This window comes from Acanthochromis polyacanthus, chromosome 18 (genome assembly GCF_021347895.1).
Source record: "Acanthochromis polyacanthus isolate Apoly-LR-REF ecotype Palm Island chromosome 18, KAUST_Apoly_ChrSc, whole genome shotgun sequence".
NCBI classification, from domain to species: domain Eukaryota; kingdom Metazoa; phylum Chordata; class Actinopteri; family Pomacentridae; genus Acanthochromis; species Acanthochromis polyacanthus.
The window spans coordinates 7,908,695-7,980,783 of record NC_067130.1 but is presented as its reverse complement, the minus strand read 5'-3'; the positions used below and the strand labels follow the sequence as shown (position 1 = coordinate 7,980,783).

General features: G+C 40.6%; 1 protein-coding gene across 1 annotated transcript; it reads right to left on the bottom strand.

Moving 5' to 3' along the window:
• Positions 1-31,783: 31,783 nt before the first annotated feature.
• On the bottom strand, positions 31,784-51,979 carry fgf10a (fibroblast growth factor 10a). Its single transcript, XM_022206195.2, has 3 exons — positions 51,446-51,979; positions 37,218-37,321; positions 31,784-32,663 (listed from the first exon to the last, which is right to left on the bottom strand). The coding sequence occupies exons 1-3, from the start codon at positions 51,882-51,884 to the stop codon at positions 32,469-32,471; spliced, it is 738 nt and encodes a 245-aa protein (XP_022061887.1). The 5' UTR covers positions 51,885-51,979; the 3' UTR covers positions 31,784-32,468.
• Positions 51,980-72,089: the final 20,110 nt, after the last annotated feature.

The window sequence follows — 72,089 nt, the reverse complement described above, 5'->3', positions numbered from 1 at the left end:
TTGAAAATCAAACTTCAAACGGTCAGCATTTTGAGAAGGACTATTTTGACTGTTTCTTGAACCAACGAATAGTATCTAAGAGAATGACTGAGCTCTGTTATGAATGCAGAAGAGCTGGGTGAGCCGTTGCTTAACATTGGTCAGATGTGCCCCCCCCCACGCGCCCAACCAGGTGCTCAGCACCCCGAGAGCTGAAAGTCTAAAACCGCCCCTGCCTCAGTGTCAATATGCCGTTGTTGTGTCATCTTTGGTTCTTCTACGGTCCAATTTGGTTGAGTGTTACAGTTTCCAAAAACCCAGTGCTTCCAAAATACTTTAAATTATGACCGAACAAAAAGGTGGTTTAAACACTGTAAAGAGTTTGCTTGTTTTACCACTAGCACGATGCACAGGAACCCGAAGAGAAACGGCTCACTGACGTATATTTCTGTTTACACTGTGAGACAACAAAACAGCGACTGAAACGAGGCTTAAGCTGCATGTCACTAGATGCGTTTTTTTCTGCATGTAAACGTGCTGCCGTAGAAGTCAAGAAATAGAAGTCAAGTCAACCGGACTGCATGTTGCATGCTGGTTTAGGATGCGATCCTGTGTGTTTCCCTGGAGCGGGCTGCAGCTCATTTGCGTAAACTAGACTTGACTTCTACTTTATGCAAAGTTGATGCGACGTGCAGAGATATGATGCATCGTGAAACTTTCGTCAAGCGTCTAAACTGGCCGTCGGTAAACTAAAACAAGTACAGATTCAGCTACTGCACAGCTTATTTCTTGCCACAAATGCTTTGTGGGGAAAAATGCATCTAGTGGACATGCACCTTTATTCAGACTTCCAAACTGCTGCTCTGCACTGCTAAAATCCTGATCATCTGACAAATTCGCCATAAATAACAGTTAAAGACAATCTCATGTACTGTGAATATGGCAGTGTTTATGACAGTGCCTACAACCAAAGCCAGAAAAAAAACAAACTACCTAATAGGCAGAAAAGAAGTTTTTTAGCTGCCTTGTGGTTGCAAAATATTAACTATGTAGTTTTCACATAGTTTAATATACAGGACGAACTATTTTACTTTGTCAAAGGGTTTAATAAAAACTTTAAAAAGATTTCTTTTTGAGTTGCACCACTGGCTTACATAACATTACCTCTGTTTACTCTGTTTGTGTGGAGAGACCACAACACTGAGTGCCATTTCAGACCAACCAGCATTAAGTCCAACACTGCATCGATGCAGGCTCGCTGACGACACTCCTCAGATGCAGCGCCTGTTTTGTGTCAGGAATGAAAGAAAGTCACTTAGTATTAGTGCCCTACTTCAGAAGGACTGCCTCAGTGAAAAATTAAATGAAGGGGCTTTAGTGAAAAGGTAGCAGAAAAATACGTCATTATGCAATTAGTTCTCACCAGTGACACAACAAAATTTTGGGAAACTGAGTAACTGCTTGGAACTTGTAGGTCTTTTCATGTGAGTAGCAGAGCAAAGGCGAACAGAAATAAGATTTTCCCTTTTAAAAATATCTCTTTTTTTAATGCAACCTGGATAAAGAAAACTGTTTATTTTTGGCATTTTTTATGTACATGTATAATAAAGTCATTTAAAAATAGGATCACAATGATAACTTTAGGTTTGGTTAATTTTCTGGACAGAGCATCACAACCAGAGACTGTTGAAATTCTGATCATTCTTTCTGTCTATACAGGCTCTGATAAATGGTGTCATTTTTGGTGATTTTTTTTAATAAAGATATTAGATTTTGGGGTTCAGAAGTATGAATATAAAATAAACCTTTAGGCAGTCAAAAACATTTTTCTAGTCCCAGCTGAAAACAGGAAAAAAATCCTCTAATTCTTGAGTTTGAAACGAACACACACTTTTGGCACAACTTCCAAATCACCAGCTCAAGTTCCTGTCAAAGAAAGCTTCACTGCATAATTAATTTCACCATGAAATTAAGTTTTCTATGCCTTCTTGAATTTATCACGCTCCAAATTTGATTAAAATCAAAGCAGCCTTCACATTGTAGTGATTCAGAGGGGGTGGGGCTGAGGTGGGGTGTCACTTTGCCGCTTTAATTGAATGCAGCGTTTGAGCCGTTGCCAGGCTTGTTGTCGGCAAAGCAGCCATGTCTAGTAAAGTGTGTGTGTATCTGTGTGTGTGTGCACTCATGCATGTGCAATGTTAAGAGTTCCAGGAATCAAAGTGAAATGAGAGGGAAAAAAAGCTTGAGCTCTAAAGGACCTTAACTACGCCCTGAAGGGCGAGAACCCCCATGTCCCCTCCACATGTAGGCACACATACTGCAAAATAACCTGTGGCTCATAAGTGAACCACAGAAAGAAAAAAAGAACGAAGCTGCCAGGTGCCTGTTAAGCCTCAATGAAAAACATCAGTGACAGAAAATGATCCTCAAAGAAAAATGAGAGCTATTTGCCTCTCTGAGTCGACCTGAATCATGCTGATAATAATGATCAGCTCGCTTTACGATTCACACAATTGAACTGTTTGACATTTTAAAGCAGAGACTGTTTAGGAGAATCACCGACAAAAACAATGACTCGACCTTACAGATAAAAGCAACCACAATTTGTACGTAAGTTTGTAAATTACCCAAGATGTATTTGTAGACATAAAGATGTATATATTCTTAATTTAATGGCTCAATATGCTGTCTGTAGCATCAAAGCAACCACCCTGGGGTCACACTGAGGTGCTTACGGTGCGATTCAAGGCGTCTCAAGGGAGTTTAATGATGTACAGTCACTGATGCGTCTTTGAACACGCATGTCCGCATACGCTTTTTCATATTCATGCATGCCTGTGTGCAAGTTTGTGTATATCTTTTTGGTCAAGGTAGGAGTGTGTGAGTCATGCTGCCTAACAGCTGTGGGCCAGATGAAGGAGGCCACCTGCTCCCTCCCTTTTCTTCATTTTCCTCTTACCTCCTTCATTTGTGCGTTCTCCCAGACGTACAAACAACCTCCAATTAGGCCAACCTTGACTCGCTCCACGCCTTTACACACACGCACTCGCTGCCACCTTGTATTTGATACGTATGTTCTGTCCGAGCCAAAAAAAACGAAGGGCACAGGGATGGAGAAAAGTAGAAGTAGGGCTTCTTCTGATTCGGGTTTTATTCCATGCTTCATTGTGTCAGTTGACTAAAAGGATACAACACAGACGCAGTTCTCTAAAAATCAGCCACACCAAACTAGCCTGTGGTTTTTGGCAGAAGGAGACTTTAACTGATTAGTTTTTTGAGTGCAGATATACCCTCAGCAAGGCAACGATTTGACTCAACCGTCCAAATATCTTGCATATCCAAAAAACTGGGAAACCAAAGGAAGTCAAGAATAAGGAAAAAAAGAAAACTCATATCCTCACGTCATGTCACTTTAAAATAATTGTGCTTTGTCCCTTTTATTGTTTTTTTTATTATTTTAAGAACAGAGGTTAGCATAATTTGCCATAGAAACAGCCTTTCATACATTTGTAGTTTTTACACAAACATAAGTGCATCTGTATGGTATTAATACGTAGAGATCACTTTATGTCCATACTGCCCAGCGTATTAAATTTGTGCTCACACATGTTACGCATTTTACCAAATCAATCTTTTACATGAATATTTTCTCAGTCGGGAACGACTGGATGCCTGTGGTTTGTGTTTGGGTCTCGTTCAGTCACGGTGGTCGTCGGTCGGACCACACCAGGCGTGTGTGTGTGTGTGTGTGTGTTTCATGTGTGTGCGTGAGTCCGGAGTTGTGTAGCATGTCGGTCTGTGTTGCAGCGGCTTCAGACTTGTGTGTGCTTCCAATTCCACGTTTGTGTGTTGTGTACAAGAGCACCATATCAACCAGCCATATCAAATCTGAGGATAAATATCAGCCATTGCTTTGCCTAATTTCACCCACGCAACCAACCAATCAACCTGAGCTCAGCCTCGGCCCTGATTGGTGGAGGAGATGTGATCTGAATTGCTGTAGGTAATGCTAATTGCCCAGCATGCTGTTGTGCTTGTGTTTCATCATAGAATCGGTGCTCATAGATTGGATCGTATTTGGATTCATGTATTTCTGCTTGTGCACTTTAGTTTTAATTCAACTAAGGAAGCAGGGTGGTGTGAGTAAAATTATTTTAACGCAGGTATGTTTACGTATCCATCCCTTGATTCAGAGAACATCTGTTTTGGCATGTAAATATAAAGAAATACACCGTAAGTGCATGGTGCCATATTTCTGATACTGGTGTAATTTAACTCATCCTCTAACCTTCCATCCAATCATCGTGACTTCTACAGCATCCGTAATGAATAAATTACACAAAGATATGGTCATTGACTAAACTATGATTTGTTGTACCTGTTTTGCATCTACGGTTTCATGCATTTTTAGATGCATTTTATATGTTGTGCTGTTTCTGTGTTTATTATCGTATTTTTGTTCCCATGCAGTCGAACGAGCCGAAATATATTTCACAAAAGCAGCAACAGCTGTTTGAAATTTGTATATTCAGTTAACTTTAACGGCTAGAAAGATTAGTTGGATTGTTGCTGCTGTTACGAGAAAATGTCGGTTGGGTTTTAGGATGTAATGGATTTTCACAGGGTCTTTGGAGGTTGGAGAGAATGAAAAATGCTTAGAAATGAAAGAGATCAATGGGGAAAAGTAGAAAAACCACAGTATAATGACAAAGAGAGGCCGCCCTTTGAGTCTCTCTCCGGTGGACACAGAGTTTTTACAAGAGCATATTAAAACACCTAGTCTATAAATGGTATTTCTGTGTTTATCCCTGTTCTCCATTTCAGCCTCCGTACATTCCAGTCAAATGAGGCCTCCCATTGGACCCAGTCAGTAATCAGCCCACTGGCTGACTGCTGCTGTTCTGTAATAATATTCTAATAAGCAGTGACTGCTGCTTTGATGAAGGCCTGCTACTCCTACTACTGATCTACTGAACTTACTCCTACTTCAGTAATTAAATATAGCTGAAAACAAGGAAATGGACCACCAGCTCCTCTTGTTTCTGTTTCTTTTCCTCCGTCCTCCTCTTTCTTTCTGTCATGCTTTTGCACTTGGTCTTCCTCCCTATTTTCCAAATGCACGCTTTTATCTGCCTTTTCCTCATGTGTCACCGGTTCCAGTCCTTTATTCTCTCGTCCCTTTTTTTCTTCCTCTCTCTCAACTCTTTAATTTCTTATTTGTTATTGTTTCTCAAGTCTGATAGAAGCCTACTGCTGAACTGTTGCTCTGATCTCACTCCTACCCGGGCAATTAAATCAAGAGAGGCAGCAGTGGGAAATGGACCACCAGTGGGAGAATGTAGAGACACATTTCTTTTCTTTTTTCTTTAGGTTTCTTTCAGTTGCTTTGTAATAAACTATTTTGTCATCTCTGCCTTTAACACAGGCTTCCTTTTTAATATCTGTTCCCCTCTTCCTTCTGTTTTGTTCAGTGTTTACCCCCTTCCCCCTCTGTCTGTCTGCCTCTTTCTCCATTCCCCCCTTGCTCTCTTGATTGACTTGAGTGGGTGAAAGAGGCCAATTTGTTCTCCCCCAGTCTAAAATTACCTGCCTGTCTGTTTGGATGTGGAGAAGCACAGATGATTTCTCTCTCCCATCACTGACCAGGCCTCATGTTGGTCAAATACAATCAAATTTGGCATTGTTTGCACAGTTCTTTCGCTGAAGAAACCCTGAGAACGGCTGGGGGTCTTTCCTGAAGTGATATTGAAATTGTTTGCGTTAGTGTCACATCACATTGGACAAAACAGAGCAAGCTCAACAACATAGATTTAAATTATAGCCAAAACTTGAAGTTACTACTTCGTAAAATCAGTAAAGAGCTGTTTATTTAAATGTGTTCCCTCTGTTTCTGGCATGATTGTAAGAACATTTGACATAAATGCCAGTGGAATTAACTTCACTACTCATTCCAAAGTGTATCTTGTAAATGTAAACAACTAAAATCACAGTGTAGAGCTGAGACATTTTGTTCTCAAATGTTCTGGAACTTTTTTAAGGGACACTTGCCCCTTTAAAGGTCTAGTGAATAGAAATGTCATTAAGACAAGCGATTACCTTCATAATTTTTTATTTAATAATCAAAAGGATGTTGTAAATAGTGTATCTGGTTCTGTAAAAGATACTGCTGTAGTTGAAGCAGTTTTACGTAGTGGGATACTACACTGCCAACTAGAAGAAGCCTTTGTTGTGCTGGTTGTATTGAACAATCTTGAAAACCAATCGTACATTTGCATACATGATCGTGTTCTCAATATTATTTTTATTACAAGTGACTTTTTACCTTGAAAACGCTGTGTGCCACAGACAAGTTTCACACGCTCTGGCTTCTCTGTTTTTCAACCAGTCACAGTCGTCTTGGGCGGTTCTAAGCCCAGGTTGCAGTGATGATGCCCCTGCAAAAAAGTTTGCATGTGGCGAGATTAGCGCTGTCATTAAAATCACTTCATCCTTCCTTTCGGTATGATCCAAGTCTCCATCAAAATATTCTACTTTTAATGTGCGAGTGGCTGCTCAGAGTTCATTGTTGTTGTTTCTTGTAGTGAAGGGGATTTTGAAAATGAAAACACACAGCAGAAGCTGACGGGAAATGAAATGCACGGCAAAAATGTTGGGCGTCGACCAACAGACAATATCTGAGTCAGCAGTTGATTAATGGCTTTTCAAATGTTGCTGTTGGTGTAAATGTTATCACTTCTGCAATCCAAAGAACCATCAAGAGACCCTTAACTGACCTCCTTTAGCATAGCCCTGCTTCAGCGTTCTGTTGAGAGATGCTTTCAAGACCCGTGTAAATACGACAGATGATGTACATCTCGTGGAGATTTAGGAAGGTGTGAGTGAGTACTTTTTGGTCTGTTTCCTGGCTGTGTCTGGCCCTCGTTCAGCTCCTGTTTCACTGCTCTGTCAGGCTTCATACTGGGGGTCTGGAATTAAACAAAACAAAACAAACATAGTACAGATTCCATTGTGTGTGTGGTTTTTAAACTTGGCTTTTTGGGGTCACTTCGGCTGTTCGTGGATGTAATTTTACACATGCAAACACTCACACACACAGACACTCAATATCCAGATGAAATAACATTGCCTCCATGTTCTAAAAGGTGTGTTAACATTGGCACTGCTCTCTCGGATTAGGAAAAAGACAGCAGATATTTCTAGACAGACATTCTAATTTTACTACTTTGCATTAAAATGCATTGGGTCGGAAGATATTTTTTCTAGCCTCCAAAGATCAGCAGTTATTGTTTTTTGTGTGGTTTTCTGGGCCAGGATTTTGTGGCTACATCTTCCAGTCTCCAGTGTGCCTGGCCTTTTGTGCTGATTCTTTGTGTGAGGAATACTTTTCCACCTCACTAGCTGCGCCGTTCGCCTGTTTTCCCAGCTCATTCTTTGGATGGAGAGTGTGTTTTTTCTTTGTCAGTGTGAACATTATTTCATCTCTCCCCTTGTCTGTGGAGACTGTGGTGAGGTGTGGTGACCTGAACTTCGGTGGAACAGAGCATGGCTGTGTGGGCCTGTTTCCTTGTGTCTGTTCAAGGTTTGAGTTTAAGTTTGAATGTGGTAGATATTAAATATTCATTTTCATTGAACATAGCCCAAAATCTGTCAAAATGCAGCACATGATGAGCAATATTCATAATGTGTGGATACATATTAGGTGTTTTTACACATTCTGAAGCATCAGCGGTCATATTGGACAAATACAGGAAGTCAATGACTGGATATTTAGTGTTATTGTTGGCATAAAAAAATTGCTTTTGGCCTGTCAGGGGTTCTTGTTGGCCTAGTGGTCTACGACGCCTGTACAACTGTCGGGGAAACAGTTTGTAAATTAGAATTTGTTGGAACTTGACAGCCTCTTCATGCAGGTATGCAGCAGGAGGCTTCAGTAATTTAAGCTCTCATTTGAGATTAACATGTCTACAACAAACTTTGGCCTGAAGCATTCATATCACAACAACCAAAATAATTATTAGCCCTTTATTGGGCAAGTGATCTTATTTGGTAACTTCTGAACACGCTAAATATGTCGTTGCTTCTGGCTCAGTGAGGTCGAGAAGCCAATCAGTGAAGATCACTCTACGTTACATCACACTACATCTTGGCATTTGACCAATCAGCAGGGACCTGGAGTTTATCAAATTTTCTCTTTTCTCCGAAGTTGGAAAAAGATGGACTTGCGGCTGGGTTCTCTTCCATATTTGTGGTCAAAACTAACCATGGTTGATCGACGAAACATCTTACAACTGAGTAGTTGTTCTAAGTGATGATATATATGTTTCTTGGAATGTTTTTTTTAACCACTAGGCAAGGAACCATATATGGTAACGTCATTGACTTTGAATTTCAACGTGAAAATTAAAACTTTAGAAAAACGTCACAACAGTATAAAAGTCTTATGTCTTTTAATAACACTCTAGGGTTGACATTTTGAGTCTCAAAGTATTTCAATGAGTGCCTTTTAAAGGGTTAAGGACTTAATATTCCACCCTCCTTCCATTGAACGTCGGTATTCGACTCGTCAGTCTGTCCCCTTCTTGGACGTTATGATCCGAACCGATTCGAATATTTGGCTCGTTCCTTCGTTCATTATTCGGGGCCGAATATCCGGAGCCCAGAAATTGCTGTTCGGGCCAGCCCTAGTGAGCAAGCTTAAGGATGATCAGCCTGCTTACAGTACATTTAATGTGTGTGTGATACATTATTACAGACATCTCTGCATTTTCCTGTAACTTCTCACTATTTGCTAAACAAAAACATCCATTATGCAAAAAAATTGCTTAACTGTCTCAAAAACAATTAATTGTAATCATTTTGCCGCTGATGTAAATCTTTTTGGGTGGCACCAAAAACTCCTCTTTGCAGAAAAAAACCCTCTGTTGCGTCTGTTTATGCATGTGTGTGTGTGTGTGTTTGTCATTAACCAGGATTCAGCGACACCAGGCTGTCTGATCCCTGTTGTATTTCAAAAGCAAACACCTTTGCACATTTCCCCCGAGGTCCCGATAAAGTCACCTGCTAATACAAAGTTTATTGGTTCACAGAGCCGCTGCAATCTTAGAATCTTTCACAAGTGACTTGTTATTGTTTTTAAAGCTCTGTTTACTCTGCACAGCCCCTCAAACCCAGCCCCATTTTGGGCTGCGACCCAAAAGCTTTATTAGCTAGATGAGTGTTGGGTGGCCAAATCTGGAAACTGTGTGTGTGTGAAACCATGCAGAATCACAATCTATATATTTATGAGCCTCCCTGCTGTGCGTATCATTACATGTACACATGTGTGTGTGTGTGTGTAAGTGTGTGTTTAGGCCAGCTCTGACCAGCTGCTGTAGCTGTTGTGTGGTTGAGTTCACCTCTAAAAATGTTGGTGGAGAGGTGATTATTGCATTGTTTGTTTGTTTTACAGAGTCTGCAGTGAAAACTAGGCAAGTGTTTATCTCGGCCAGCCATGCTTTCACCTGCTGGCAGGTGCAACGCAGCACTACATTAAAGTATTTACTGTTATTATTAGTGCCCTGGGTGGTTTACTCAGCTCAGAATGGTTGAAAAGGAGAACCATATGTCTATCACAAGTGCACGCTTAATAGAGCAGGAGATAAATGGGTCAGACAGTGATGCTGTCTCTTGAACAAGTTAACATATTTGCCATTCCTTTATTTATTGTGTATAAAAGACGCCAGACTTTTTGCTGATCTGCTTGAGTTTTGATGGAAAGTCTATAGCATAACTGCAGGAGTAAGGCTCTGTGGAGGCCAAAATCCCTTTAAAAAAAATCTGTTGTTTCAGCTCTTTTTCACAATGATGTCACCAAGTCTTTTCTAGCAGCTCCTTCAGTCTGGAAATTTTTAAATTTTTTTTGCCATCTCTAAATTATCATTCACACATGTAGCCTGGTTTGCATTTTTCTGCCTGCAGCTGTAGACTATATATTGCCTTATAAAACATTTTTTGATTAGTCTGTGTAGTCAGTTAAGTGTCACTTAAGGTTTGGCTATTTGTTAAAGTTGTCCAACTGGCCGCTGTCAGTCCAACGAGTAGCGATTGCCAAAATATTCATGGAGGTGTCTGATACCTGAAAAAGAGTGACGACAGTGATTTATCCGTAAGCTATATTAGGTCTCTATTTTATTGCTATTTAAGTCATCGTAGAGCTTCACCTGGCTGTTTGTCACATACGTCAGCTGACAATTGACTCGTTGGAGAAAAAAAAAGGGCAGTAGGAATGTTTGTTGTTTTCTGAGGGGACCTTTGTAGACTGTAATCAATCAAAAAAATCCAATCAAAATTTATTTGTAGAGCACTTTACAACAGCAAAAAAGAAGACCAAAGTGCTTTCCATCAGCATGATAAAACAACCAATACACTCTGATTACTATAAAATCATAATCTGTCATTCACAAGAGGTCAGTGTCCATCAAGTTATTAGCAGGCATGTAAGGAACCTTATTACCTTTCAAGATCTTTGGCTTCTAAACAGGTTAGGGAGACCTGATTTTAGGCCAAACGCCTTTACTGTAGCCTGGCTTATAGTTAGTAACTAGCTTTTATCGTCTGGACCAACTCTGCAGTGATTATGAGAGGCAAAGAAACAAATGATGCATGAACCAGGCCTTCATTCCTTTTTTACACCAGTGGACAAGATCTTCTTTGAGCATTGACTTTTCTGATGTGCAGGTTAACAATAGCCTGACTGCAGAAAGTGAAGAATGTGAAGTAAAGCAGATTAACTCAAACACATCATGCACAGGCAATGGGGTATTTAAAATTACAGATAGATAGATAGATACTTTATTAATCCCAAGGGAAATTCAGTGACAATTACACAATGATTTAGCATTTATCAGTCCTTAATATACAGCATTTCTTTTTTTGAGTTTAGTGTTAATTGAATTCATTGTGATTATCATGTTTGTCGTAATCGTGCAGCCCTTCTCAGTGGTATAGAAATATTTTGTCTACAGAAAGGATAATGTTAAACAAAAAACAGATGCTCTGTCTGCACTGATGTTCAATTGCTGAGTGTAAAGCCAATCTGACACTAAAAACTATTTTGGGTGCTTTTGCCGCACCACATGAGAAAGATTCCAAATGGTTTCCAAAAGTTTTTAGATTTTTTTTCTATTCAATCTAGAATGATTAATTATTTTCAAATGCTGTTATTCAAGTCATCTGGAAAAATATTCAGCGTTTTTTTCCCCACCATATTCCACTATATATTACAGAAAAACTAAATATCACAATGTCATTTTTTTTCAGTCGCCAATAGCGATATCTTCATCTAATTGCACAGCCCGAGTGCCATGAACATGACTATACTGTAAGGTAAATAGAAGTCTGATTAGCTGGGAAAACCTACATATTTGATAGGTGTCATTCAATCAAGCAAAAATCATTTTCTGGCAATTTTGAAGTGTAATCAATAAACACAATCTGACACAAAGACGCTGCACAGCATCTTTTACAATGCCTCATTGTAGTGTGAGGTTTCCCTTTATTGAGCTGTTTGCCAGTCAAACATCAACACGTAGTCTTCTCAGTGAGAATAATGGATTTACCCTGACACATATCCTGCAGAGACATGGAAATGAATTTCTTTTGATTCTTCCCAGGCCAGTTTGGAGGGAAGCCCAGAGGACGTTCCTACAGAACTTGTACGGATCACAAGATAGAGAGTTGTGGAAAGAGATGTATAGGGCTTTGGGACACGAGTGGTGACACAGTATTTGGTGTTTTATTAGTCTCGCCGACATTTTGTTTTTTCTTGGCACGGTTTTTGACCAAGCAGGACAAGAGAATTTAGATTTTGTCTTTGTTTACCTTCTCAGTGTTTTTACTTTCTAGATGAAATATGGGTAAATAATTGAATGTAAAATATCAAAAGGGGAAAAAAACAGTTTGAGATTGGTTCCAGTGTTTCCACTTGTGAACATCTTGTGAGCAGCGTACTGTAGCTTTTCTTCACTTGGACCCTACAGACGGAGGTTAAACACACCGAAATCAAATTCCCACAAACCTTCTGTGTGTTAAGTCAAGACTTGCAAACTTTGTAAGTTAAAGTCAACATTTGCTCCTTTGACAGATAATGAAAAACTGACTTCACAGACACTGACAGTACTGAGGGATTTTTTCTTTTACTAGGATATGGGCACATTCTCTGGTTTAGAGATGTCAACACTGGAGTGAAAGAAAGGATGAAAAGTAAAGTTCAAACACGCTTCCTTCAGTTCTTCCTTAATTTCCCTGGCTGCAGGCTTGTGAGAGACGTATTCCTGTTCACAATGACTATCTGAGCTGTGTCGGATCTTCAGAATAACACATGCTAAATCTGTTTAGAGTGGCTTTTCTCTTCAGTATGGAGCTTGTCAGGAGCGATTTAGATGACTTATATGGTTCAGCTGCTGAGGGATGCAACTATATATAGTCATTCTTTATGTTTCCATAAAGCATCATTCCATTTAGGCATCGAGTGTAATGTCATAACAGTTGGTTGTCGTCTAGTTTATGAAGTAATTTTATCTGTCTGTCGTGTTCTTTTTCCTATTCCCTCTCACCTTCCCTCCATGTTTGCGCCTCCCTCTTATACTTTCGTTCCCTCTTTGTTTAGCGGGTCAACATGTCCTGTCTCCTCTCCACATTAATTGTTGTCTTGCTTGTATCACGCAACCATTCCCAGCTGGGACTCATTAGACCTGTGTGTGTCTTTTGCCTGAAAGTGTGCTTGTGTGTGTATGTGTATGTGTGTGTGTGTGTGTTTGCCAGGCAGAGGGTAATTCCCCCTCTGTCTTTCATGAGCAGGTTGGTCCAAGGGCTCCGGGCTGAGCTCTGTAAGATGCTTCACACTCGGATGATACGCTGGTGTTTGTAGTTTTCCACGCTTTGCTTCTGTCTCTCATGTGTCATGTCAAAACTGCTTGAATACTGGGAGCTCGAGGAAACGTGATGTATGCTGAGATGCAGAAAAGACAGACAGCTAAGAAGCACACAATAACAGATCCAGAATGACCTGATCCTCTGTTATGTAAGCTTATGTAAGCATCATGACACTTTGTAAATGACGTGTTTTTTTTTTTTTTTTTTTTAGAGATGCACAAATTATATTAATGCCGAAAGAGTTGCTGTGGATAGTTTATTCATCAATTAACTGAATCTTCTATACTTTGGCCTGCTGGTCAAGGAATACAAGGCCTTTCAAGTTGCTACTTTGGTTGGTTTTTGCTACTTTATCGATATTTTTTTATTATTTAAGAAAATATTCAGCAGCTGTATGATAAAAACAGTAATTTTTGCTGTCTTACATAGAATACAATTAGTATAGAGTTGGTTAAGCTTGGGAAAAACCTTCAAGTTCATCATTACACTGAAGAAAACCTAAATGTAGCATGTAATATTTAGTTAAATTCCCTCCATTCTTTTTAACATAGGAGAATTTAACAGAATGGACGCTCTAAAACAACCACTATATTGGAAATGTGTGTCAGTGACAAGTGTGTCCACAGATTGTATTGTGTATTTCTTTACATCTGCAATGCAAAGAGTTAATAAGGGTGTATATGCTGGTTTTTGGAATATTGGATTATAGTTTTGAAAGTCTCAGGTCTTTCCTACAAACATGTTAGTTTACTACAACACTTTTCCATTTATTTTTTCAATCTGTTTCGATGCTGAATAAAAACTAACCAACTAAATGGAAGCAGCATTTGAATATAGAGCTGTGTACCCTTCACGTTAGATGTCGTGGTTTCGGTGCAGGTCAGTTTACCGTCTGTCAATATTAAACAGAATGTTTATTTTCCTCAAACCCAACAGCTTCGCCAGATTTGCACATCTTCACTCTCTTCCAGTAATAAAGTCTTGTTGTGAAAGCCTCCTTTTCATTTCAGTCCCACATGTATGGAGCGAGCCATCACTTGATATCAGATATAGAGTTTCCTTTAAACAAACGCAGGTGGGAGCACACACAAACGGATGCATGGGGTGAATCATCGCAAGAAGAAGCATTCTTGGCTTCTACTAATTAGCATGACATCGGCCAGATGGTTCTCTATGTTTGCGTATTACCACTGTCGTATTCAGCCAGCAAATATCCCTGTTTACCTATTAACAGTGTGTGTGTGTGTGTGTGTGTCCTCCAGTGCACTACACAGGATTTGGGTTTCAGTGTTTGAAGATGATCCCTAATCAGGCCCCTGGTCCTCATTAATCAAAGGTGGATGGTGGATGGATGCGTTGTGAAGCCTTTTAATCATTTTTAGCTGAACATGCAGCTGTTGAATGTCTGCGGTTTCAAAGAGGTATTTTAACTGTATATATACAGTATGTGAGTGGAAGTGTTGCAAGACGAGACCCACAACTTGTTGAAATAAAGCGTATCCTCCAGCAGAAACTACTATATATTCCTGTGAAGAGTTTGTATGATCCATATGGTGTAAAGAAGACTGATTGTGTAACTTCTGGAAACAAATGAGTATGTCAGTACCTCTTAGAAAGCATCTTTTTTTTTTTTTAAATATTCAGTGATGCATCAAGCTTGAGCGGAAGAAATGAATCAAATGTCCGTGCTGAATCCATACAGCAACAGTTTACATGGCCGTGTGTGGAGCAATCATGCTGCAGTGCATAAACAAAGCTGCAACTGTCACTGTGGGATTCATCTGTTGCTCCCATTTTCAGCTTTGCTTCCATTCTGCCAGCACAACTTTTAGCGTTGTGTTCAAACAGGAATTAGGGGCGAGACCACATCACAACCCTGTGGGGAGGTTCAGTGTGGCGGTGATGCTAGGACTTTTCATTCACCCAGCTTTGCTTAATTATAGGTCAAAGACACCTCAAGGTTTGTGGCCACATATAATTCAAAGGGGGAAACCCCCCTGAGGGTACCTCCCGCACCGTAAATAACACAATCCTGCAGTTTTTCTTTGGCTGTCCTTGCACATCTATTTAGAGATCATTGGAGTTAAATTGAATCAGGAGTGTTTTAAAACTCTTGTACAAACTAATTTACTAGAAAAAATTCAGTGCAGTTTGTGGAGCAATGACATAGAACGGATTACAACATTCAGATGTTGTGTGGAGGCATCATGCTGAGATGGTTTAGTATCTTGACCTGACATCAAAATCAAAAACTTCTGGGACTGTATAAATATGTGAATCAAAAACCCTTTTTTAAAATTAGACCTCCACCCGTGTTGAAGTAGTCTCCTTGTGCAGTGATAAAGCCATTTCCATTGCGACTCAAGAGCTTGTAACGCTCCCTGGGAATCCCCATAAGTAAACATGTCAAGCATCATCTGCGAATGATGCTGACTCTCCTAAACTGTGTCAAAATAGCAGTCCTTCAACTTGAATTTCTTCTTGTGGAAATGAAATAAGTTGCAGGAAGCCACGTCTGGTGAGTAGAACCGGTGGAGAGTGATGATTGTGGCTGTTGCCAAAAATACGATGCGTAATCACCAAGCTGTGTCATTTTGCCATAGTTCAGATCTTTTGCATCAAATTTTCTCCCTCAGACATCTCGGGACATTACAGTAAAACTTGACCTTGGTACCAATTGTTGGTGCACAATCACCGTATGTAGAAGAAAATAAGGAACATGCTACTGATGTACTTTTGACCAGACTTGTTACGTCAACAACAAACAGTGACATTATCAGCGTACAGGCCATCACATGCAGTCTTCATTCCAAACATAAACATGCAGGGGTTTTAAGATCTGAGTCCAGACTTTGGGATTTGGTGCCATGGGGTTCCACCATTACTAGGAGGACTCCATGACTAAGCTACTGTTTGCAACTGCACTACATTCCAAACCAAAGGGAGAATATGTTAAATACACATATTAAATTAGTTTATTTCTAAAATTCTACAATTTCATTTAGCCGATGCTTTTGTCCAAAGCGACGTACAACACAAGCAAGAATTCAGACATAAGGAAAAACCTGTAGTAAGTGCAAAAAGTGCTTCAAGTGCGGTTGGTCAAAGGTGTTGCCATCAAGTTGCAGAAGAATTGCCCCCCCCCCCCGTTTTTTTTTAACTTTGTCAGCGCTAAATAAGTGCTGGGTTTTGGACCACCTGACTTATTCTACCCCTAAGGTAGAGTCGGATTAAGTGCCAAGGTGTTCTCTAAACAATTGAGTCTTCAATTGTCTCTTAAAAGTAGAAAGGGACTCAGCAGAATGCACAGAGTTTGGTAGTTTGTTCCACCATTTGGGAACAACAGTGGAAAAGAGTCTGGCTAGAGATATGGAGCCGTGCTGGGCTGGAAGCACCAGGCGTCTCTCACATGCAGAGCGAAGTGGGCGTGAAGGGGAGTAGACCTGGATCAGGGAATCCAGGTAGGCTGGGGCCGTTCTTCTCTTTATTTCATTGTTCTTTTGTGCCATCATGACACGATTCACTTCTACGTCATAGCTACCAATTAAGTTTTTGTAACCACCATGTCTTACTAGTTTCGCAGGCTCTTCCACTGTGAAACTGATTTTCTTCTCTTAGTGGTAGCTGCAGACCCACCTTTTGTAACCAGTGTTGACTCTCAACATGAAGGTTCCTTAGTGACTCAGAATGTGATGTTTTCTTCTCTGCTCTAGTTAGCTATTGATGGAGAAATTATAAATGGCTACCTACCAGTGGTCACAAAAATGTGCTGTTGATATTGTCACCATGAAGCATTCCAGGTATGGCACCAACAACAGCCTGAAAAACTTTTGATTGCAAGTAACCAGACATCAGCTAATGACGCATCATCAAAGAATGTGTCTCAGCACCAAAAAATACCTGTGTTTTGCAATGACAAATTCAAATCTGCTCTTGGTTTAGTGTTAATGTACTGTATGTCTAAGTGTTCTGCATCAAGTTGTTGGAAATCCGTGATTTAAAAGTGCACAGATCACAGCACTGAGGCTTACGGCCAGACAGCTGTTGAGTGGAGGAGGCCAACTGTGACCCATTGAGACCCCAGACATCAATAAAGACATTAAAAGATTTCAATAATGACATGAGGAGTAGTAATTTCATTAGGGTGATAGATAAGACGGCATGTATTCTAGAAAGGCAATAAAGTTTGTTGCAGCACATGAAGACAGTGAGGGAGGGTTTGCTATTTCTTCTGGACGATGATAGCAAATTGCATCAGCGCAGCAAGTAAATACACACTTCATAATAAACATGCCATCATCATCGTTAAGTACTAAGTCTGCCCCCCCTTCCTTGGTCCTCCTCTCCCTGAGGTGCTTTGTCCCCCACTTTTGAAGTCTGTTCTCAGTCCCTGACTCTTTTTAATCATGTAGAGGACCTGAGTTTTAAAGCCAAGGTAAGATAAACTCTGAATATAGAGTGCATCTGGCTGGGAGAGCTCTGCTAGTAAAACAGCAGGAGACAGAAAGAAAGAGAGAGAGCTAGTAAGATGTCAGGGTGAGGGCAGCTGCAGACAGAGCAGGATGAATTAGACGGGGAAGTGATGAGAAGGGCATGGAGAAGAGGAGTAGACCGAAAGAAATTTTGACAAGGAGAAAATGGGGACTGGAAATGTGAGCCAAGTGAGTTTCTAACCATGCATCTCTGAGTTTTGAGTGAAATCACATGCATTTTAAGATATGATCAGATAGCTTTCTAGCTCTAATCTCTAAAGTCAAACCATTTGTACAGTCTTTGTTTCTCTCTGCCCTGCTGTTGTTAAGGACATGTCTGGACTAACCGCAACCCCTCCACTCGTTCGATGACTCACGTTTTCTGTTGAGCTGTAATAGCCCACGAAAGTCTATGTTTAATAGCAAGTAGTGTTTGTTTATTGAGTAAACAGTGATAGTAGGTTATTTTTCCAAAAACTACTGTATTTGTCTAAACACATGAAATGAAGAATGCAGTTATGTTTTAGTAGCGTAGTCATAAACATCAATGAAGTTTCGCTTCATCTGGCTGTGCTCCTGCCATTTAAGATCATCCACAGGAGAAAATTCAAAGGTTCTCGGTGCTAAATTCAGAGGCACCATTCAGAACCAAAGAACGTCTTCCTTCACTTTAATTTACAACCAGAAACGCTGTGTCTACAATAGGGAACAAGTAACAGTTTAGCCACAACTATTTGCACATGCTAGCACTGTAAAATAGATTGAATGGCCCGAACAAGTTGTTTACTTCAGTTATAAACAAGTTGTTTACTACTACAGAAAGGTCACCCCCACTCCACTCTGTGTGTGTCTGTTTCTATAGTCTATCAGACTGGAGTAAACCTGTGACTGGAAACAAACACACAATACAGGAGCAGAAAAGCAGTAACCGAGGAGAGCCTGAAAACAGCAGTGGAGACTCTCACACTGAGCTAAAATGAATAAACAAAGTGCGTGTAAATTAGGTAAATAACATTTTAAAAAATATTTTCTGTATTTATAGAAAAGACACAAACTGACTGAGAACCACTTCATAATATAAAATACAAAAAGCAGGTGGCAGTTGAGTTAAAACTGTGCGACGCTGCAGAGCTTTGGTCAGATGTTTTAAATAAGAAATGTGAAGCGTTAAGACTGAGGAGCTGATTTATCCCAGAGTTTATTACTTTGAATCGACAGTGTTGGATTGTTTAAATAAAGATACTTAATGAGTGACAAAAACAAGCCGAATGAAAAAACAAAACAGCAGGAAAATGAGAGAGTATGAATGAGAGTATAAAAATGCACAGTAAATAAAGTGTTGTTCAACAGTTTCAAAGGGAGGGACTCACATGCACTAATATTCACATGTGGCCAGAAACACAACACACACAGGGAGTGTGACCTCATTCTCTGCCAAAAACAGCATCACTCCACTCTGTTTTTACATAGCAGGTAGTTGTTTCCTGTATTTAAGGGCTATATTTTTGTTTCAAGACTTGCTTAATTCTGGATAAAATTAAGAATGCCGAAATCAGTGGTAAATATTTCCATTTAGGTCTCTTTAGCAAGACTTCCTTTCAGAAGAGGCATCTCACTGCCCAGAGACATCCTGGTTAACTATAGCTGGAATAAAAACATTAATTTACGGTAATGTATCTAAATAGAAAACACTAGGTTTTTAATGCATGTTCACATTAGTTGTGAGCAAACATTCTTCATAATTTGTTGTAGTTAGAAACCTTCTTTTTCTCTCATTTCAGTGTAGTGTTTTACAACAGAGTCACTGCATTGTAAACATGGATGGCCCAGCAGTTAGACACACTAAGGGGTAGATCCACCTTATCAAAGACACATGGAAGTGGAACCTGCAAGCAGGGGTTAGTGAACGCCTGTGTGTCTGTGTGGGAATGTGCATTTGTTGCGTGTGTGCTCATGAATGTTAATTGTGTGTCTATATCTCCTTGTACTTCACTGTACATTTGCCAGTGTTTGCATTAATATAATGGTATCAATACCTGTGTGTGCCGTCATCGTCTCTATCTGATCCATTTCATGCTAGAAAGAGTCCAACATCGTAACGCCTGCCATATGGAGGTTGTTACTACGGAAAGCAAAGCAAAAGAGTCTGCTTGTGAATGCAGGTTGCACAGACTGGACTCTGCAGGAGAAGACAGAATGCAAAGACATACACACACACACACACACACACACCATGGAATATTGGACAGTTACCAGAGAGAATCAGAGATAAGGAAATTGAAGAGTCTCTTTTCTCTGTCTCATTCGGCTTGTTTTCTTTCTAAACAAACAGTCGGCAGGAGCACAGCGTTTAGGAGCCCTTTATGAAATAGTCTGACATCCTTTATGGGACACACAAGCGCGTGCACGCACACACACACACACACACACACACACACACACACACACACACACACACACACACACACACACACACACACACACGTGCATTTTAGAAAAAAAATATCAACTCTGACACACACGCACAGCGGAGGTTAAGTAATTCCAGCAAAATAATGCTTCCCGCCAAATTCAGCAGCTGCAAATTGGAAACACTGAACTGCTGGAGGTCCCCAGCAGACACCACCAGAGTTACTGAGCTATCTCACATCTGGATCTGCGGGTGACCTGAGGGGACAGACGAGAATGCCAGTCCAAACCACCACTGTCCTCATGCTGCTAGAGTGATCAAACAGCGGGGCGGTTAGACGTCCTGCTGGAGCTCGAAATGACGGATTAGAGGCAAAATAATGCACTCATATTGCAGATGCCCGCAGATGTCCATGCAGAAATGCCTGTTTGCACACATGTACCCACACAGAGTCTGGGCACAGTGCTGTGAGTGACATTGCGGTTGCCCATCCTAGTCTTCTTCTGCCATAACCACTGTTTTCTCCACAGGAAAAAAGACTGAGAGGCTGACTGAATTAGACTCAGGCCCCAAAGTCTCCAGCGATTTGCGGTTCCTATTAGCTGGCCATCATTTTTGACAGTCTAATAAAGTCGGATTTTTTCAGGAAGGGCTTTTCCTTTTGTTTCAAGCTTCAGTTTTGAAGTTAATGTCTGGTGCTGTTGTCTAGAGTGTCTAGAAAAATAAGAGCAAGAATGTCGTGTGGAACGGTTTGTCTTTTAGTTTTATTTGTTAAAGCTGGAGCTGTGATGATTTGTGTGCCTATGTGTGAATCGGGGTGCCAGACGGTGGGGACACCCAGAGGACATGAGCCAGCCCATGTCTGCTGAGGACACAGAGGAGCTCCTGCTATCAGCAATCATACCGACTTCAAATATATTATCAGTACTTTTATGTGCAAGTCTGCCTGGTGTCAAAACAGATGTAATCACTGTTTCTGAGCATGGCCTTACTGAACAACAAAAAATATCCAGTATCAAAAAATTACGTTTTCCACTCTTCTGGGATGGCGGTCAACTTCCCACAATCATATCATCGAAACCTGAGCTCATTACTAAAATTACTCTAAACTTTCACACATGACTTTGATTAGGATTTCAAACTATGTGATTAGCAGTGAGTGATTGTGTCTCATATAACCTTGAGGGCTTGAAAGCACCGTGCTAAATAATTAAATGTGTTTTGGACAGTCATTGTTGCTATTATCTGCGCTCGCCCTGTATGACGGCTGGAATTGGGGACATGGGGCCAGAAGCTGTTTATTACTTTCATATGGAGCCAACATGTGCTTCACATTTGCCACAAGATTTTTTTTTTTTTTTACTGTATTATGTACGCTGAGGGTGCTCTTAGCATTGAGACATCATCACATTGCCTCTGCTGGACTGTTATCACTTGTTACATGCCTTGGTTTTCTTTTGTAATGAAGTGATGGAGATCAGATTTTGATGCATGCAAAGCAGAGTCCAAACTGTATCAAAACTAAAGTGTAGAATTGCAGTGCAGCGTGTGGCTCACCTGTTAAAGGATGGCTGTTGTTTGCTTATAATTCATCAAGTACATTTATCTGGCTGCTTTTGATCAGTAGTTTGTCATTTGATTATCATGTCCACATAAACAAATCTAGTTTGGAATCCCCAAAACATGTTCTCCTCATAAATTGTTGCCTTGGACTCCTATGAATGCCTTGAGTTGCTCTGAGCATCTTGAATCTGTCTTCTAATGGAGATGAGTTGAAGATGCAGTCCAGCGATGGTACCCCGGCGTGGAGCACGTGCAAGCCATGACATCAATGGGACATCTTCTGCTGTGCTGAAAGGCTAAGTGCATCACTGAAAACCTCATCAAGGTTCCTCTGAGCTCTGTGCTGCTGAGACCACATCATGCGTCTGCACACATGTGTGCGTTCCCACACACCACAACCGAATCATCACAGGACTCATCTTCTCCGTGATTAGCCTGTTGTGGGGCCCGGCAGGAGCTCGGTTGAAATGAAGCAGGCATTGTTTTATTCTGGAGCAGGAGGGGAGAGAAACAAGTGAAGTTATTTTCTCAGGGCCTTGTTCTGTCTCATCATGCGAGATTAGTGGGTTTGCGAGTAAACTTAAAGCTTAACACTGACCTGTTGGTCTCACGATGTTGGTTTGTGCTGCAACAGATCATATAATTATGGTCACTGCATTGTTAATGTGGTTCCAAGCAGGTTATGTCAAGACTATATTTGACCCAGATTTTCAGAAAGACCTCAGTTGAGAGCATCGTGATCCTGTGAACTTGTTTTTAAGAGTTTAGATTGCTATTTTGACGACGTTTTGTAGAAAATTACATATGAATAAGAACTAATCAATGTTAAGGAATGTTACTTTTCAGTGTCACTGATCTTGAATTGACACCAAACTGCCTTCCACTTGTATAGATTTACTTTCAGAGATGAAAATGCGTCAACTTTTCAGAAGATTTCACTGTTTTGTGACCAAATCTGTTCTCAAAACACTTGAGATTCATGGGGCAGCGCATGTGTTGGGTTTTGTGACGGACAGCACAAATGTGTTCCTTAATTTTTAAAATCAAGCTTACGGTATGTTTAATCTGACGTTTGGCTGCCACAATGTGGTCCACGGGTGTTTTTGTTGTGACCGTTCTCACTCAGTTGGTCTGCGGGTGTTTCAAATGGTTGTGACTTGGCTGCAAAACAGCATTCGAGAATATGTGCATGAAAAAGATTCATTGTTCGGATATGACGAGGCTGTTTTCCAGCATTTTTTAGTCTTGTTTTTGTCTTCTTGTCCTATTCAGCCCCCACATATATTCCTTTTATGTACGATTGTTTTACCCCATTATGGCTGGTAGGGTTAGTTTTCATGCAGCTGCAAATATATCTGTGGTAACTAGAAATGAATAACTAAAAAACATTAGGGTAGCATTCCCCTGGACTGCCTTAGCTGTGGCAGGGTTTCTCTATCTAATCAGCATTCTCACCTTTTTACCCTCTATCTGTTTGCACTCTATAGCAAACTTTTGGCTGTCTTGCAGTCGAGCTAGAGTAGTTTGAGTTTTGATAAAAGCTTTCATTAATGAAATAGTTTCTTCATTGACATTTTGAAAGGTACTCCTCTTTAAACTCCGCATTTAAGGCTCCACTATCTTCACCCATGCAGACCCTTCATATTGTTTATTACCACGCAGTCGAACACTGTGTCTAGACACTTGGACTATTTTTCTCTCTGATTTTAAACCCACCTAAGACACAGCATCACACTGAATCTGGAACCGAGGTACAGTTGAGCCCAACAGCCTGTGTAAATGCTCATGCATGATAGCTTTCAAGACTGCGTACTTGAGCCTCTTTTTTCAGATGTGTTGATTTTCTTGGCTTGTGTGTCATGAAGTAGTTTGAGAGTCTCCAAGAATGAGCTCAATTGTAGCAACAGCCAGAGAGAGCTTAGCTAAAGGGGGGAGTAAATGAGAGCAAACTGAAAAAAGAAAAAATCACTTAATAACTCTGACTCTCACAAGCATTTATGAGTAATTGAGACTCTCAAGTACATGATGTAATTATTAGCAAAGTATGTGACAGGGGAATTATATTACATTTGATACCATTAGGTATTTGTGCATTTAGAGTTACTTTTGACTCATAATAGTCATGGAAAATCATTCTAAAAAAACAGCAACAAAACGGGAAATTTCAAACTCAGAAAGGACACAAAAAGACTGAATGTCTGAATCTATGCCAGGAGGTTTTGAAATGAAAATAGATGGCCTAAATTCATTTTAAATGTTGCATATTAAAAACAGAGTTGCATAAGTATTTGTATTTCACACACTAACTCTATATAACTTTGGATAAATGAGATCCAAAACACACGCGCACATGCTGAAGCTCCTAAAATAGCTCTCTGCTACAACAACCCTCCTGTAAGCTTGCACCACAGTAATCTCCCTACACCACCACAAAAAACCCACTCACTCCTTTTACCACCTTACCTCATGTTCAGCACATTCGGTCTGTCCTTACTTTACTCGACCCTCACCACATACAACACACCAACGCCAGCCACAAGCCGCTCATATTACCAACAGTCTCACCAGTGGAAGATTATGGGGTCGCTGTAATTCTCACAGATGCATATGTTAGAAAAAGAAATCGAGAAAACAAACAAGCTAGGAAACAGGAACGCCCTCAGAGAAAACATATTTCCACAGTACACTGCACATTCTTAATTTTAGAATATAAAATGTCTTGACAGTATTGATTTGGGTCAACACAAAAGCACAAAGTGAAAAACAGTTTTTGGAGAAGACATCAAATCTTAAGGGCTGCATAGTGTCTTGGTGGTTAGAACTGTCGCTGTAGCTAGAAGATCCCTGGTTCGCGTCATGGTCTGGGATCTTTCTGCATGGAGTTTGCATGTTCTCCCTGTGCATTTGTGGAGTTTCTCCGGGTTCTCTGGCTTCCTCCCACAGTCCAAAAACATGCTGAGGTTAATTGGTGATTCTATATTGTCCGTAGGTGTGAGTGTAATTGTTTGCCTCTATGTGTAGCCCTGTGATAGACTAGTGACAAGTTCAGGCTGTCCTAAATCAGCTGGGATAGACTCCAGCCCCCCATGACCCTAATGAGGTGTTACAGATAATGAATGGATGGATACAATTCGAAACTCACCTTAAGCAGTGACTGAAAATGAACCAGTCTTGCAACCATTAGCCTTTAACTTCTCAGTGTTTTTTTTATAACATGCTTTTATTGTGAGCTATGGTCCTTTTGATGTGACCTATTGTCCGATGTTTCGCTGTTATGTTTTTTTTAACCTGCCTAGGAACGGATGTAAATTAGAATTGTTTCTATAATCTGGCATATTTACGTCTATTGATGTCTAAGTAGACAATCATTAATGTGCACTGTCCTTGTCAAATAAAGAAGTAAATAAATAAAATAAAATCTGGAAATATTAGAGCTTTGGACAATGACTAAACATCCAAATGTAAAACAATCTCAACCACTTTATGGACTTTTAAATACCTCATGTCGCTTTAGAGCTGCAGCATGACATCATAAAATACATTTTCAGATTGGAGGTCTTCACGATGCCACAGTGTGTCTCTGTGTGCATCTGTCTGTGAGGCATCATGATAGGAGTGAGGAGTGATAGGACAGAACATGTTAATTCCACTAGAAAAGAGTCCTGACATTCCCAGCAAATTTGTGGAAGAAATTTGTGCTTTTGTTAGCAACTAGCCAAAACGAGTTGGACAATATCGGCATGTTGGACACTGGCAAAAATCTAATATTGTGCATCCCACCTCCATACCTGATCATTAGGTGGCATTTTCTTTATCTGAAGTTTTTACTTGGCCTATGTTTCACTAATTCTGTAAGTTTTACAGATCTAAAGACATAGCCTTCAAGTTTAGGCCTTGGAAAGACCATTTGCTGCAACCAGAAGATGTATTTTTATCTCATACTGTAGGACTTTGTTCATGTGGTACATGATGAAGACCAGAGACAGCGTTACAAATACCCTGACCTTGTATAGTCTTGCCTGTATCACTTTGTAACTGTTCGGTATTTTGGTGTCTAAATGGATTTAATCCATCTTACAAACACCTCCACATCAGGCTTGGAGGTCTGTGCAGTGAAAAACAATGTGAGAGTGAGAATCTGTTTGATGACACTTTTCTACACGTGGATCCACACAAATCAGTAGCAGATGTTAAAGGTATTCTCTGTCATAACAGCTTCAAATTCTATGCACCAAAATTGTTCCTCTGCAATGTAAACATGACGTTCGCCCAAATCCTCTTTTACATCAGCAAATGCCTTACAGTGGAAAAACTGAACCAAAAAAAACGGATGTTTCAGGTTTGAAATCATTAGTTTTTAAGGCTCATACCTGCAACGAATGGCAACAATGCAAGAACTTCATGACAGGCTGTTATTTTACCTTTTATGTTATTTTGTGTTTTCTCTAAGCACTAATTATAAAGCATCTTTCTTTTTTAGTTTTGCTCTCATAAAAATAAATACTCCTGTTAATTAAATCTTGTCATTTGTTAATTGCGGCAGATTTAATTATTAAAAAACAAAACCGGGAAAGGCAATGGTTAATGTGGTTTAACCGTATGCAAGCAGCCAATAAATTAGTCTTTATTTGATCCCATGTCAAGCCCTAATGCCCTGCATGTTGACTCTGCTGTCAGGCAGCCAGCGATCAAGGACTAATAGAGGCTTTCTGCTGCCATAGCTGCTTCCAGCGACCCTGGGTCTGAGGCTGAATCACGCCAGTGGAGTTTGAGGGGAGAAGGCCAACAAAAACAACAAATATATTTTCATTTAGGCTGCAGGCATATTCCTCTGGAGAGCAGGGGGTGGAGGAGTAAAGGTGAGGAGAGGAGAGGAGAAGCAGAGCAGAGGAGAGAAAGTGGAAATAAAATGAAGTGAGGCAAATTTAGAAGATGAGACAACTGGAGAATAATGTGACCCTGTTCTGGATGTGGCTCTGGAAAATGTTTCATAGGTTTATCACAGCTTTGACTGAAATAGCAATACAAAATGCATGTTTACATTCTTGTTTTTATCTCCGTGCAGCCAGTGCATTAAGATGAAACACTCCTTCAGTGAGTCACAGTTTAGGGACTTCTGTGTCAGGATGAGTTTTCCTGAATGTTTCTTGCTCTCGCTGACATGCTCAGAGTTTATAAGTTTTTTTTTTTCTTCAGTCTTTTTATTTCGGTCTTCCCCTCCTCCTGACTCTCCACACTCTTTCCGAATCGATAAACAGAGGCTTCACCTCAGTGCTGGCCAAGGCAAATGTTTGAGCCACCTGTTGCAGGAAACTTGAAGCCCTCAGGAGATGTTCAGATGGAGCTGAGGCTTCGCTCCAGGTACAGGTCACTTCTGAACCAGAATAGAGACCTAAAACTGTGTGCATGTTTGTGTATATCAAGGGGGCAGGCAGGGGGTGAACTACTGGATGTGACAGTGCGTGTTAAAGCATATTTACAAATGAGATGGAATTATGCTTATTTCTGTATTTAAACTTACAGCTCTTTAAGTGTGTTTAGAGCAGACTGAAAAGATGGAGGGGGGGAACTAATAATTTACACTTCAAACTTTAACTCTTTACTATGCCAATGCATCTACGGTTACTTGAGGTCTTGAAAAGCTTTTAAACAAAACCCTTTTTAAGTGTCAAATACCTATGACATTTCTAACAAATAGCAAGTAATATGTGACCAAATAAGGGAAACTGCAAGAATGAAGGAAAAGTTTTAGGTTCACCACCGGTAAAGTGCTAATTGCCATAGTCATAGAAATTAAAAATGTTAGTAACTTTCGATCCCCAGGTAAAGAATTCAGTATCATCTTTGTTACTCAGACATCTCAACATGAGAAACGTCTGTTCATTGTCTTCATTTGGAGCTCCATCGATCCCAGTAAATTCTTACTTAATCCCAAAATTACTTGTTTATTCTATCTGATATTTACCTTTAACTAAAGCTTTAGTACTTGTTAAACTATTTGGCATTCAATGACTTATTACTGCACTTCTGTAATTTTTCAGACTTATGATGGATAGTTAAAGAATTCTAAAAATCAGTGCAGCGGAACCAAAGCTTGTCTTTTTTTTAGTTCAAAACCTGCTGCTTGTGTACAAACAAGACTTGTACCACTGTAAAAAAAAAAAAAAAAAGTTATATAAAAACAAAACATCAGAATTAAGATTATCTACTTCCATGCCTTCGCTACCCCCGTTTTTTCAAACTTAAGCTTCTTTTACAGTAACACAAAAAGCAATTTATCAGATTTCATCTCACTCTGAAGCCAAAAAAGACTTCAGAAAACGCCTCTTTTAGTTGTGATTTCCACATCACATAAACAGATGCTGATATTCCTACAATCCAATAAAATCTTCCACTTAAACTGTCCATAGTTGATGACTGTTATGATTTTTCACCACTAGGGGAGTGAGGAACTGTCGCAACCATGACATACGATTGCTACAGTAAAGGTGGGGACTGATCATAGAGAAAGATTGTAGACATTTAGCTAGTTAGCACGTTTAGATAGCGCTTCCAGTCTTCCATTCGGCTTTCTTTCCTCCCGTCCTGTGCATGTGGATGAACAGGAATAGTGTTTTGTAGATTCATCTGAGCCACATTGTTTGTTTCCCTTTCACAGAGCTAATGTGAAGAGAGATAATTCACTTTTAGCTTTGTTTTGGTCTCCACCACCTAAGAAAAATATGTGGTTTTAAATGTTTGCCTTTCTTCAACAGTCCTTTGCTTTGCATTAGCATTTGTCTGTCTGCTGTTTGCTGATGTGAAGCTCACTGACAGGGATTTTATCAGAGCTTTTTTTTGTTCCTTTGCTTGTTTCATGCAGACCAGTGATGATATTGCTGAGCAAATGTTGATTCCAGTGAGATAAAATACTATGAAACTGGTGCCATGTTTGGGTACATAGTCATATAATTTGGTTCTACACAAACTTGTGATTCATTGAGCTTTAATGACAAGAGAAAAGATGTCAGATAAGGAAGACAAAGTAGTTGAGCGTCATTGTCTGAATGGTACAGAAAAAAACAAAATTGGGTAAAATGAGCCGAACATGAGAGGGGGAGGACTCCTGGTTCACCTTCTGGGTTCCAGGAACTCCCTTGGTCTGCTTCCAGTGATTGCCCCTAAGCCCCCTTTGCCCCCCCCAACCCTCTTTACTTCTGCAAATACCCCTTCAAGTCACCCCCCTTCAACTCCACCCTCCCCAAATTTTCTGGCAACTTCATTAAACGCCCCAATCACCCCTTTTTCCTCTTCCCCACTCACTCCCGCCTCTCACCCTTTGGCATCACGTCCAAACTGCCTCCCCTCGACAAACATCACCCCCTCCTCCCTTTATTTCTCATCCCCCCTCCACCCTCAACTGCTGTAAATGCCCCCAGGACTGTGGTTCTTTCAGTTTTTCACCTCTCCTCCAAACCACCTCGTCTTTCTCCGATTCAGAGCTTCTTGCAGCCTCTCTCTCTCTCTCTCTCTATCCCCTCTTCTCTCTCTCTGGCTCTCTCGCCCCCTCTCACCAGGATGTAAAATATTCACAGCTGCTGCTGCGGTCAGGTAGCGCGGCCACAAGACTCTCTGAGCAAACAGAGGAGCTGTGAACGTGTGAAGCCGATGGTGTACGTTTCATTTGAGGTCCGACACAGGTCCGATAGATCCTGATGTAGTCAAAACAGAAACCGCATACAGAGCCTCGCCACATGCCTCGACAAACCAAACACTAACCAAACATATCCAAGCACAACACTAAAAAATGACACAGCAAACAGTTTTTAGAAACATGCAAGAGCGCACTGCACAAACGGGAACTTCTGGCTCGGTGCCGCCGAACTCGGGAATCATCGGGATTGATAATCAGTGTGAAACATCTGTCTTGACTAAATGAAGTCTGCCCTTGTTGTGGATTACGGGTAACGGCAAGAGCGCATTAAGTCATGTCAAAGTCGCAATAAAAGGTCTACATGTTACATAGGCAAACTTGATTCCTCTGAATGAACAAGTGGCCAAATTTGGTTCGAATATAATAAGAATATGTTTCACTGTGTGTTCCAATGAGGGCTTAAATGGGATGTTCTACATCTCTGAAGCTGCACCACCAAATAATAAAGACATCTTGGGCTAGGAATGCCAGCCCTTGAACTTTATGAGGGAGGGAGAACAGGGGGAAAGAGGGGGGTATCAGTGTCTTGAACACATTTCAAAGTAATTGTACTTGATATGTCGTTTACAGAACACCCAAGTAATCATATAAACAAAGGGCTGGATGCCCTGGGAGGATGAAAGGAAATCTGAATCTCCCTCCGATGCATCATACTTACTCACATTTTGACATGAGTGTTAGACACTGAGGATTCCTGCGCACAATAAGAGGATCGAGGACCTTTTTGTAATAAACACAGCGGGACGGACCATCTCTGGTGGATTCCATCATACTCGGAAATGAACTTACTTCCACACACACACTCGCAGAGAAACAGATGGCAGAGAGTTGAAAGTGACGGACGCAATGAACAAATTACAACCGCCGCGGCCCTGAGCAGAGGGAGACTCTCTGTGTTTCTCCGATAACCTTGTTCCACGTTTGATCCCGCTATGTGCTGGAATCCGCGTGAACTTTAGCGAGACACGGCAAAAGTTTATAAAACAGTGGGGGAAAAAAACACAAGACGCAAATGCAGCGGAGATGGGAAATCGCAGACGGCAACAACACCGGAGAGCGAGTCAAAGAGAAAGAGAGGGGAAAAAAGCAAAAGAGGAATAAAGAAAACATGACATCATAGTTAATTAGAATCAGGTGATAAACAAAGGAGTGATATTTACGTTATACCATATGCCCTGCTCCATGTGTCTTTCTGTCTCGGGGGGTACAGCAACAGGTTTCAGACACGTAAGGTCAAGGAGGAGGCTTTTCCCAGCTGCTTAGACCACACTGATGCACACACTTCTCTACCCAGCCGCCGTGTGTGTGTGTGTGTGTGTGTGTGTGTGTGTGTGTGTGTGTGTGTGTGTGTGTGTGTGTGTGTGTGTGTGTGTGTGTGTGTGTGTGTGTGTGTGTGTGTGTGTGTGTGTGTGTGTGTGTGTGTGTGTGTGTGTGTGTGTGTGTGTGTGTGTGTGTGTGTGGGGGCCATTTCTTAAGCCTGTTTTTGTCTTTGTTGTTATCACATAAAAGACAGTGTTTATCCTCCAGGAAGCCATGTTAGCCATGTGTACTTGTAAGAGAGAGGATTTTGCAGCGAGAAACGAAAACCCCTGAACTAATCAGCCGGGTTGTCTGCTGGGCTCCTCTCAAAGCTCTAATTTCTTGCAGATTCCGGATTCACGCCTTTGATTTTAACAGCACTCCACCGGTTTACGTGGTTTGTTGCAAACTCTGAGTACTTAAAAAGATGATTATAATGCTGTGAAGCTGCCAAAATGTCGTCTTAAATAGGCATGAAATGTCACTTTTGATGCTTGAAATAGTAGTGTGACAACATAATATCAATCCTCTGAACCTTGAATCCAGGTGGCAGGGTTGAAAAACATGTTATTTAAATAAAATGGCAGTATTTTATAAATTGTATATTATATTAATAAAAATCTGTATTATCAGTATTATATAAAATATAGATTTATTTATACAAAATCCGTTAAATATCAATATGATATAAAATATTAGAGATTATAATAAAAAATTGAAAAAACTCAGTATTTTATAAACTATAGACATATTTATAAAAATCTGTTAAATATCAGTATTTTATAAATTGTAGATTATATTAATAAAATCTGTAATATCAGTATTATATAAAATATAGATTTATTTATACAAAATCCATTAAATATCAATATTATATAAAATATTAGAGATTATATTGAAAAAATCGATTAAATATCAGTATTTTATATAATATAGATATATTTATAAAAAAATTGATTAAATATCAGTATTTTATAAAATATAGATATATTTATAAAAAATCTGTTAAATATCAGTATTTTATAAAATACTACAGACTATATTCATAAAATATAAATTATATTGAAAAAATCAATAAAATCTGTATTTTATAAAATATAGATTATATTGATAAAAATCTGTTAAATATCAGTATTTTATTCTTTGATTCGCAACATGGGTCAAAAATGATCCAAATCCAATGGAAAATGGGTATCTCCTGACTCACACTGCTCATCAAAGGGATATGTAAGTTTAAGTAGAGTCAGAAAGTTGAAAACACTTTTAGTTTTAACTGTTTCTTGCTCTGACAAACAGTGTCATTTTGCGTAAAAAAAAAACAGCAAGTCTCTCAAGCCTGTGGGTGAGTTTTGGAGTTCATTGGGTTAATTAACTGCTTTTGCTGGGATTTTGCAAAAGAATGACCAATTTACGAACAGTGAGAATGTTTTAAAAGGAATCAGTCAGTCAAACAAGTTAAAGACAAATATATTCTTTATATTTATTCAGGTTTAAATGATTAGTATTCAAAAAGAGAAGCATAAATGGTAAAAAAAGACAATAACTTGTCCTTTTTGTGTTTTTGTTCTTTTTCGTTAAATATTATACAAAATAAATAAATTTAAAGAAAAAAAAACATGATAGTGTTAGACTTGCTGCTGTTTTGGTGCTTTCTTGACTACGTTGTTTCGGCTCTGCGTTCTTTTTCTTTTCCAGCTTTCTTGTCTTTTCCTCTTGTCCTCAGTCACTCAGCTTTCTAATAATACTTCCTCCACTTCCCTCTCTTTTCTTACGTCTTTTGTCGTTTCATCTCTTCCCAGTCGCGCACTTCACGTGTACACAAATCTAGAAATGTGAGTTACTGAATCACATTTTGGCACAGAAGTCATTTCTTTTCATATTTTTTACTGTGCCAGTGTACTTTATAACTTAAAACAGAAAATAATATATACATTGTATACCGATATATCTTATTTCTTTCTTTAAAAATAGAAATGTCTTTATTCAACAGGGAGAAAAAGTCTATAGGTTTTCTTTCTTTTCCTCCTCAGTGCATCATACAGATCAGAGTCAGATCTATCCAATGTAGTCATCGCTGTAGCTCCAGAAATGTCCGACACCCTGCAGTCTGCAGAGCTGCTTTCTCGGCTGATTTGTCCAATCATCGCACCACAATGGGCAGGAAGTGAGTAGCTGTGTTTTTCCTCCGTGTCCTCCTTCCCTTCAACGGCTTCCCGTTGGCGTTCAGTCCCACAAACATGTGCTTCTTCTTGTTCCGCCATTCAGCCGAAGCGTAGGTGTTGTACTTGTTCTCCTCAATGCGTTCGATTAGTCGACAGTCCGGACCGAAGTCCCTCTGCGGAGGAGAAACACGGAGCGTTAATGTGACGTACAGCATGCGAACACAAACTGAAGCAGAATTCCAGAGACTGTAGGTCATGTTCAGGGTTTGTGTTCCTTTGTTTGCTTTGATGAGAGCGCCACCTTCTAACATGTGGACTTAAAACCCAACCGTCTTGCCAAAATAATTAATCACTGTTGGACTACAACACATATACAGTACATGACGTGTGCACAGTTAAAACAATTGGTGAGCTACTGATTAGTCTCATCTCAGAAAATGTATCGGAAACTTTTTTGAACGTGTGTTATTGAAAAAGTCAAACTCTCTCTGCTTCTAGCTTCTCTCTGATTCAGTTTTTCTTTATCTTATGTTACACTTTTTAACCAAACATGCTGGGCTGTAAGGAAATGCTGTGATGAGTGTTTTCCCCAAATGTTTTGACCTAACAATTAAAAAAAACAACAATTTAATTAAACTGGATGTTTTTGGAAGCAGATTCATGTCGACTGTTGCACATATGGTCCGTTTCTTCACTTGACTGATGCCGCATGACATCGGAAGATTTCTCAGTCAAGTTTTGTTGCCTCTTGTAACTTAATTAATTTCTAAGTCAGTCGGTTTTTATATTGCTTAACCACAGCTGTATAATTTTAAGTATTCTTTAAATCGTCTGAACCCCAAGCAGTTTCTATGTGTGTGGGCTCATTTTTCACTGCAATATGAAGCTCTGAACCTCTATGGAAAGAGAACAACCAAGACTAGATGTAGAGAGACCTCAACAATGTCATTAAAGGTAAAATGCCATAAATCATAAAAAATGAAATTTGTATGATTGACCTCTTTGGTGTTCCAATAGTGGAAATGTGGTGACTCTACATTCTATACATATTTTACAAATTCCATTTTAGATTCCATACTGGTCTTCTCTTTGTGTACATAGCCTGCAGTTCAGCTGAAAAGTCCCAGAATTTTTTCCAAGTGACTGTTGGTTGCAGCTCAGTGAAAAATGGCATCTTGATTGTGGAGAGAAGTGCAGAATTTTCGGGTTTTTTTTTTTACAGAATCTGATTAGTGCAAATAGTGTGTTTTTGTGGCATAGACATTTAAGGCTGGGTTATGGTTTTCACACGAAGGTGACACGGAAATGAGGCGCTTGTAAATCTGCTCAAGAGAACGTGTGTGACTTTTATGGCTGGTCCGAATAGCAATTTCTGGACTCCGGATATTCAGGCCCAGAGTGTTCATCGTCAGAATCCGGCAGCATTAGCATAGAATTAGCATGGATGTCTCCGTCTTTGACTTTTGTCTTCTTCTTTACTAATGAAGTGAAATGCCTCAGTGGGTAGAGCGGCTGTCTTTCAACCGGAGGGTTGCCGGTTCAATCCTCGGCCCATTGTACTCATGTTGAGAAGACACCGAACCCCTAATTGCTCCTGATGGGTCGTGGTTAGTGCCTTACATGGCCGCTTCCGCCATCAGTGCGTGAATGTGTGTGTGAATGATTGAATGTGACGTATCTTGTAAAGCGCCTTTGGTACCTTGCAGGTATAGTAAAGTGCTATATAAATACAGACCATTTACCAATATTCGGATTCCACCAATGACCGAATACTCATGAATTCGGGTCCTAGTGACTTTATACGTTATACTCCATGTGGTGTCTGCTACCAACCTGCAGGGGGCACCTAGTCTACTCTAATACTAAACTAGAGTAGAAGAAGTTTGCCATTCTTTCCATCACTTACAATATGGAATTTTAACGAACAGTTGCATTTCAGCAGTTAGTTTTAATTTCACGTCATAAATCGTTCATATCCTGGTTACCACGGTGATCTCTGTGTGATTAATCGCATAAATGCCTGAACTTCTGCTGCTAGGAACTCCTGTTCTTCACCAGTTTTCCGCGTCTCCGTCCGCATTGTTAAAAAAATTTGGAGGTGCACGATGTGGAAGTTTTCTGCTTGAGATGGTCCATGTGAGGGGGTGTGGCTGCGAAAAAGACATAATTCATCCGCACCGAGCCGCACTGTTCTCTGGGACTCGTCAAGCATAAAACAAGCTTTAGAATAAAGTGACTTTGGTGAAATATCGCTATGTCAAGCTTGGATTTGGATTTATTTCCTAACAAATGGCACATCACAGTGATGCTGTGCAGGGACTACCCTAAAGGTAAAAATCTGACAATTATTTTTGTTCCTACAGTTTCATTTTATCAATTTTTGATGGTTTTTGAGGGTTCAGAGTAGGGCTGGGTGATAAATCGAATTAATTTGATTAATTCACCTTTTTAAAGCCTGACGATTTGAAAATTTGCCAAATTGTAAAATCGAGGTGAGCTTAAATATATAACAATACAGATTCTTCTGCCTTTCACGACTTGTGCACTGGCGTTTGCTTCCGCCTCTCATCTCCTTCTGCCAAAACACTCACACCCCCCTCATGGCGGACAGAAAGGCAGACAAAGAGTTGGTCGCGAGAAAAGGGCCTCATGTTACATCGATTATATGGAAGTGGTTCGGCTTTGACAAGACTAACACGGAGCAAACTACAGTCATGTGCAAGGTTTGCAAAAGTACTGTGAAAATGAAGAGTAGCTGCACAATTAACCTCTTTCAGCACCTCCGGCAGAGGCATCCTAAAGAATGGAAAAAGTGCCCGCAGCCACAGGAGTGCGGCATGGCTAGCACTAGCCATAGCAAACAGACCGCAAAGAAACAACAAAAATCTATTAAAATCGTAATCGTCCAAGATGACTAAAAAAATCGAGATTTTATTTTTTGGCCATATCGCCCAGCCCTAGTTCAGAGAGTGATTGGCTCCCAGTTGGATCCCCAAGTCAAACTTCTTGTCCTCTGTTCCTCCTCTTATTATTCTACTGTCATTATTAGTTCCATGACTCATGTTAATAATTAGTCTTTACTGCAAAATAGCAGCCGCATCTTAACCTTTGACTATTGTTCTTTTGTAGCTTTTCTCTTAGTTATGTTTGTGCTTTCTAATGTTTGCGTTTTTCTTTTGGATGTTGTCAGAGCACGGCAACAGCAAACTGACACTTTACTCCTTGTGACAGCGCAGATCAACAAATGGTCAGCCGTTGCTTCAGAGCAATCCCCGGCGTATTCAAGGCCAATTGTACAGAACTGGACACTGAATTGTTGTGAATGTTTGTTTGTTTGTCTGTGATCCGGAGCGGCGGCGGTGTGGCCTGGTGGATGAGCAGGGGGCAGAGGGCTTTTACATAAGATGCGGCATCCTAAAGGTTCAGGCTCGTTGCCAGCATAAGAGCATCGTGACACTCAGTTTGTGGTTTGCATTACTGCAGTGACCACCCACTGGTAAATGAAGAGAAAATGATCTGAGAGAGCAGCGTTTGTCAGTTTACTGGAAGCTGCCCTTGTGCTTAAGGCTAGCGTCACTTAAACAGCCAGTTAACTAGATGCAGTTGATATTCACAAGCAAAAATGCAGTCGCCCCACACACACAAACACACACACTCGGGCTCAGTATCTCTCTCTCGGTCTCTCTCTCTCTCTCTGTATCTGGCCACAGCGGTTCAAATTAGTTCCAGAAGTAAAACTGAATGTTCCCAAAGCAAAACGAAAATATTTTACAAACACTGTGCAGCTTTTTAACTTACACTGGTGCTCAGTGCGATTGAACCGCGTGTGTGTTTGCTGGCTGCCTTTCAATTAACATTAAAAGATTATTCATGACATTTTACTAAGAGTTGCACTTGCTAAATCAGCACTTTAAAAGCAGAAACTCTTTACATTGTATTGTGGTCATAGCAGTTAAAATCCATTCTTCGTCGCTGGTATAAATTCATTGTAAAAATGGTGAAAAACGTGTCTTAATCTGGCGATGCAACCAAACAATGATTTCAATTGATTAGGACTGGATAAAGAAGTCACTGTGTAAACCCATCAAGTGTAATCGAACGCCAGCCCTTCACCGCCGAGCCGCCATGGCTTGTGTTGCACCGAGCAGAAGACGTCATGGGAATTCTGTTTCAGGCCATGCAACAAAATGCCTCTTTTTTTTCCCTTCTATTCTACCGTGTGTCATTTCATCTGCGGTGCGGCTCCAGAGAGACACGCTGAAAATCGGGTCTTTCAAAGTAAGGAAAGAGGAAGAGGAAAGAAAAAAAAAAGGAGGGAGAGAATGAGATGAAGAAAAGGAGGGAGAAAGAGAGAGAAAACAGATGAAACAAGGGCTGCTCTCCCCAGAGGGATCCAAGCAGAAAAGAGTAACTGAAGGATTGTGTTCCCGGTTTGTGAATGGAGAGGTAGGCAGCGGAGAGGAGAGCTCACACTGACGAACTGTGGTTCCTGTTTTTGGAATAGCGAGTCTTGCACCCTTGTCTATTGTTTTAGAATGTATTCAAGAAACTTCAAAGCCACAGAGTCACCACTTTAGAGAGAATATATCTCTCGTCTTAGACTTTTGATTCATGAATTTTGACACTGTCATCTGTTGAACTGAACCGTGGCGAAGCTGCAAAAGATTTTGGATATCTTTTATAAAAAAAAAAAAAAAGAGGCAGATCAGCATCAAACTGCTACTCACCGCTCCGTACAGAACTCCGTTCTTCCTGATGGCCAGGTAGTGGTTACTGCTGAGGCCCCTGATGGCCACCACTCCCACATCCACTGATTTGATCTCCAGAAGACCTGTTGCAGAGACAGAAAAACAAATATGTCAAGCTTTTGTTTAGATCGGTTCCTCAGATATTGTGAAATTTTTGCAGATTGTAGCGTCTTTCCTTTCTGTTGCATTTTATTTTGCTCATAGACATTGTAGAGACTGTTTATAGTCCAAAATAGGGCCCTTAACGGTTTTCCAGACCCTTTGATTTGCTTGTTTGCATCTGTCAACCAGTTTACATTTATAAACAAGACAACAGTAGAAATTCTTTACATTTTAGAAGCCAACAAATGCATTGTAAATGCCTTGTCTTGAAATTTATGGCCTTCACATTGAATGAAACACCACAAAAGTAGGTATTTGGCAGCAGTAGTATCAATGTAAAGCATGAAAAATTGCTTAATTTTAATGAAAGAAATCCTAAAATACTGTAAAGGAAACCTGAATTATTATATACTAGTTTCTTCTTCACAAGTGAACCCCAGTCTCTCTTTTTATTTTTTTTCCCTCGCTATGTGACAGTCAGACCTCAGACCGGCCTCTTGCCCTCTGTTCATTTGCTGGTTAGCTTGTGGGCTGCATGCCCTGGGACCAAGGTGTAAGCCAGGAAAAAACATTTCTGCATTCTGTGTTTGTTTTTCTGACCAGGGGAGCGTAGGCAGGCCAGCATGCAGGCACACGGATGGGACGGAGAGTGGCTTTCTGGCTGCCAGACTGGCAAGAGGTCAAGGCATCCGTATCAGTTTTCAAGCCTGAACCAATTACTGGTTTAAGCTGTGGTCGCCGGCCCTTTCTTCTCCCATCCTAAAGTCAGTTCCACCAAGCCATAAAACTATCAGAGGTTTCAGAGGATTAGCTAAAGGGGCCTCGAGGAAGTGGAGCCCTGTTGAGGGAATAGCTGGGACAGCATAAGAAGCACACAGAGAGTACTAATCTGAAGTCTTTAGGCGTCTGTTTCACCAAACTGCATCACCACAAAACAAATGATTATTGACACTTGTAATTACTATACACATATTTTCACATTTTCCCCAAAATTTGAGAGACCAGTTAAGAGAGACAAATGCATGATAAAAGTGTGAAAGATCACGCTAATGACGCTCACTGTCTCCGCATATAAATCATATCAGTCTTTTTATGAGATGCCCTTTTTCTGCCTTCATCCCCTCTCTTTCTTTCTCAGAGGTTTGCAACATCCTGCAGCCCTGGTGTGATTTTATGATGGTCATAGAAATGAGGAATGAAGTTGTTGTTCAGGCTTCAGATGGAGACAGATGGAGAGATCTGAAGCCATAGGAAAACTTTTTTTTTTAAATTCTTTGTAGAAAACATAATGCAGAAAAAGATGCTTGTCGTACAATTTGTCCAACGGAGCAGCTCTGACTCTGTTCTTTACAACACTCAGCACCGTCTGCAGCACATGTAGCAGAGAACTAGTTACTGGAAAGTTCATGACCAATGACCAATCATTTCCCTTGTCAATGTCACTCCTAACATATAAATTACATAGAATGTCATCCGATATATCAATATTGAAATTACAGGAGGTCCTCAGTTTATGACGTCCTGGACTTACATCGTTTCGCCAGTACGTTGGAACTGATTACGGGCCTGTCCTCGGTTTAACATACGGCATTTCTTCATTATGTCAGAACTGGCTCAGTGGAACTAGTTGGTGAGCAGAGTAAATGAATACTGTATGTACAGTCGTCATGCGGCGCTATAAGACGGCGTGGTTTGCATTTGCCGGCACATTGGATTTTGCTACATTCACTAACTTCATTATGGTTCCCAAGCTTAAGTCAGACTTACAGTTTAAATTGTTACCGGTACTTTTCTACCGAGTTGTGTTTCGGTGTGAGCTAATGACCGTTTTTGTTACTGTAGTTGTATAAATATGTAAACTGATCGATATCGTGATGCACGTAACGGCTTTGTTTACAAGTTCGGATTTAAATCGACTTACGTCACACCGTAGGAACAGAACTCTGTATTGGAATTGTTTACGGTCCAAATATCTGCATCGGCCTCAAAAACCCACTCCCACGCTCTCAAAATCTGTATGTTGAGATGCATTTCTTTCTTGGACTTTTTCTCGTTGCATTTTCTGATATAATACTTGGACACATTGTGATACTGTTGTCTTGCTGTTTGTCTTTTCTCTAATTGCTTTTCAAAAGCATCGAAGGACTGTTTCGCATTTAGAGTCATAAAAGTACAAAATTAACTTGTTGTACATTTTCCGTGTGTGTGGGTGTGTGTTTTGTTATTTTAATAGTTAGTTGTTAAACGTACTTGGCCCGAGCATTCATCTGTCCTTGCAGTTCCCTCATTTGGTCAATAAATGATTGCTGAACTTCAAAAAACGTTTCCTCGCTTGCAGTGCATCATGCTGGCGCGCTGTGTTCAGCCCATTACTCACACAGACATACTGAGCCATGCTGATCTATCAGGTTCAAAATGTTCCATCGCGCTGCTCCACAGCTGACATTTCTGAGCTGTGATCTGTAAAAAAAAAAATAAGATCTGGCTGTGCTGCGCAGAAGTCTGGTCCACCTGTTCAAACCCTCTTCCCTCCTCCCGTTTGATGTGGTTTGTCAGAAACCAAAAGCACAGGACTCTTTTATGGCCCCTTTACCAGTTACCAGAAGCAGCCCGCCTGCTTGTGAGTTGAAAAGCCTGGCTGCAACAAAAGGCTTAGATTGCAGCTACAGAGTTTATGGCGAGGAGAAAAACGGGACTTGAGCTTATGTCACAGACGCAGATGCATTTTTGTGATTAGCCTGCAGTCACACATGCACACATAACTATGAGCTTGAATCTGTTGCACAAGGCCTATATGTCCCTTAAAACTAGATTTGATTGTTTCATTTTCAAATTCAACATGTTTTCTTATTGGTTTCTTGAGTCTGTTAATGATATATATTTTTTTATTTTCCCCTCGTTTGGCCACCTGGATCTCCACAAGGCATCTTTATAATGAATTTATGTTTTTAAGTGCAAATGGGGAAAAATAGGTTTTTATGATCCAGCCTTAAAAACACAAACAGCACAAGGTTTACTTCATTTAAAAGGCATGGACACTTGCAGTTATCAGTTTTAAGGAATTACCAAGGGCAAACACCTGCATGTAACAGACCAACACCATAACTTTCGTAACAGAACGCCAAAGCGGTCTTTGCCAGTCAAACTGTAACACAGAGTTCAAACAAACACTACCTGGCCTTCTAACAAGGAACAAACTGTTCATTAACAACTTTATAAAGACTATTGAGATGCTTAATAGGTTTTGGAGCCAAATCTTCTGCTCCACTGTGACCTGTTAAATATATAACGTGTGTGAAATCTGCAGTTAAAAGTTCACAACAGCAGCTTTCATGAATTGGAGAAATAGTGTTTGATATTCATAGTGATGGTTGTATTATTGGCTGGTAGTGGTTGTTTGTGATCTTCATGTTTAACCTACATTTTATGGATGTTTTGGTTCTCTCAGCCTTGGCTTTCCATAGTACAACACCAGTGCAACCATAGCACCATAGTGGCATGCTTCATGTCTGCCATGATTATTCACAATGTGCAGAAAAACAGTTCAGAGGACGGAAATACACTTACTGTCTGTCTTGCTTCACTGTATTTTTTTTCTCCTTTTTTTCTGTGTTTGTCTCTATATGTTATCTTTAAAAATACTTACACCACCAGTCAAAAGTTTGGACACCTTCTCATACAATGGTTCAGTTCAATTCTCCTTTAATTCAGTGGTTGCTTTTGAATGACTGACAGACTTTGGCAAAACGGCGTTCTCCCATCATGCACCATGGTCATGGAATAGTCTTCAAAGAACTCTTTAACTAGAAACATTCATATCCATTAATGAGTTTAAGAATATCATAAAGACCACAGTAAAAGAGGAATGTCAGTGTTTTTCTTTAGAGGTCACGGTCCTTGAACAGCTGTCAATCTGTTTTATTGTTTATTTTGTGCATCATGTGTCTGTTTTATGTAACTTTTAAAGCTTGTGTGGCTGCTACCTTGGCAAAGTCTCTCTTGTAAAAGAGATGTCTGATCTCAATAGGACTTCCTGGTTAAATAAAGGTAAATAAATCATGCTTATTTATTTATTTGTATTGTTTCTACATTGTAGATTAACACTGAAGATTAACACTTTTGTTTACAAGATAATTGTATATGTATTCTTTTATAGTTTTGATGTCTTCAGTATTAATCTACAATGTAGAAAATAATTAAATAAAAAGGATTCAATAAGAAGGTATGTCCAAACTTTTCACTGGTAGTGTATATAGGTTTATGATCTCTTCCCTACATTTTTCTACCTGACGTTAACTTCTTAACCTCAGAATATTGAAATCTGACCAAGAGACATTAAGGGCATGTCTTCATTGAGATTTTTTAAAACTGTAGCTTTTGTAACGAAGGACTTCACCCTGAAAGACTAGTCTTTTATTGAAAAAGTGTTAAAGTTCTTGATGTAACGTGTTCATGTGACAACGACTCAGTAACTGTTTGGCTGAACTACTGGCTGTTTTTACACTTTTTTCAACATTTCAAAAATAGTCAACAAAAAATCCACTTTTGTTGTCACACTGCACAGTAGACATTTTTGAGTTCTGTCTACTTCTAGCCACAGTTGTGCTGTTTCCATAGAGGTACAGGGGAAAAAATCAGTCCAGGGTGGTTAAAAATGCATCAAGAGAACACTAGAATACTAGAACATTGCCCTAAAATATGGAAAACAAAGTCAGTGGAAGAGTGGATGAGTTAAAGATTTACTTTTTCTGAAATAATACGCTTTTGTGACTCATGCAAAATACAACAAACATTTGCAAGTAAAGGTGTTTAGTAGATTATGGCTTCAGTAACATGATCATTAGTGCAACCAGCTCATGAATATTAAAAAAAACACACGTATGCAGACCTCCCATCGACCCCTGGCCGGCCCCTTTGGAAACATGGTCAGAGAGACTCCAGCTGAACCTAAAGGTTAAGGGAGGTTGTGAAAATGTTTCCACTGTTTATCCAGGGGCTTTTTTGAAGATTATACTGCGGTTGTTCACTTTGTGACCTCGACACGGTGACCAGCTGTGAGTGGGTCTACAGCTTGGAGAGGTCTCGCCCTGCATTGTGAAATATTGTCACTTGTGGACTCGTTTGTGTCATGAACTCCCTTCAGCGAGAAAAATTGAGTCGATTCTTTTATTCTACGTCCAATAACCGATATTTGGATGAACCGCTGACTTTCCAGTGCTTTTCTTCAGTGACTAATTCTCCCGCTCTTGTTTTTTTTTTATTTTATTTTTTTTTAGACGTGAAGCATAAATGTGATATCCAAGGAATAAAAATGTCCGCGAAGCAAAAATAACCCCATTATGCATTTTTTAAGAAAGATTTCATGAGTTGAGGTCTAAACACTGAGATCATTTTCCTCTATGAAAAGAGCAACAGAGTGACTGACGACGTCTCGTATTCACTGTGACACGAGAGTTTGCATCCATGCAGCCACCATAGACTTAAAGAAATCCTGCAAATAAAACAAATACAGAACAATAGAGGAAATCTAAAAGAAAAAAATGGACCACCACTGTCGTCAGATCAGATGTTAACTGAAAGAAGGACGCTATTCTGCTCTTTCTCATGATATAAAGGCAAACAACATAGAGCAAAATACATTTAAAAAAAAAAGCCGCTTCCTCTGTTTCCTTTGCACGATTTCTCTTTGTGTTTAGTTGAATGTTTCCGGCTCTTTATGAAATCTGAGCGAGAACAAACATCCCTCATTTGTGCACATTGCTTGGTGAGAGCTGGTGAAGATGTTGGGTTGGAGCAGAAACTGCAGCATATTGTGTGTTTGGAGGAACATTGAGGTATTGGTTTGGACTGATGTGGTTGACAAACAGTATCATCCTGTGCTAAGTGGCCACAACAAAGCCCGACTCGCTGACTGGTTCGACGGGCTCTGAGAAAACGGAGGCCTGTTTCTGATTTTCAATACGGCTGAAAGTTTTCGACAAGGAGAATTTTTGGTCAACTGATTTCTTTTCAAATTTTGTTTTTGCACGGATTAAATTTCTGTGTTGTAAATCATATCAAACAGTAATAATAATTTGAATCGAATGGGCTTTTTCTCCAATATTTATTTAATTAGCGGGACCGTTTGGTTTGACCTGCGCTCACTGTGTTATTTACTTTTCCTGCCACCATCGCGTTTTTATTTCCTTCTCTGACTGAAACACTTGAGAAAACTGCACTGTGATTTCCGAACGGGCTTGAAAAGAAACCCGAAATCCAACCAAACGGATCACCTGAGTGAAAACCTGCAGTTTAAAACACCAGTTAACAGATTGTTTTGCGTCTCATCATTCCAGCCAATTTGAGGTCACCTTACCGAGACCGCAGAGTTCTGTCACACACATTTAAGAACAGCTAGGAGGAAACCTTACAGAAATGTGCAGCGATGTTAATGGTGATTCAACCCCACAGGAGAACAGAAAAAAAATCTGGAACAACCTGAGAAATTGTGATTCCTTTAACACGGTCGACTTTGTAACATGATAAAGTGGCAAAGCTGCCAGTTTCTGTCAAAACATTTCACAGGCCGGCAGGAGTTATGTTTTCAGGCAAAGTGCTGTGACGGTCGTCTGCATTTCACACATTTTTCATTTACAGTTCAGCTGCCAGCGCGATGTTGCCCAACTGTTGTGGTTTGAGTCGCTGCCGCTTGACTTTCAGCTTTGGAGAACTTGTTATTTTACACCACAAATACTACTCAGTTTGTCACATTCCCCCTCTCAGTTTCTGTGTCCTTGCAGGTTAATGCTCATATACATTTGCTACACACACACACACAGTAATTAGCTGGCATTCCTTACTGCTCTGTTCAAACATCCAGACTGTCCAGATGCCTCCCTGGACTCGGAGCTCTCTGCTCTACCTTTGATGACTCCATTAAGAGCCTCACTTTCATGCGGTGTGTGTGCAGACGGGTTAGGGGTGAGCATGAGGTGTGTGTGTGTGTGTTTGGTGGGGGGGGCTTCTCCTAAAGCACGTGGTGTCTATATGGCAGCAGCCCTGCATGTTATCTGTCACAGATGCTGTTCTTCACCTCCCACTGCTTTACTAGCCATTAATTCAGCCCGTTCACAGGCACCAGGCCAACACCAGAATGACACTTAGAGTATTAGGCTTCGGCTGCATTTTTTAGCAGCAGTAGCGAAAGTCTTTCTGACACGTCCTTATAAACTCACAGAAATGTAGTTTAGTTTTCTGCAATAGGTGTTTGCAGGATAAATTACATTACTCTCTTGAAAAAGTGTTAGATATTGAAAGTTTTCAGGCTGGGAAACTTTCACACTGCATATAATTTCATATTTCTTGACAAATTCCTGATTAAAATAGGACCTTTGCCTCTCTCTGTGTATTCTCAATCGATGTCCCGCCCAAATCTCTATCTGAATCAGTTCAGTTTACAAATTGGTTAAGTTTATCATCACGTGACAATGAAATGCAGTAAATCCACAAATTTGAAAGGCTGCAATCTGACAAAGTTTGACATTTGAGCTTGAAAAATGTCTTTATCCATAAATCCATTCATTTACCCAGTGGTTTCAGCTGTACAAGAATGGATTTTAAAGCTGGAGTAGGCAGTGTGTTTCCTTAGCGTCATTGATAAAAAACCTTCCAGCATGTTTTCATTCAAATAGTATGAGAAGTAACCAGACTGCTGCACTTCCTTTTGGCTCTATTTCTGCACTTTCAAAAGATCTAAAAAGTCTTTTTGAAATGAAGAATGTACTACTGGCTGTTGTTCAAATTCAGATCCATGTGCACATCACTTTCCCGAGTACAAAGCCTGATTCAGTGCCACAAAATGCTGCAGAATAAGTTGCTATTTGAGTAATGGCAGCAAAAAGGCCACAGGAGGAGTCCTGCACTTTAAATTAGTTTGTTTTCCAGATTTCTGCCCATTCCGGCTTTAAGTTTCTGTGTGTTGTTTGTCTGCTTCAAGGGGTCCCTGTTAGCCCAGTTTACAATATAATATAAGATTCAAATACGACTGAAACAACACAAAGAAGAACCTCAAAAGAGCTTCTAATCATGATGCAGATCAAGCGAGTGAAGAGTTTTTCTTCCCCCTGAATTGTATCTGTACAATCAGATTTTACGTTTTAGATGAGTGTTTCGGCATTTTCCTTCAGTTGTAATCACTTCCAGAGCAAAGTATGACTGACTTCAACTTTTCTAAGATTACACAATATTACTACGTCAAGCCACGATGATGAGTGTGTTACCGACGTGGCAAATATTCCAATTTCCAGCTCTGTAAATGATGCAAACCACTTTCCCATCACTGTTTACTCTGAAGCGAACACTGCTGTGATTTGTTGTTTAGACAGCAACAAACTGCTGTTAGGACATCGCTGAGATGAACCAACCGCCGAGCGGCAACGTGATACAGTAAATATCTGTCAGTATTGATAATATCGACTCAGAGGGGATTTAGAAATTCAGGAATTTGACTTTGGAGACACAGATATATCCAAAACGTCCACAGATATGAAGTAGATTCATTCATTCAACACACTTGGTAGCAATACATGGTGACAATAATTCACTCAAAAGTTGTTTAGAAACTGACAACTAGTTGTTCATCAGAGTATCTCCTCCTGTTTTTTTCTCACTTCCTGTCCAGGATACATATAAATCTTTTCAAGAATCCTCCACATAACATGCACAAAGCAAAAGGCTGTCCGTCAAACCAAAATGTCCAGCTTAAGAGCCTTTGCAGACGGTAATCGACTCGTGATGTTTGGAGCTATTTTCTCTTCAGAGGGCTGAAGTACTCCAAAGCGGTGGAAGATCTTACAGAAACATGATTTGCTGCTGAAAGACTTTTGTTTAAGGTGGTGCCTGACTGGTTGGGCTTGTGACAGGCCCGGCTTGGTCTGCCTACAAAAATCTGGCTCTTATTTCAGTCTGGTTGTAGCTGACACATTAATCGACAAGGGAGTGAATTTATGGGAGAATATCAGGCAGCGATGACAGGAAATATGTAAACACTGATGGAAAAATGAGACAGATCCTGTCATTGTCTTCAGTGACTCTTGGCAGAAAAAAAAACGCTCCGCTTTTAAAAGTATAACAACAGCACTTTTAACAATGAAGAAATATTTGTAGAAATATCTGGATGGGAAACTTTTATTAACTGTGGAGGCGTTGTTGTGATCATTTTCAGCATTGCATTTCTGAAACCGCCACACACACACTCTGTGTGTGTGTCCCGCCTCTATGGGGAAAAACAGTAACAATATCAGGTCTCAGTTATTAATGGAAAAAATGGGTGGTTTTTATAAGAAAATAATAGATTCCCTAAACCGTTGAACATGAATAAATAGCTTGAACACTGCGTTTAGGTCTGTGACAGCTGTGGGAGCTAATACTGTCTCCGAAACTGTTGTGTTAAATGTAAGCTGATCACAATAACATCAGAGAACGAAATTAAACAGCTATGAGATGAAAATGCCAGATACCAATGAACTCTGCACATCTTGCCGTAATACGGGCCAGAGAATTTATTGCGTAACGAATCATGATGGAGCTTTAAAAAGTCTCTGAAATATCAATGCTTCCATTAAGTAATTTGACAATGTACAGGGGAAATCTATCAGTCACAGTAAAGTAACATCGCTCCTATGTAAGGTCAGATAATATTAATATTATGAAATGTTTGTGCAGTGTTTGCTTCCAGGATGATAGTTAAAGGAGTGACGATTCAGAACTGACGTGATTTGATCCAGATTCCTGCTTCACTTTCAGATTTTAACAAAACAAAACCTAAAATATTTCAACTGCGCTTCCCCCACGCAGGAAGACGTTCTTTAAAGATGTTCCAACACGAGTAAGTGAGCGTTTGTAAGAAATTTCACTCTTTACCGTGAATGCAATCCATTATTTTTGACTCCTCCCATAAGCGACATTAAACTTAGTTTACTCGGAAAGGAGATCAGAGGGAGCAAATGTAGGAGTTGTGCAGGTAGCATAGGTTTATTGTATGTTTTCAGAGTATAGCTGAATGTAATTGTTGATGTCGAACGCGGTTCTGATAGCTTTAAGAGCCCTTGATTCAGTATTTCCTGAACGAGTGCCTGCAGTGACGTTTGCACACCGCTTTTATTTACGGCTGCTGCGGAGACGACTCCATGAAGATGTTAAAGTAGCTTGAAATGAAAAGCAACACTGACACTAACCTCTGGTGCATCCAGTACCTCCTCATTACTCTCTTTTATGGGCCACACTGTTACCTTTTCCCATGAGAACCCTAAACGTGCTCATCAGGCTGAGACGCAGGGAGACCAGGGCTGCAAAAATAAAGACATCCACAAAACAGAAAAAGGGAAAGACTGGGACTAATTTCAAGAGGCTGTTTAAAAAAAAAAAAAAAAAGAATAATTCAGGGACCGCCGGCACTTGCTGCATTTTTGTTTTGTGTTATATTGCTGAGTCATTGGAGGTTTATGGATGCAGAGGACGGGGATGAAGGAATGGTTGTGGTTTTTAGGAGGTACGAATTTGAGAAACCCAGATTTGCTCAACGGAGAAAGAGGCCGATGATCGCATGGCTTGGAGTTTAACTTAACAGCAAAACTAAATAGTACAGTTTTCCCAAACTAGTGAAAGGCTAACCCTTCTTTTGGACATTTCCTAGAATCAGGTGTAGTTTTCCTTTAATCTAGTACAGACTGCCTTATCATGCCTGGTTTTAAGAAAACGTATGAAGCAAGACATTTTCCAGACAAAATTAATGGAGCATCATTGATACATCAATATAAATACAGATGTGTTGTATGCTTGTGTGTCAGTCATTTCATTTTTTCCCCCTTCATCTCTCAGCTACGTCAGACTCACAGTGTCAAAGGTGATGCAGAGCGCTGACCTTTCCATTAACAAAGCTTCCTTCCTTGGGTCAATAGGTAGAGGTCAAACCAGAGGGGGCAGACATGCGTAATTAGCCTGGACATGCAAAACCCGCACTAAATCAGAATAACGTCCTGTCTAATAGTATTGTCTCTATAAATTGTGGCTTGCTGTATTCATCCCTGTCACTGAACTGATTAATGGGGGATTAATGCTAACAATAAGTGCACGCAGCGGCTTCTGCAATCCGGGTGGCCGCAGTGAGAACCGAAGCTCCGAGTGTGCTCAAGTTGGCACCGTTTAATAGTAATATTGCTATGAGAGAGCACAAATCTGCAGTCCAACTGCAAACACATGTCCATTTGTTACATGGCTGTATTCATTTGTTTGTAAATAGGACGTGACAGTCTGTGGACAACATGGAGGGAAGAAAACAAGGACAGTTTTGTTGGTCAGTGGCAGGATCGATGCTAATCACATGGCGGCGAGGCAAGATTTCCATTCCCAGACCGGAGCGAATCGTTTTGAAGGCCTTATGAGGTGAGATGGATAGATGGACACTGAGCACATGCAAATGGACGAACGCTGACATGCACCAGGCAGCAGAAAATCACAATGTAAGCCCTGAACCCTGAGTGATGTACTGGCCTCAGCTTTGACAGGATGATTAGAAAGGCTCGGCTGTGGAGGAGAGCCTCGACCCCCGAGCTGGAGCTAAATCTTCTTCATCACCTCTGACACCGTCTAATGACGCTCATTTGCAATCCGACCTCCTGAACATTGCCAGACTACTAGACCATGATAACCACCAATTGCCCCCCCTCGCTAGTTTTTAGTGTAATATTTTCCCAAAGAAGTGGCCCATTTTTGACAAATAAGGTCCACCTCTCCACCTGGGTTTGCTCTGGGGAAGCTCTCGTGCAGAATATTAGATGATCTAGTCTGTTACAAGCTGCATTATCTCCACAGAGCCATGTGTTTCTCATGAGCACAGGCCTGCATCAAAGCACTCATTTGTACTAAAGTCTGTGTGCAGCTTTGAAGCAGTTGTTTTTGGGTTAAAGTTATCGCAGTGTAAATGGACAGTGTCATAATCTGAAATACCAAAACAAACGAGACGTGTTCAAAACTTAAATGTGCAGAAAGCTTCTGAGCTGGAGCAAAAACATGTGATGCTTCAAACACAAAAAAAACCCCGTCCCTGTTCTCACAATTTCCCACCACCACTATCAGGTGTTAGGAGCCGCTGAAATTGATGGATTGTGCTTCTAATGCCAAACCTGATGCCATTATAGCTCCTGACACGTCGCACCCTAATGGCTGAGCTCTCTCTGTGCATGCATGTTAAAGTGTGTGTGCACGTGTGCGTCGGTAGAAGACTACGGGCAAAGGGGAGGGAGGAAGAGACGCTAATTGAAATTCCTTCAGCCATGTCTGGCAGAGCCTTGGTGTCTGAGTGGCGCGCGCACACACACACACACACACACACACACACACACACACACACACACACACACACACACACACACACACACACACACACACACACACACATATTCACACTGGCCCTAATAAAAGTGGGCTTTGCCATATGGAGGCCATGTGCAAGACTGGCCTCTCTGTGCTCAGGCGTGTGTGTGTGCGTGTGTGTGTGTGCTCTCAGCAGGAGAGGCTTGTACAGCACCACAGCCCCACAGACAGATGCATGCAAACCTGTGACGTGTACGAAGGTGTGCGAGTGGCAAAGTCCTATTCATTAAAGATTACATTCCCAGACACTTGACACGTTGATTCAGAAACACTCAGCAGACATAATGCAGCGAGGGCCCGTTGTATAATCTAAAAGAAATCAGCTCGTGCTTTGGACGTCGCCCATCAGTTGAGCGAACTGCCAGCGAAACTCCGGGCAGGTAAATGTGGGAGTAATGTTCTCTCCTCACTCAACAACTACTGTCAATGTGCCTTCAGGCCATGCAGTTATTCTGTGCTGCTCACAGGACCAGAGGACCGCGGCGGGTTTTGGAAAACTTCCAGATGTGTTTAACTACAAGATAAAGATGTGGACTACAGAATGATAACAGCTGATTTTCTGTTCTGAATCAGTCATACCAGATTATGATGAGCCTTATAAGTTGTTAGAAGTATTTATATTTGCTGGAGTGCAGATTGGACGCTTTGTTGAGATTTGAAAGATTGCAGTGCAGTTTGGTTTTTAAGAATCTGGAAACAACTTTTGCTATAATTCTTGCATATTTTCACCATCTTAGCCTGTTTTCTACTATATCTGCTGTGATGTGTGTGTTCATCTCCCACAGTTTCCACACTTAAAGTTGCTTTAACAGTGCCAGTGGAGTTTCCAGTGTGAAAGAGTGTAACTGTGTGGATGTGAGGCTGAGTGGTGCTGACAAACGAGCATGTGTGCTCGGTGACCCTTCTCAGCATAAATAAAGGTTAAAAACATATTTCACAGCCCGCAAAATGCACAACCAGAAAAAGGAGCAGAGCTCACATAGTTATTACTTTACATCTGAGTCAGTATAAACCTCATAGTTAGCATATGCCCACCATGATTAGAGCTGCAGCACAATAGCAGCAAGGAGGCAGTGTACTTGTCATTCTCCCCAGGGGTTTGGTAATAGCTGTGTTTTAGATATTTCCTCAAAGAGGAAGAACTTTCTCTGGGCAATTTCTAATTGATTCCAGTGGATCGTCTTTCTTTTTATCTGCTGGCTTACTGTTTTTTTTTTCCTTGTCTCCCGCTCTTCTACTGTCATGCTCTCCTTTTCCAAACTCTTTGTAGTCAGACAAATATGCCTGCCTCTGCGCATGGTGAAAAGGCTGGAAGCACGCAGCTCTGTTATTTGTTCTTTTGCCCAGTCACCTGTCTTAATGTGCACGGTTGCCCAGGAAGGAAACTCAGAAACATCGGTCTCCACAGATAAACACATGAGATGAAGTGGAAGACAACCAGTTGGACTTTGTGTTTTCACTGACAGATAGCGGGGCCTTTGTCTTTGGCTACTCTTCTATCACCTTTTAGTGCTGCCAAAAACTCTTAAAAGAAGCAAAATGGTTTGTGGTGCTACTGATTCCTCTGATGCCCCGACAAGATTTATAACACAGTCTTTAACATCAAGTAACAGTTTCCAGTGATCTGGTCTCTGTGGTTAAATTCTGCTCATAAGGTAGGAATGATGTGTACAGATACAAAGGAGCTGACTTACTGTATGGATCGTCCTCACTTTTGGTGCCGTTAACGTTTCCTTCCTTGTCAATGCGAAGGAAGAATTTCTGGAAGGAGAACAGTTTTCTCCTGCGCACATCTCCTTGCAGATGTGTGTAGCTGCTCCGCACGTGACGGCCGACGACCGTCGCGGAAGAGGATGACACGTTGGTCGCCCGTGGCAACCTCGCAGAGGATGCGTGAAGCGGCGCGGGCGATGAGAAAGGTGGCGGATGCGAGATGAAGATGTGAGGAGAAGTCCTTCCTGGTGCATTGTGGTTGTCAGAGTCTAACGATGACAGCGGCGAGGACGAGGAGGGTCCAAGCAGGAGAAGCAAGAGCAGGAAGGTGAGGGAGAGGAGGAGTGAAGGAGGTCTGCAGCAGGGGCAGCAGGAGAACCAGGCGACCGGTGCACCTTGTGTCACTGTCCATCTACACATGGTAGTGGAGCTGGGAGAGCTGTGGAGGTGCTCAGGGGCTGGGGCATGCTGAGCTGGGTGCAGGGAGAGGGAGCGAGAGCGGGAGAAACTCCCCCTGACCGACCGACTAAACCTCCTCTGTCTGGAGACCCACAACCTCTCTGGACTGGAGGTGTTGAAACCTGTAGGACGGCTGGGGTCAGTGTGACTGCAGTATGTCGGAGCGGGACTTTTGGCAGCAGATGTTGTCAGTGATGTTAGCTGTGGTGGAGCTGGTGAAGCCTGTAGTGCTGTGGCTGACTATACTGTAGTCCCCGGTACTGTTTATTCCTCAGAGGCGTCACAGGAATGCGTCAACATCCATAACTCAGGTCACCTCACAACGAGAACTACTGGGGGCTCGCCTCAAGAACCTCTAGCCTTCTCCTCCTCGCTGCTGCTGTCTGCTCACACAAACTCAAAATCCCTCTTCAGAGTTTGAATGCACACCTATGTTCTGACGTCCAAAGACAAAAGCGCTCATTATCAGTTCATTCATAGACTGAGCTCTGCTCCACACACGTCCTGTAGAGCATTTATCCCCTTCAGTCCAGGGTGGAGGAGAACAGGAAGGCGGAGGAGGTTAAATAACAGTTGTCAAAGTGCTTAGGACAAAATGAATAAATAAAAAAACAGGAAAAGGATTAATGCTGCTTCTCATAAAATGTCCAGCGAATCCAGGGAAGGCAAAAACAAACAAGAAAACAAAAACAAGAAGTCACAGATTCCAGACTTTCTTCTTTTCCTCTTCTTTTCTCTCTTTGTTTCTGTTGTTTGGTCTGAGTTGGTTTGAAGTTACTTGAGTGTGTAACTGAGCCCTGGAGCTCTCGTCTTTCTCCCTCTCTGTCAGTGAGCTGGGCTCCCTGTCTGTCCTCTGTCTTTGCCTCTCAGAGTCTGAATGCTGCAGCGGTGCGTTGCCTCTCTTCTTTCCTCCCGTGTGTGGCTCCCTCTCCTTTAGGCCCCCTCCCTCTTTTCTTTGCCTCTCCCTCTCTCTCCTATCTCTATCAGCGCTCCTCTGCCGGCTATCTGGAGTTTCTCTGAGGTGACTGAGTCTTGTCTTTCCTTTCACCTTATTTATCTGCCGCAGTTTCCCCAGATGTCATCTCTTAGTGTAATTGGATGTCTATTAAAACCACTTGGCTTTGAAGAGCCGTGTGCGTTCGTGTGCATGTGTGTGTGTCTGCATATGTAAGTGTGTGTGGGAGTGGGAGTGAGAGTGGGAGTGGGGGGATGATCTGTCCCACCCCGTTTTGGCTTTCCCACCCTCTCCCCCATTTCTCTGTCTCCTCCCCTTCCCAGACCAAACCCCACCAGTAGAGCAGAGCAGGTCAGAAAGCAGGAAAGAAAACCTTCTTCTGCAGCGTCGTTGGCTTCATCTCCTTCATGTTTTTGTCGTTTTGAATATGGAAGGATTTAGTTTGAAAAGCTTCAATACTAGCTCTGACACAATACTTGGGTTTCTGTGCTTTTCGTGGCTTTCTAATATGTTTCAAAATAGTTTTGTTTAAATATTTGAGATATTAGATGTTTGTTAAACTCCTGCAACAACAAAACAGTGCAGCTTAGATGGAGCCTTTTCCATTAGATGTAACTATAAGTATCTGCTGTAAATGGACAAGAATGACATAAAAACAATCTTTTTATAAACGTCAAACACTAAATCAGCCAACATCCCCTCCGAGACAATATCTCTTATTTGAACATTTCTTATTCAAAACTGCAACAAAAAAGAACAACAAACAAAACAGTTTTGAGCTGAGTCACCAGACCGTTCCTTTACCTTAATCACTGAGGACGTAATCTTTAGGTAAACATCTCTCTTTGTTTTGGATGAAACTTGTTCCTTACGTGTATCGCTTGTGTTTCCCCTTCCAAGAATCTGGGTCTCCTCCTGTCTGGTTTCAGCATTGTTTAATTTCCTTTTCACATTGTCAGACAACAACCATATCTCCTTCTCTTCTCTTCTCTTCTCTTCTCTTCTCTTCTCTTCTCTTCTCTTCTCTTCTCTTCTCTTCTCTTCTCTTCTCTTCTCTTCTCTTCTCTTCTCTTCTCTCATTAGTCTCTTCATTATTACAACTAAAACGACTCCCTCTTGTCCATGTTAGGCTGCAGATAAATGTGAATTATCTACTCTCCCTGCATCTATTTGTCTGGAATAAAATCTTTTCACATTCAGATTCTCAAAACAGTTCTGCATCAGTCGCACAGAAATAGCCATATTTTTTTAAAAAGTTCTGTGCACTTCTAGTCAGCTGGTATTTCTCTCTGCAGGGTAACGCTAACTGAGAATAGACAGATGTTGGGTGCTGCCAACAAGCTGTCACTCATGTCAGCTTTACAGCCTTCTATTTCCCGCTGAAGGCCCGACTTTGCAGATGGCAAAGATTGATTTGACGGGGTGTTTTGGTGAAAGTCCGACCACTGTGCTGAATGTCACGATGATATGATGATCAATGACTGCATCATTTTAGCACGTCTATGAAATAGGCAACAGGTAACTATATGCGAGTGTTCTCAGGTTTTCTTTGGTTTGGTGTTTCCTCGGACTCAAAAATACAACCACAGCTAAGAGTTTTCAGTCATCAGTAACTGCTGATTTTTCTCTCAATGGTCCATTTTATATGAATGGTGTTTCTTGCAGTTTTCAACCTAAAGATATTTATTTCATCGCTTATAAAATGACTTGCATGCATCGTCAGCAATTAAAATGATTTATTTGCACTCTATGGACAGTACGTTCATGTATTCAGGTCCCAGAGGAGCATTTACATGTCATCTGTTGGCAACATTCAGCACCGCGGACAGCACTTTCCAGTGTGGTCCTCCAACGTGCTAATGCTGTAATTGAAAATCCTCGCCTCAGGCATCGTGTTTTATTGTGAATGTCTCGCCAAGCTGGGTGTCGGTTTTGTTGTGTTGAATCTGGAGTGAGTTGTATTGAATCAAGAGCTCAGAAAAACTCACTGATGAGGGAGAAAAGTGGGAAGGTGTGTCGCACCAGAAACTAGACGAATAAACAGCAGCAGTATGTTTCAGACTCCGTTGCAATATAATTCAAAGCATTATTTTATTAATTATAAGTCCCACAGTTCATAGCAATAGATTTTGTGTAGTGATTTTGAATGAGTGAATGTTTTTTTGGGGGCATATGAGGGGAAAAAAAGCCACAAAAGCACATCAAAATATTCAAAAAAGCAACAAAACAAATCAAACATAGCAAAGAAAAAGAACTTTCCGCACTGTGGGATCAATAAAGTTTATCCTTATCCTTAATAAATAACCTTACATATCTGAACATGATTATGACGAAGCATATGCTTATTTGCTAAATAAATATAAACTACATAAATAAACAAAGATTAAATAATCAGTGATATATCCGTGTCAAAGCCCCTCCTCCTCTCTGTGCCTCGAGAAAACCATGTTTTTGCATGGCTTTTCAAATGCAAACCTAAAATGCCCTAACAAAAAATTTGAATGCGTCTTTATGGGCTTTGGAGGAAATGTATTGGGCAGAATTCTGGATAAGATATTGACCCTTCACTGTAGAAATTTACAGAAGCTACTGTAGATGCAAATGAGACTTGGAAGAAGCAAGACAAGAAACACAGAAGTTGAAAAAAGTTTAAAAATAAATATGTAATAAAGACTATATACATCTTAAAGTAATACCAAGAAAGAGAGGGAAAAAATAATCAGCAGGATCAGGATCGTCAAGTTTGAAAACACTCATAAACAGTACTTCTATAGTATCATATGTCACTAATTAACACTCCTTTTGAACAAATTTTGTAAAGAGTTATGTAGTTATAGGTCACTCTTGAGGACAACCACAGAAACTCGTACTGCACTGTGTTAATTGTGAACCAAAGCTGCTACATAAATGAATAAATTGGCCCTGGGAAACTCTCAGGGGGAAAAAAAATAAAGCAGTGGGAAAAAGAGACAGAAAAAATGCCAAGCGATAGAACAAGAGGGAGAAAAGGAGGGAAAACATCTGGTCAGTGGCTCTGTGGCTTGAATTTGGGGTGTAGATTGACAACACACACACACACACACACACACACACACACACACACATACACACACACACACACACACAAGAACAGCGTGCATGTCGCTGACCCTCCTTTCATTCGCTGAAGTTTTCTAACTCTGTAATCATTGCCGTATTATAATCGTTAGCACAGATCACTATTGAACTCCAACCAGTTGCTGATCAATTTCTGACTGATCTCTTCATTGCCTTGCCCTGCAGTCTTGTTGTTCTGTGTAACAGTCCTAACAAGACTCAGATGTTGGAAGCTGGTCGTCCGTGGGGGAAAAAATGTTTTGTCACACCAGAAAACAATTTGTTGGATGCAGTGAAGTACCACATATTGGGCTTTTTTCCCCCCTAAACGACTTAGGAAAGCTTCCCTCTGTGGAGAGATTGTCATTGTCAAATGTTTTCTACTCTACAGTAAGAAACACGTGATTCAAATATTTCTGTATGAGTCAATTTTAGAGCAACAGAACAAATATTTCTGAAAATATGATGCAGTAGACTCTGAATTTTGGGCTTTAAAAACACACCAGAAAATGATGTTGTCAGACTTCTCGTATATTTAGGTCAGAATGTAAAAGCAGTGCCTCGCTAATGATGAATATGTAATTTTTTTTAGATGTGGCCACGATTCTCGAAATCTTTCTTTTTCCCTCTTGTAGTAAAGACATGAGTCAGTCTCATTGTCTCGTGGTTTTGGCTCAAACCGGCGTTCACAATCTGAGGCCCAACTTCAAAGTCGCTGATCTCGGGTCAGCACCCAAAGCAAATGGCTCTGATCTTGTTAGTGCGCGTTTTTACGTTGTGAGCGGCCCTGCGGACTCTGGCCCAGATGAGCCGACTCGGGTCCCCCTCTGGCTCCGCTGGTCATGCCTTGGATAAGTCTTGATTGCTCATGCCTGGGAGCAGAGAGCCATTAGGGACCAGCAGTTCGGCTCAGTGATTCTAATTGTTTCATTGCGGTCGGGCTGGTGGCTTTGAACACATTATGGTCTTCAGACTAGTTCTGCAGAAATGGCCCTGGCAGTTAACTTTAATTACAGACACATTAAAGCACTTATAGAAAAAAGGAGGTCTTACGATAAGCTAACTTAAGGATACATCATAGTTACGGCCAGGCTGCTGAATAGATAATTCGGAGTGAATGCAAACCATCAGTGACAACCTTAATAATCCTTTGATTACAATCTTTTGACCAAGCTGTTAAATTCGAAGCATGAAAGTCACCGTTTTAAATGAACCAGCATGGAGTCCTTTTTAAAGCTCTGTTTTGTTGCCTTTTCCACTGAGTGCATTATTTTTGTCAATCCATTGGAATGCACTACATGCACTTGGAACGAAAACAAGCACAGAGCGGCGTGTTAAGTGCGGCAATAAGAGAAACACAAGTAAACACCTCTTACTCGGGCGGCGTCAGAAGGTGCGCCAGACTCCTGAGCAAAGAGACGCGACCTTTAGATCGCATAAACAAAGATGTGCAGAGACGGTGACACAGAACAATAAGACCGATGCTTTGGTTTAAGGGTGTTTTATGATTCACGCACCGCAGCATTTCCGATGGTCTCCTCATGCTGGTTTAGCAAATAAAAAAGAAAGGCAGGTTCACATTCACAAACAAGCCTTTCCTGAAGCGGCAAACAACAAATAAAGGCAGCATTGTCTTGGATTCATCATTTCTTTCAGTTAACACCAGATTTATAGCCTTGACGATCTGTTTTCTGTCAGTCAATGGAATGTTTTATTGTTTAGAGATTAAATTATGCAACATCATGTGAGCCACGCGTGTTTTCTTGTCAGGGTTTTTGGCTCAGGTGACCGATCCTGTTGATTGTTGATAAAGATATTAACTTTCTCTTGAGGGAATTCTTGAAATAGACAATGTGATCAGAATAAAAACATCTTTAGAATCAGTGGAAACAAACAACAGACGGTTGTCTGGTGCAGGACTGCTGTTCTTCATCCACAACTGTCCTCTGGAAATGAAAAGCAATAGTCGTAGGGTCACGTTGAGAATTATGACTCAGTATGAAGTCACAACAGAGCTAATTATACATTCGAAGGAAAGTGCTGCCATATTTTGGTCTTTAGACACCAAACGTCGCATCTGTGAAGCAGACGTCACACTCTGACATCTGCCTTACAGATAAGTCCATACACCAGCAGCACTGATGCCATAATGAGCCATACAGTCAAACAAACAACGCTTCGAAATATCAACTTCACAGGGCGAGTAGGAAGTGTGTGCAGCAGGTGTTGATTATATTATCGGCCGCGGACCTCCTCCATCGGAAGTATTTGCTGCTTCATTAGGCCCGGCGAGGTCGGTATAAACTGACATCGTCGTTAATGTTTAATGTGGTTTAGGATAAAGAATTACTGTCAGTGGAAACAAGGCAGTCACAGGCTTTAAATAGATGAAACTGGTTCTGGTTTGCTGCACCAAAACCTTTAAAAGTGAAGAAGCAGCGACTCTTCTCTGGGCCGTTTTCAAGTATTAAACCTGACATCACAAAATCTCATCTAAAGCCAATTTCATACTTAATTTGTCAGCTTTCGGCTTAAATTCCACCCTGTGATTCCTTGTATCAGCTGGTGCCGGTTCTAGGATTAAGTTTACATTTTGAAATGTAAACCCAAAGTTTGAAATATCCCCCAACGCGGCGCTGACAGCTTCTTCTAATTCATCTTCTTCTGTGAGCCGGGATAGCTTCCATATTTTAATAATGCTAACTACATGGAAGTAATTACTGTGTGGTCTGTGCAGGCGACTAAAAAGCAGGAATGTTAAACACAACTGCCACTGGAATTCTGTGTCTCATGATGCATTTCCTTTGCTAGGGATGCTCACTTCCATCACTTGGCTGGCTGGTGACCTACTGACAGACACCTTAGTCGCTAATATCTGTGATCTGAAGTCTCATTTGTAACTAAACAGGGCTTGAAAACACCATTTCCCATGGTGTACCTGTATGGAAACTCTGACAAATGCGTACGAATCCGGCCACACAGATGGTGAAGTAGTAAATTGAAGGCGGATTTTGTAATAGTTCTCCTCTCAGGTTCAGTTTTTATCGAATAAAAATCCAGTAAATATGCATGAAATGTACATTAAGGTCAGTGTTGTGTTTGTGCTTGTCAGACAAATATTCCTATTTTTAAAGGTGCGTACCTGGCGCAAATCTAAACCATTTACATCTGTGCACTTGATGCTGTGTCAGAATGCATCCTGGCATCAAGTGTCTTTTCAGAATTGCAGGAGTGTTTCTTAGACTTGTGCTATGTTCACCTCTATATAGAAGTCCCTGCAGGATTTTGTGGGCTTTTTATAAGATTGTTGCGGCCTAAAATGCTTCAATTTGTGGCAGCTTTTCTAAACAATTTTGATGTTTTGAGCATATTTGTTGTGATGAAATTTTTGAGACAGTGACGATTGCTAAAAAGCTGCATTTTTTCAGCTTTTAGAACATGTTTCAACATTTTAATCGGCAATATTTATTCCTAAACTAATTCTTTAACGCGTTCCAACACATTTACACAAACTGGCACATCACAGTGGGAAATTAGCAGCAGCCAGATACTGGTTTAACATGAAGTGATTGGTAGATTTAAGGCACAACATACTGTTGAATGAATCACATTTGGCTTTAGAAGTGGAATTTCACATCCTGGCACACATGTATTCACACACACGATCACAGCTTGTCACGTCAATTAATTAATCTAACTTGCCTTCAGAGATTGGTTTATTTGGTTGAATCACAACATCGCGTATAGCAGGCAGCCCCCTTTAGGTCTCCACTAAGACCAGTTCCTGTTCTTACAGTTTGTAACAAAGCACGTCTCCAGGTCCGATCACTCCGTTCCATTTTAGGATTTATCTTGTTTGTCCTCATTGTCCAATTTTTTTTGTTGGCCTACAGAGGAAAAATATGGATTTGTCCATTTATGGTTATTTGTGGGAATGTAGTGGATGGAACATGAGACTTATGTGCATGTTTAGCATTTATTGCAATTTATAAAGGTTATCTGAGGATTTTTTAAAAAGGTTTTGTTCTTTGTATGAACACCAACTGTTTCTATGTATCCCTATATAACCTATATCCAATGAATGGTTCATAAAACACTATTATAGAGGCAGATATTAGCATTTGGTCATATATTTGTTAGCAACTACAACTTTTTTGTGGCTGGTGGTTTATAAACATGTAAGAAAATACAGTAAAGCATAATTACATGCATAAGTACATTGTGGAGTGTTTCAAATCATGTAATAAATTTGCGTTTACTGCTAATCCATGCTAAATATGGGAACTTAATCCTCTGAACTCCAAGCAGTTTCTGGCATTTTTGCTCATTTTTAATTGCAGTATGAAGTCCTGCTTTTCCTCTATGGAAATGGCACAATCATGACTAGCAGTAGAGAGATTTTAATAATAATTTCTTGTGCAATATAGTAGTTAAATGCTAACAAAAAAGCTCATAAAATAGAAAAATAAAAGTTTCTTTGATAACTTATCTTACAACAATTGAAAAAACCTTGAATTACCACAGGTGTTACAATCCTGGAAAGAGATGGCGGCTCCGCATACTATGGATATTTTACATTTTTATTTATTTCCACGTGGCTCCAATAAGCTCCGTATAAACAGGATGCAGTTCAGCTAAAACATCCCTGAATTTCTGTCACATAACCATGACTCACAGCAGAGTCACTAATTGCTTCATGGTTGCACCGAGGAGCACAGTATTCTTAGATTAAGCAGCTTATTTTTGGCATGTCCTGTAGAATGAAGTTGTTTTGTTTAAATATAACAAGGTTAAATTTATTTCCTAACTGACCCCACGTCATGTATGAGTAATTTGGCATCTGACAGTTCTCTCTGTTTTCACTAGCTGTGATGAATGCCGTAATTTCAGCAGTTTTTTTTTTTTTTTAATGCAGCATTCCTTTGGAACCCGCTGGCAGATTTGTGAGGTTCAGGGGGTTAAAGCGATGAACTGCTGGCTCTGGTCGTGACTCACAGCACAAGAGAAATCTATCTGTTTCTGCTTTGTTAATTTTGAACAAAAGCCCCTGGCAGGATCTGTCCATTGTACACCTTTCAAACATCCACATCTAGTGTATCTCATCATACTGTTTGGACAAAGACCAGTGGAGGTGCGTGGTCTTCTCTGAAATATTCATGCGGGGACAGGGAGTGTTGTTTCCGGGTGAATAATGCAACAGGTGGATTAGTTCTGGTTTCAGAGAAAGCGAGTGGACGGATAAATTAATCATTATCGCTGCTTCAGTGCAGCTTTCAGAAAGAAATAAAGGCAGAAAAAGGAACAGACAACGACTGTACACTGATGATGCAGCTGTTTCACTGTTATAGCAACAGAATAATACTAGACGTAACCTATTTTTAGGACATTAACACCAAACACAGCTTGACTTTGTCAGCAGTTACAACCAAGATGACTTTCCATTAGCACAGTGTGTGGAAACAATTCATTAAAAACCTTATGTATCATGTAAGTACCCTGTTTCTAAATATTTTGTGGGTTATCGCTTTTAAAGTGTTTGTAAAGAAGCCAAAAGGAAGAGGTAGACCAGATGAGTGATAAAGGGGAGGATTAGAGGTCTGGGAAAAGGGGGTAGAAGGAGACAGAGGAAGTGAGACGTAATTGTCTTGGATGATGGATGGTTCTCATGGCTTTCTTGTTTATTTCACTATGCAGTTGAAAGCATAGTAGGCCTGCGACCAATCAGTACTTATCATTAAAAGGAGGTAATGAGTGCCAGAACCAATCAAATGCTGGTTGAATAGGAGGATGAGCGAGCCTGAAGACAACTAAATAAATGAGAGGCATTTAAGTTTGTAAAATTAAGTGCATCTTTACATACAACCTTATTGAAGTTGTCATGTAGTAATGCAGTGCTGTCTGTATGGTGACAGACATTTTTAAAATGTTTAGTCGCAGCATGGTTCAACAGAAGGAAATAATAGTCCACAGTTTTCTTTTATTTCAGACTATAATATCTCAACAGTAATCCAATGAACTACTGCGTCGGTATATAATTGCTTAACTTTTTGTAACACAGTTGGCAGGTATCATAGTTGACGCGTTTGCAGTTTTCAGGCCTAAAATCAACATGGCCGCCACATGGCATTTTTACACAAAGATTCCTCTAAAATATTATATATACAACTGAGTAAAATTGAAATTAAAAGTCATTTCTAAAGATATTGTAGTAAACCTGTTGACATGCCATAAATCGACACTACTTTATATTAAATAACTCAGAAAGCCTTGGAGTCTTCCAGTCGTTTCTTCAGGAGGAAATGACATCATGTGGAGCAGGTCATGTGATCGGTAATTAACACATTTCCTTGAGAGGTGTTTTTGTAATGGGGAACTTAGTTGAAAGTGATTTCTCAGACACAGATACAATTTGTTATTTTCCATATAAAAGTCGATATACTGCCAAAAAAAAGAAATATGTCAATTTTTGAACAAGCTCATTTTATTATTGTTTAGCTATTTAGAAGGAGGTTGTCATTAAATTCGGATGATTATTTAGTTGACATTTTAGTGATATTCAGTCATTTTTTTAATTAATAAGTGATTGTTTCCATAATAAATAACTATGGAATTTGTAAAGACATGATTATAGTGAACATAAAAACATTAGTTTTTTTTTAACTTTTAATAAAAATGTATGCTAGATATATGCCATGGACTTCAAAAATCCCTCAGTTTTATACCCTACTACATGTTAGATTCAAACATGATGCCACCCTTAGGCTGAAATGTAATAGTTTTGGTAAGCCCCAGACATTTGACAAATGTGTGTTCAACCTGGTCTACCAAAGCTTACATTCCTACCCAACTGAACTACTGCCTCATTTGCATTTTAAAAGAAATGTAGTTTTATTTTGAAAAAATATTCTCTAACCTGCAATGTAGAAGTAACTCCTGCAGTTTGAAAGAGGAAGGAGGGCAACCCAGACACCTGTGACTCCCCCGGCTTTTCTTGCCATAAAACCAAAATTAAATTGGCCATGATTCAACGTTGAAAAGCAATAGTGTGCATGCTTTTTATAGGTACAGTAAGTGGGTTTTCATGTCCTATGTGGGCCCATACTTGTTGGACTTAAGTTGTGTTTCTCTTGCACTAAAAACTTTGGGTTTGGGAAAATATCTTGCATTGGTTGACAATTTTGCAATAGCTGCTCGTTCGAATCTTGGTTAAGTTTAGGAATGAAAAGGAATTGTTAGGTTTAGTACAAAAACATGGTTTGAGTTAAATTACCACATTTTTACAACATTTTTTAAGCTTGTTGTCCATTTTCAGGCTTACCAAGATGACAGTTCCCTCACTAGTAGTAAATGGTTGTTTCACTGTAGAAGAGCGGCAGTAAAGCAACAATTAGCAAAGATATGCTGAATAGAAACACATTTGTGATATAAACAAACAAAAGTAGATTCCTTTTGAACAATAACATTTTTGAGAGACAGGGTTATTTATGTGTGGGAATGATGTGCAGTGATAGCAGCCATTTAGTGGGGCGATGAGGTCGAATCAGTTGGGTAAACTATTCTTATTCCTACAACTTCTTAAAGGTAAAAGTATCCTGCAGTGTGTTGCATGGATAGAACTAACTTAACAAAGCTCTAATGCACCTGAAAGTGATCAGTGTAGAGTAAAATGTTCCAGCAGTTGCACTGTAGTAAACTGGTAAAAACTCTAGACCACAGACATTCAGGTTAAAGCTACAAAAGTAATGATAATTTAACAGTTTAGGATCTGAGGATTGGAGAATAGACCAGTATGGATTTGACCCTAACTGGAGCATGTCAACATCCTGATATTAGCATTTGACTCAAAGCACCAGAACACACATCCAAACTGTCCTTTCTGCCTGAAACGTTTCTGTCTCCAAACATCCAGAGAAACCCTCCATAGGGGACACATCTGAGTGACTGCAGTGGTGTGCAGGATTGCATCAGGCGGGAGGTAAAATGGAGGCCAGGTGTGTGAGTGTGTCAACAGGCGATTGAGGGTTATTTGGCAAAAATGCTCCCAGACTCTTCAAAGACTCTCCTGGTTTAGAGAACACAGTGTAGCACCTTGTTTCACTTTAAAGAAAGCTTTCAGTGCTTTCTTGACCTTGACACTTCCACAAATGCACACTTGGTGACGCATAAACACACACGCATGGACTTGGTTGTGCACGCACACAGCTTTGTATAAAGGTCAGATGAAGGTTAGACGTCAGAGGAAAGAGTGAGACATGGGAAGTTCATCAGCTCCTTCCTAATGTTACACAGGATTTTGTAACCTCCCACACCAGGCCCCGACACACCGCCACCACTCTGGTCCATTACTTTGGCCATAGTTGGAACCAGACACCCGCCTTGTTCCGTGCGCTGAGATAGGATTTCAGGTGTCAGGTTTAAATGTGCCACCAACAACTCCCCCTCTCTGCTTTTCCTAACCTCTCTGCACATGCTCAGTCAGCAGGTGACCGGTGTGTCTGTAGCTTTATCCTCTACATGGACACCGATCAGACACAACATTATGACCACTGACAGGTGAAGTGAACAACATCGATCATCTTGTTATAATGAAATGTTCTGGAGGGACTTCCAGTTGCAATGTAGGAGTAGGATGCGTGTGAGAGGGCTCTGAGTTAACTTTATGCAAGTTTTATTTTATACTCCGCCTTTACAGTTAATCCTTACTATAAAAGCTCCAGTCAGGTACATTGCAGAGATTTTTCCACAAAATGAGCAACTCCAAGAATGGTGAACAAGTTAGTAACACTCCAGCCCCAGCTACATGTGCAGCGGGGAGGTTAGCTTCATTCGCAGCTAGCAACCCTCAGCTAACGACCTCAACTACACCCAGAAGTAACACAACCTCTGTGCCCATCACTGTGGATCAGCTAACCACAGAATTTGAAAAGCAGAAATCTTCTGTTCGGGAGACTGCTTCTTTTCTGATACAGGAATATGTAAAGCCACTGCAGGCCTCACCGGACTCACCACAGACGGCACTGAACTCTTTTCAGAAGCGCCCTACCTCCATGTAGTCTGTAGCCAATGACAACTTTGAACGTCTACCTGTCCACTATCAGAACCCTTCACAGCCAAAACCAATCTCTCCTGGACCGACTCAACTATCTTGAGAACCGCTTTCGGAGGTTCAACCTCTGTATCCTGAATAAAATGAAATGTTGTTCTGGGAAACCTCGAGTCCTGCCATTCAGGTCAAATAACCCTTCCACCGCCCATAACAACAGCAGTCATTGATGCGAGTTGCCACCTTTAGCAGTACAATGCACCCGGACACATGACAAAAACTGCCCAGCAGTGGCCCGGGGAACATGACAGAGCTAAGCTGTTCACCCGGGTTCCACACTCCCCAGATCCCAATCTTACTGAGCATCTGTGGGATGTCCAGGATAACCCTGATCTCAGTAGGTCCCACCCTACAATCCACAGGACCCACAGAATCCACTGCAACCATTTGGCAGCATAAAGGAGACCAACACAATATTAGGCAGCTGGTCACAATGTTCTGCCAGATCGGTGTATGTACGTATGGCAGGTGGAGACATCCCACCTCCCCCACACAACACATTAGTGTGTAGATAGAGGCAGCGACTGCAGTTGAAAGGCCGCTGTCTGGTCTCTGATGAGAGAACAAACTGAGGCAGACAAAGCCCTGTGATGTGGTGAAGCCATGCAGCCGTCCACAGGTACACAGGTAGACAATAGAAGGCCAATTCAAAGCAAAACGCATTCTGTCTAGACACGCAAACAAACCAAAGCAAAAAGAGTTCATACAGAGGGGAAGACATACCTTTAGCAGGGAAGATGAGAACAAAAAATTGTGAAGCTGAAAATGTTTTGAAAGCACTTTGAAGCACTTGACATAACCTGTTAAGCACTTGCCTCAGTAGCGGCACCCTGCTTTAGAGATCAAGAAGGATCTTTTTTTTAACAGTTTTCTCTATGATTAGAGCGGGGCTTTAAAAACATGCTCCGTGTTATTTTAGATGCAGAGACTTCATGTTCATATATGTGAGGTTTGCGAGAACTGTACTGCAGGATGTAGGATATATGCAGGTCTTTAAAAATGTCTTAAATTTGATTAATAAAAGTTTTAAATATTGCCTTGCCTGCAGTAGAACGTTGTTACCATCTGCTGGGAGGACCTACATACTGAAATATTCCTACCACTACATCAGCTGCATTAGGAAGCTTATCACCTAATAAGGCGCAAATGTCAGTTTTACAAAAAAGTTTATTTTATTGTTTAATGGCCTGTTTCATGTTGCTCATACAGATCCAAATTGCATTCATGAAATCAAAAGTCAGTCATAATTGTAATTATTGTATTGGAAGTTATGAAATATTCTGATTGGCTATAAAAAACCCACAAAAAACAGACATTGCATTATGTTGTTCTCCTGTGATTATATGTTGCAGTATGAAAAACTGGTGGAATTTGAATAGCTCTATTTAGAGAGAATTTATCATTCCAGAATGATTGGGGGGATTTTTTTTAGGGGAATGTATCATCATAGATAATAAAAAATGCATTTAAAAAAGCTCAAAAAGTATTTTGAAGCCTTTTTCATTTGTCAAAGACAGTTGAAATAGCTTTTGGCTTTAACTGGCTTACAGATCTGGCTTTGTACTCGTCATGCCGAGCTTTGTGGTGCTGATTTAAATAGTCAAACAAATTAGTTGTACTTGTGTTGCGCTAATGATTGCAAGATGCTGCCGACAGAGCGCCTGGTTTGGTCAAGATCATCCCCGCTGTCTTTGAAATTTTTCCATACAGCTGCTATTGCATTTCTTTTTGCAGCCACATCTTTGTTTTTGGTATTTCTGTCCTGTTCCTTGCTCATTTTGCTCTACACATATGGAGACTGCATGTCAACAAACTCCCCCCAAAAGAAAAAAAACTTCTGTCATGTTTTCTCTGGAAATTAAATTACATTCTGTCAGATGAACTTCTCTTGTAGATTCACCACGGAAACTCAGAACCATGCAAGTTCTCTTTTTGTATGAGCAATAAAGGTTTAATCATGCTTGTTTTGCACATCACAATACCGATGTGGAAACGATGTATTGTGCAGTTCTAATAAGTAGAACCTACACATTAATGTTTTGTTCAGATTGTTGGGTAAAAGTGGTAGTTTAGTGGTGGGCTGTTGCAGTGACTCAAAGTCTCTCCCAGTCTTGTCAGAATTAAAATGAAAAAGTTACAAATTACAGGGACTGTTTTTTGAAACCTCTCAGATGTATTGAAGTCCCTCTACCCTAAAAAGTAACCTTGTGTCTCAAAGTTAGATATGGGGGTCCTAGGTTTATGACGTCCTCGACTTACAGCGTTTCGGCATTACGTCAGAACTAGTTGGTGAGCAGAGCGGACAAATACGTCATCACGTGGTGCTATAAGACAACTTTGTTTACATTCTCCGGTTGTACGCCATCTTGGATTGTGCTACATTCGCTAAATTTTTGCTCTTCATTATGGCTCCCCAGCTTAACTCGGACTCTTCTGATGCTTTGAGGAGAAGGAAAGCCATCTCCATTAAAGTGAAATTAGATATAATAAAACGCTCAAAACAGGGCGAAACACTGACTAATATCGACCGGGTGCTAATCGGGTGCTTTGTTTACATTTCACCGGAGTTCCGACTTGCGACCAAAATCAACTTACATCGGGCCGTAGGAACAGAACTCTGTAAGTCAAGTACCCCCTGTAGTTTGAAATTTTTCCTCCTCCATGAAGTCCCTGCCTCTTTCTTCACTCACCACTCTGCCACTCGCTGCAGCTCGTGTACACCAGCTCACCTACAACTCTGTTCAAACACAGTAAAGCCGCGCTGCTCCTAACAGTGGAAAGTAGTCATATTGAAGTAATTTAGCCATGCATGTTCGAACCTGAAACTGATTCTGAAGAAGAACAAATGATACAGAAAGTTCCACACTCCAAGTTGACAAGTTTGGTTGCTAAAGTTTGTTACGGAAGAAACCCTAAAAGTCTGAATCTGTGTTTTTGAGACTGTCATTTTTTGCGCAGTTTCAAGACAGAAATGCTCTATAATGGCATCGACTGCTTCTTTTAGTCATGCGTCTTCTAGCTTGCAAAAAACATCAATTAGACATGTTAAAAAAGGTAACACGGTTTTCATTGGAGTAAAACTTCTTAACTTTCATAAAATTACTATGGTAAGCAGCAGTTTAAAGTTTCACTGTATAACCAACAACCTTCAGGTTTGTAACGCTGGTCATTGAACTTCTGTTACACTGTGAATGAAGCATAGTGGGTGATGGTCATCTACAATAAACTCCGCAGTCAAAATTTCTGTTGCTTTTGTAGACAAGTGATGTGTTGTGACATTTACATAAACACCTGTACTGTATCCTTCCTCAGTCTGAATTTGTTTGTAATGCCTAATTGATGACATTAGTCGTCATTTGTCTGTAATTAGAGTCTTGCAAGTTTTTACAGGGCAGACGCGAACACCTGCGATCATGCGCTCTGAGTCACTTTGATTCCATGCTGAGGCCTACAGCTACCAGAGATGGCAAACACTTGCACAGACACAGAAAACACACATATGAACCTGTGGTTTGTAAAACCACAACAAACACTTACTCCAGGACTAATCCCATGTCTGTATGTAGTGTTTTCTCCTGTTTACACCCTCCAGTAATGATAGGGTCATTAGACATGAGACTTGGTCTCACATAAAAGGAGTCATCACACTTCATCAACGGTCTGGTGCTCGTAATGAGGACAGTGAGGCTGGGCTTCCCCTTGTTTAGCTGCTGATGTCTTGACTCATGGATTCCCGCCACTGTTGTTCCTCACATGTTCTGACTGAGGGTGAATCCCACTGAGCTCCATGAGGCTTAGGACCCCACAGAGGGCAGCAAAATAAAATCTGGAGGATCCAATGATGGTCACTAAGTTAGAAAAGAGGGGGAAAAAGCTTTTTTTTTTTTTTTAAATATTTTTTGGCCTTTTTTGACACGTTAGTGTAGAGAGGAAGACAGGAAAGTAGGGAGAAGACTTGCAGCAAAGGACTGTGAGCTGGATTCAAACTCAGGCTGCTGTGTTGGGGACTATAGCCCATTTTTATGGGTCGCCCACTCAACCTGTTGAGCTACCTGGACACCAGAAAGCTTCTTTTTTTTTAACTGAAAATATGTTGATTCATTTTTTCAGGGTTGGAGCTTATCTCAGAACATACAACTGGTAATACAAAATACAAATATTTCATACTGTTGATCTCTAAGATACAAATGAAGAGACTTTTCAACCTAATGAAAAGGATAAAAGCAAGAATTAAGCCATCTTACACATAACACATAATGTAAGTCCCAAATTTAATGTAGCTGTTTCCTCCGTGCTATTGAGCCATATTATTGTCTAAAATATCAAAAACACACTAGAAAATAAAAACTATAGCTATATAACCGATACACTGTTTACTTCACACAGGTCATCGCTGTTATTTGAATTCTTTTTTGCCCTTTTACGATTTATTATTTATAATCCTGACTTATTTTTATAAATTTATAAATGCGCTTGGGACTAGGTGGACATGTTTGAGGTGTGACCGAAAATTTGTAGGACTGTTGCTGTTGCACATGTGCAGCACTTCCAAGCAGTAGCCGTCATGAGTCACAAGACTGTGTGACACCATGCTAGCAGCTATAAGAGAAAGAAAAAATAAAAAGTGGTGGTGCAGAATAATGTGTGTCAGGAGCACACCAGCACCACCACTGTTTTCTTCAGTGTTTATGTGGCTGTCCACCAAGACTTAGTCTGCCAACGTCGGAGTGTTAAGAATTCTACTGTAGTATTCTTGAGGAACCTGAAGAAGAGCATTTGGATCCTGATCTGATCTGTGTCGTTTTTGACCTATAAGACAAGGGAAGTGTTCAGGATATTTAGGCGACACGAGGGTTCAGACGTAGCTGTCTGTAGCTTCCTGCCTCACACAGACATCTGAAATCAAGTTCGATTCATTCAGATGTATTGAGACCCAGAGTGACAGCAAGGAGGTGGTGTGAGAGTATTCTTTTAATAATCCTGTACGTATACATTAATCAGTTTCAGATCTGGAGGCTCTATTACAGATATGACAGTGACAGCTCTGGCATCTGTGTGTGAATATCAAAGGGGCTTTGCATATGGCGGCCAGCACAACTGGCATATTGAATTCTCCGTCATCACCATTAGTACGTGTCAACTTTGGCCAAGGAACTCATATGGAGGCAACAAAGCATAAGTGACATTACAGAGTGGACCGACTGCCTCCCTGTCTGTCTCTCTCACATAAACACCGAGTCTGCAATACGCTTTCACAGAGTGTAAAAAAAAAAGTGCTGCCGAGGCCAACTCCCTCATATGGAGGCAACAACACACAGAGATCTTTGATGTTTTGGATGCAGACCCAACTGAGTCCACATGTTTCCCAAAGAGATGATTAATGATGACTAGAGCAGAAGAGGATTAGCAGGAATCACCGCGGTGCCGGTCGTGACCTTTATGCACAACAAACAAACATGTCGTGTTCCACTTGTTTGTGTAGTGGTTTTATTTGTCGGTCCTGTCTGGGACGCTGATGAGTGATGAGGCAACATCGAGAGAGAAAGACGGCGGCGTTGTCGAGCTTCGTGTGTGTGTTACCTCTCGCCTCAAGCTATTTTATAGCAAGAAAATTACATACGGAAATCCTTGTTGGAGCTAATGGAGCACACTACCTATTATATAACTTGTCAGGTTATCAGGTTCAGGTTATTTTCTCGGTCGTTGCTTTGTTCTTTGTACTTGGACTCCACTACGGACCAACAGCAGACATTTCAATCATAAATAAGTACCTGGAATGTATTTGTGTTAGTTTTTTTATTCAATAATCTGCAGCCGTTTTTCCTATTGTCAATGAAAGTCAAATTTCTGTAGCAGTGGACACACCTTAAGTTAAAAGTACTTTTGAAACAGCCCACAACCTTTCAACATTTTTACAGACAAGAGCGTTCATCTGAAACTACAACTAATCTGACAAATTAAGCCAGTTGTTAATAATAATGGCAAAACATTATGCCAATTTATTTTAGTTTAAATCTTACTTGTGTCCCGAGCTGTGTGTTGTTTGTGGTAACTCTTCTGTCAATACAGACTGTATCCTGGATAATTTAAAAGCGTTCTCATACAGTTAATGAAGAAATTCCGTCCTGTTTTCTCGGTCTCCTACATCAGCTCAACACATTCTGTTAAGATGTGGCAGGATAACGATAAACCACCGCAGACTGGATGCAGTTAGTTCTGTATCTTTGATGTGATCTGTCAAGCATCTGCTCTAAGTAAGGCATATCATCAGTGGGCTAATCAGAATCAGAAAAATACTGTATTGATCTTTTGCTCTGTAACAGATACTCGGGATTGTGGAGGTTTTAAAATTATACAAGAATACAAGAAATGATGGAAAACTCTGGGGTGCAAAGAGTCGATGACATCACAAGCAGTTAGCCAAGAGAGGGACGTAAACAACAGTGAATCTGGAAAGAACTTACTGGGATGTAGCTCCCATGACTAAGAGTTAAATGTGTGTGCTGCAGAAACATTCCTGGAAGGTAATGTTTCCAGGGTTGTTGAAGTTAAATTTTTTTTACCTTGTCTGTGTGTCCATGTGGTGTTTTTAAAAAAAAATATGCTACAAGGCACATTATGAGTGACACACGCTGCCCTGGCTGAGCATTTCCACCTTGAAATAGCAGTTTATCAGTGACTACTACAAAAACCCACCTTCAATTTTCTTTCACGTGCAACAAACTTGTGTAGTTGGGCTTTACCTATTATTCTTCTTCAGTATCAGTTTGTGACTCAAAGATACACAGGGTTATTTAAAAAAAAAATGAACCAATTTCATTACACAATATTTTAATAAGGAAAAGCAATAGAAAACTCCAGCCAAGTCACAAGTATTCTACTCACAATCAGCTCTCATTTCCTGTCTTACAAGTGTTCAATGTGGCCACCACCTGCAGCACGGACAACATCAGCGCGATCAGAGAATTCCTCCCAGACACGTATCAGCACATCACCATCCACTGAGTTGATC

Coding starts and splice junctions, on each gene's coding strand:
- fgf10a (XM_022206195.2), bottom strand. CDS start 51,884: ATGTGTAGATGGACAGTGACACAAGGTGCACCGGTCGCCTGGTTCTCC. Junction 37,322..51,445: donor AAGTGAGGACGATCCATACA/GTAAGTCAGCTC, acceptor TCTCTGCAACAG/GTCTTCTGGAGATCAAATCA. Junction 32,664..37,217: donor ACGGAGTTCTGTACGGAGCG/GTGAGTAGCAGT, acceptor TCTCCTCCGCAG/AGGGACTTCGGTCCGGACTG.